This window comes from Mus musculus, chromosome 7 (assembly GCF_000001635.26).
Source record: "Mus musculus strain C57BL/6J chromosome 7, GRCm38.p6 C57BL/6J".
Taxonomy (NCBI): domain Eukaryota; kingdom Metazoa; phylum Chordata; class Mammalia; order Rodentia; family Muridae; genus Mus; species Mus musculus.
Window position 1 is genome coordinate 43,259,222 of NC_000073.6, and position 72,089 is coordinate 43,331,310.

The 72,089-nt window shown below is 42.4% G+C and overlaps 2 protein-coding genes across 10 annotated transcripts in view; one reads left to right on the forward strand and one right to left on the reverse strand.

Moving 5' to 3' along the window:
* The window catches only part of Gm35588 (predicted gene, 35588), an 11,905-nt gene extending 5,481 nt beyond the window's left edge, over positions 1-6,424 (forward strand). For both annotated transcript variants that reach the window (XM_011250935.2, NM_001378676.1), the window contains 3 exons: positions 1,465-1,591; positions 1,787-1,847; positions 4,066-6,424. In XM_011250935.2, coding sequence (XP_011249237.1) covers positions 1,465-1,591; positions 1,787-1,847; positions 4,066-5,035 — 1,158 coding nt within the window. In that variant the 3' untranslated portion in view covers positions 5,036-6,424. The remainder of the gene's footprint in view (positions 1-1,464; positions 1,592-1,786; positions 1,848-4,065) is intronic.
* A 30,876-nt stretch (positions 6,425-37,300) lies between these two features.
* Zfp715 (zinc finger protein 715) lies at positions 37,301-54,079 on the reverse strand. Of its 8 annotated transcripts, none has more exons than XM_030242976.1 (5): positions 53,357-53,888; positions 51,810-51,964; positions 42,390-42,516; positions 41,949-42,044; positions 37,301-40,955 (listed from the first exon to the last, which is right to left on the reverse strand). In XM_030242976.1, the coding sequence occupies exons 2-5, from the start codon at positions 51,942-51,944 to the stop codon at positions 38,653-38,655; spliced, it is 2,661 nt and encodes an 886-aa protein (XP_030098836.1). In that variant the 5' UTR covers positions 51,945-51,964; positions 53,357-53,888; the 3' UTR covers positions 37,301-38,652. The 8 variants fall into 8 exon arrangements, with proteins under 8 accessions (XP_030098836.1, XP_006541246.1, XP_006541245.1 ...); XM_006541183.1 differs by having other exon boundaries at positions 51,810-52,029; positions 53,824-53,878; XM_006541182.1 differs by having other exon boundaries at positions 51,810-52,029; positions 53,773-53,876.
* Between the last annotated feature and the right edge of the window lie 18,010 nt (positions 54,080-72,089).

The following is a 72,089-nucleotide window of genomic DNA, read 5'->3' on the forward strand; positions in this document are numbered from 1 at the left end:
CCCACTCAGTCCTACTCAATTTTGCTATCCTAATATTTTTTATAATTTTAATTTTGTTGGTTTTTTTTTTTTTTTTTTTTTGGCTTTTCGAGACAGGGTTTCTCTGTATAGTCCTGGCTGTCCTGGAACTCACTTTGTAGACCAGGCTGGCCTCAAACTCAAAATTCCGCCTGCCTCTGCCTCCTAAGTGCTGGGATTAAAGGTGTGCGCCACCACGCCTGGCTGTTGTTTTTGTTTCTAAAGACAGAGTTTCCTGTGTACCTCTAGATGTCCTAAAAGTTGATGTGTAGACTAGAAAGTCCTAGAATTTAGAGATCCAACTGTATGGCTCCCTTGGGCTAGGATTATATATGGTTAAACATACCTTGCTTTTCCGTTTTTATATTATTGGCCTATGGGCATGGAATGTATGTTTTTGCACACGCCAAGCATATGCTGTTATTCTGCAATTCACCCACAATTATTCTTCTGATTCATTTGATTTTAAGAGTGAGACATTCTTCCTACATGTTGTCTTTGATTTGAAATGTTTGAATAACTATGAATGCATATGCACCTCTGTGTGCTTGATCCTCCCTATAGTCAAAAGACGGCCTCAGAACTCCTGAACTTGGAATAGTGAATAGAATAGTACTGAGCTTCCGTGGTAAGTACTGGCAAGTGAGGCCTATGTCTGAGACCAGCAAGACATATTAAGCAATGAGCCATCTCTCCTGCACTGTGTTGTTTATTTATGAAAAACATTTACTTTGCTAATGTTTCCATTTGTTCATTATAACTTTAAACATCCATTGCCTTTAAGTAACATCTTATTAATGTCACAGTTTAAACTGGGGAATTTCAGGATCCTGGAATATGAATAGAGAATTAAACTAATCTGGAAGTTTAATTCTTTGTAGGAAGTTCAGGAAAAAGAAAAAACCTCAGAGTTTTTTTCTATCTCTCTTGTTTGTTTGATGTTTGATTCTTTTTGTTGTTGTTTGTTTGTTTGTTTGTTTTTTTTGCAAAAGAGACGGGGTCTTAATAGGTACCTCTATCTGTCCTGGAACTTGTTTAATAGACCAGGTTGATATTCAAGTTAATGAGATACATGTGCCTCTGCCTGATGAGAACTTAGATACCCAGTGTATTCATTATTTTTTTTCTGGTTAGTAATTGTTCAAACAATTTCTCTGATGTATACTCAATACTGTTCCGCTGTTGCCTCTCTCTCTCTCTCTCTCTCTCTCTGTCTGTCTCAGCATTTCTTTTGCTAGGCGATATGCTGTTCAAAGGGCATAACAAAGACAGGTGCACCTCATAATCCGGTTATCGTCTAAAATGATTTGGTGATTATCCTAGGATTTCTCTGTTATGGGCTATGTGTGGGGATTATCAAGATCAAATGAATATATTGTCAGTGAAGTATTCATTACAGTGTTATCACTATCACACTTTGTGTTGTACACATGTATGGGATTTTAGGATGCATTGACCTTTGATGATGTGCATGTACACTTCACTCAAGAGGAGTGGTCCTTGCTGGATCCATCTCAGAAGAGACTTTACAAAGATGTAATGCTGGAGACCTACAGGAACTTCATTGCTATAGGTAAATCTTCTTCAAGTTTTAAAATAAGGGGGCAACTGTTTCTTGGTTATTGATCCTCTTCTGTAATCTTGAATGAGAATTAGGAAGAATGAAGTGAGTGAAGCAGGCATGGTTCTATGGTTCACTGAAGATAATAGCTTAAATTTTGCCTAATTTCCAATAATATATCATACATTTTCTGGTACTACATTTTAGGATACAATTGGGAAGACCATAATATTGAAGAGCATTGTCAAAGTGATAAAAGATATAGAAGGTAAGGGTTTTTGTTTGTTTTTTGAGACACGGTTTCTCTGTGTAGTCCTGGCTGTCCTGGAACTCACTCTGTAGACCAGGCTGGCCTCAAACTCAAAGGTAAACTTTCTTTGAAACCTGATTCAAATATGCTTCTGAATAAAATTTAATGTGTTCAGGAAATTTTAAAGATCGGCAACAGTGTAAATAAGCATGGCTTTAATTGTATTTGTGGTTATTAAATTCTCATAAAGTCATGGACCTCTATGTCAGGTAGCTAATTTGTGCTTACAAGGCATTCCTCTATGACAGTATTTCTTATTTATTTATTTATTTATTTATTGTGTACACTGTCACTGTCTTCACCTACACCAGAAGAGGGCATCAGATACCGTGATAGGTGGTTGTGAACCACGATGTGGGTGCTAGGAATTGAACTCAGGACCTCTGGAAGAGCAGTCAGTGCTCTTAACCACTGAGCTATCTCTCCAGCCCGACAGTATTTGTAACTGATGTGACAATTTGGATCATATGACCATTAGAGCTACACTGTAGCACTGCCATTCCTTGTACTTTCACACCACTCAGATACTGCAAATTCTACACACACTGAATAGGTGACATGTGTATGTCCAAAACCTTCTACTGAGCAAATACTACATAGTAAAGCTGTTGTTACTCATATACTTGTCTGAAATTTTCTAAGTTCAGTGAGAAGGGAAGTTAGTTCATGAGAGTTAAGAATTGTTGTGGAGAAACCTTAATCCCTCCCCTACACTTCATGTCTATGAGGAACAAAAAGTCAAACTGTGAATCCGGTGTGGAAACCTCTTTTTTGGGGGGAGGGGTGGTTTCAAGACAGGGTTTCTCTGTATAGCCCTGGCTGTCCTGGAACTCACTTTGTAGACCAGGCTGACCTCGAACTCAGAAATCCGCCTGCCTCTGCCTCCCAAGTGCTGGGATTAAAGGCATGTGCCACTACGTCCAGCTTGGAAACCTCTTATTTGTTATTTTAGTGGGTATATCATATATCATACTGGATACAGGACATATGACCATAGGAATTTTGAAAGAAGCAAAGTATCTTTTTCTTAGAACTACTAGAAGATATGTGGTAGTCTCTCACTTTGCGGAGACTTTCTGAAGTTTTTAATCACTTAGTTTTTCAACTTCATTGAGACTAAAACCACAAACTCTTACTGCAGAAATGCCCATGAGTACTAGGAATGTGGAAACTTTGATTGTCCTTCTTGACTTTTCAAATATAGTATGACTCACTGAAAGAAAATTTATGCCAGGCATGGTGGTGCACACCTTTAATCCCAGCACTCGGGAGGCAGAGGCAGGCGGATTTCTGAGTTCAAGGCCAGCCTGGTCTACAAAGTGAGTTCCAGGACAGCCAGGGCTATACAGAGAAACCCTGTCTTGAAAAACCAAAAAAAAAAAAAAAAAAAAAAAAAAAAGAATTTAATGAAAATGAAGACACATCATTCCAAAGCTTGTTGGACACAATGAAAGCAGTGCTAAGAGGAAAACTCATAGCTCTGAGTGCTTCCAAAAAGAAACTGGAGAGAGCATACACTAGCAGCTTAACAGCACACCTGAAAGCTCTAGAACAAAAAAGAAGCAAATACACCCAAGAGGAATAGATGGCAGGAAGTAATCAAACTCAGGGCTGAAATCAACCAAATAGAAACAAAAAGAACTATACAAAGAATCAACAAAACCAGGACCTGGTTCTTTGAGAAAATCAACAAGATAGATAAACCCTTAACCAGACTAACCAGGGTGCACAGAGACAGTATCCAAATTAGTAAAATCAGAAATGAAAATGGAGAAATAACAACGAAACATATCTTAAGATACTTATTCTGTCTTTTGAATATTAACAGTTAAAAATACTAAAATCATGTTCTACAAAAAAGAAAAGAAAAGAAAGAAAATTATGAATGCAACCAGAGTGGTAAAGCTCTGAGTTCTTGCAGTTGTCTTCAAATATGTGAGAAACTTTATATAGAAAAAGTCTGGTATAAGTGAGCCATGTAATAAATGACCCATCCCATCATCAGTATCTGTAATGATGCAAAACACTCACAGTGAAGGCTAAACAATGTGATAAAACCTTAGGAACCGATTCTACTTTATAATTAGACCAAGTTGTAAAATTAATTGACACAGATAAAAAAGATTCATCAGTAATGAATGTGATAAAATTTTACATGTCCCAATTGTTATTGCAGGCACGAAAGAAATCCTGCTGGAGAGAACCAGTATGAATACATACTGTGTGATAAAGCCTTCACATACCATAGTCATCTTCAAAAGCATGAAGGAATTCAAACTCAAGAGAAACCCTCTGAAGGCTTTCAACATAGTGAAGTCCTTGCATGTCATAGTAGTCTCCAAATACATAAAAGAACAGATACTGGAGAGAAACCCTACAAATGTAATCAATGTGATAAATCCTTTTCACAGCTCAGGTATCTTCGAGTTCATGAAAGAACACATACTGGAGAGAAACCCTATGTATGTAATCAATGTGGTAAAACTTTTGCACATCACTGTACTTTACACTTGCATAGAAGAACACATACTGGAGAGAAACCTTATGAATGTAATCAATGTGGCAAAGCCTTTGCAAAAAACAGTTATCTTCAAACACATAAAGTAATACATACTGGAGAGAAACCCTTCAAATGTAATCAATGTGATAAAGCCTATTCACAACAGAGTCATCTCCTAATACATAAAAGAACACATACTGGAGAGAAACCCTATAAATGTAGTCAGTGTGGTAAATCATTTGTATCTCACAGTCATCTTCAAGCTCATGAAAGAATTCATACCGGAGAGAAACCTTACAAGTGTAATCAATGTGACAAAGCCTTTTCACAACACCCTAGTCTCCAAATGCATAAAAGAACACATACTGGAGAGAAACCCTACAAATGCAATCAATGTGATAAGGCCTTTGCACAAAACAGTAGTCTCCAAATGCATACAAGAACACATACTGGAGAGAAACCTTATGAATGTCATCAATGTGGTAAAGCCTTTTCACGTCACAGTAGTCTCCAAACCCATAAAAGGCACCATACAGGAGAGAAGCCCTATGAATGTAATCACTGTGGTGAAGTCTTTGCATATCTCAGTAGTCTCCAGTACCACAAAAGGAATCATCTGGGAGAGGAACCCTATCCAGTTCTTTAACATGGTAAGGCCTTTGTGGATTTCTGTAGCCTTCATCATGAAGTATTCATACTGCAGAGAAACCATATGAATGGAAGAAATGTGGTAAAGCTTTTGTACATCACAGTTATCTCTTAATGTAGAAAAAACCAGATATTAGAAATTGTTATTTGAAGTGTTATCAAAGTGGTTCCATAGCAGGATTTAATCTGGCAGTTTGGGAGAGTAAGCTAAGTTTGTATTTGCCAGAACTGGAAAAGTGCCAAACAAGTCAATTCTACAAAAAAACCACCCCTCATGGGCAGCCAATCAGGAGCTTTAGAAGCCACCCACCTAGCTTGAACCATATATAGTTAATTATCAAAAATTCCCCAAACCCCCCAGAGCCTTAGCCAATCACAGAGGCACCATACCCCTCAAGATAGAACCAACCAATCAAGAGAAAGAAAGGTAAAAGCCACCCACTCCTAACCTAACAGTTTTTAAATTGACCCTGAAAAGCCCACATCTCTGTCTTCCATCCTGGTATATGGATAACAATACAGTTATGTCTGAATGCATAAAAGTAGATAGACTGGAGAGAAACTCTATGAATGTAATCAGTGTGGTATAGCCTTTGCATAACATGATCATCTTTGAATACATAAAAAACATACTGTCGTGAAATTCTATGAACGTAATCAGTGTGATAAAGCTTTTGCATATCACATTCATCTTCAAAGCCATGAAAGGATTTATACTAAAAAGAAGCACTATGAAGGTATTAAATATTATGAAGTCTTTGCACATCCCAGTTATGACTGAATACAGAAAAGAACACATGCTGGAGCGGAAAATTAGGAATGTATTCAGTGTGGTAAAGACTTTGCATATCATAGTCATCTTTGGATATATAAAAGAACACATACTGGAGAGAAACCCTACAAATATAATCAATGAGATAGAGCCTTTAAACAGCACAGTCATCTTCAAAGGCATGAAAGAAAGTCATGCTGGAGAGAAACTCTATGAATGTCTCAAATATGTTGAAGCCTTTGCACATTTTTGTAATCATCATCGTGATAGTATTCATACTGGAGAGAAATCCTATGAATGCAAGAAATGTGGTAAACCTTTTGTACATAATAGGAGTCATTGAATGCAAAACATCAACTGTAGAGAAACCTTATACATGGACTCACTGTGGTAAAGACTGTGCACATCATAGTAGTCTCCTAATACATAAAAGAACACATTCTGGAGAGAGACCCTATGAATGTAATCAGTGTGGTATAGCCTTTGCATGTAGCATCAGTTTTTCATGAGAAAAAAAAAATCATACTGCAGAGAAGCCCTATAAATGTGTTAAAGTTTTACATTTCAGTGTAGTCTTTTTTTTTATTGAAGTAATAAAATTTATTTTAAAATAAACAACTCAGTATTGACATTTTTAAGTCATCAAAATAATTTATAATAGTTAAATGACAAATATACATGATATCTTCTGAAGCTAAAACTAATATGCACTCAACCAGTTTTTAAAATCTATTTGGAACATAAACATGATAGAAGTAGAAAAATGATCTCTTATGAAGTCCTTTTTGAAAGGAAATTGTGACAAGTTCCTGATTAAACAGAACTGTGGCTTCATAGAATGAATTGGGTAGTGTTCCTTCTGTTTCTATTTTGTGGAATAGATTGAAGAGTATTAGTATTAGGTCTTCGTTGAAGGTCTGATAGAATTCTGCACTAAACCCATCTGGTCCTGGGCTTTTTTTGGTTGGGAGACTTTTAATGACTGCTTCTACTTCTTTCGGGGTTATGGGACTGTTTAGATGGTTTATCTGATCCTGATTTAACTCTGGTATTTGGTATCTGTCTAGGAAATTGTCCATTTTATCCAGATTTTCCAGTTTTGTTTAATATAGGCATTTGTAGTAGGATCTGGTGATTTTTTTTTTTTAATTTCCTCAGTTTCTGTTATATCTCCCTTTTTATTTCTGATTTTGTTAATTTAGATACTGTCTCTGTGCACCCTGGTTAGTCTGGTTAAGGGTTTATCTATCTTATTGATTTTCTCAAAGAACCAGCTCCTGGTTTTGTTGATTCTTTGTATAGTTCTTTTTGTTTCTATTTGGTTGATTTCAGTCCTGAGTTTGATTACTTCCTGCCATCTATTCCTCTTGGGTGTATTTGCTTCTTTTTGCTCTAGAGCTTTCAGGTGTGCTAGTGTATGCTCTCTCCAGTTTTTTTTTTTGGAAGCACTCAGAGCTATGGGTTTTCCTCTTAGCACTGCTTTCATTGTGTACCTTAAGTTTGGGTATGATGTGCCTTCATTTTCATTAAATTCTAAAAAGTCTTTATTTTCTTTCTTTCTTTCTTCCTTGACCAAGTTATTGAGTTAGGGCATTGTTCAGCTTCCATGTGTGTGTGGGCTTTCTGTTGTTTTTGTTGCTATTGAAGATCCGCCTTGGTCCGTGGTGATCTGAGAGGGTGCATGGGATTATTTCAGTCTTCTTGTGTCTGTTGAGACCTGTTTTGTGACCGATTATATGGTCAATTTTGGAGAAGGTACATCCTACATGTTTTAGGATGAATCAGTGTAGTCTTTATACAAGAGTAAAACCTTTAGTGTTTAATCAATCTGCTAAAGCCTTTACATTTCACAATAATGTTTGAGGACCTGAAAGAACTCACAATGAAGGGGATTTGGTAAGACCATTAACCAACACACATTCTGTACGTAAGATTATTTATCCTGGAGAAAAAAAAATCTGACAAGTGTTAACCATCTATTTAAGCACCTGCAAACACATCTGAACAAAAGCTAACCCTTTTAGATTTTACACTTCAATTACACAAAAAACTCATCCAGGTGTAAAAACTTTATGGGTGTGTATTAGTGCCTTTTCTGTTGCTGTGATAAAACAGAATGTCTGAGGCAACTTATAAAGCAGTATAATTTGCCTTATGGTTCACACTGTCAAAGTAGCATTACAAGTTTCAGACATTGCAATTAAAAGGGGAAGCTCAGAGCTCACATCTTCAGCTTGCAGCATGTAGCACGGGAGTGGGAACTAGAAATGGCAGGTGGATGTAAACTCTCAAGCCTACCCCCATTGAAATAATTCCTTCACCAGAGCAGCCTTTCCTAAATCTACCCAAATTATATGATAATCTTAGAAGAACTGACTTCTCTAACTGCAAATATACAGTCTTTCCATTACATGACCAAACCTGCGGGAAACAGGTGCGGCCGCATGGGCCAAGATGTTTACTGCCTTGCCCGAGCATGCGCAGTGAGGCTGCAGGCGTGAGCAGGCTGTACTGTTCCTCGTGATCTGGACCTGTCAGCCTATCGGTGACTGACCTGAGCTCGTGCCTGGAGCGTGTGTGAATTCTGATTGGATGAGGTGGGTGGAGCTAGATGAGGTCAGTCGGCCAGAGTATAGGAGTTTTGTTGTTGTTGGCCTTGCCGAAGAAGGAGAGAGTTGTAAGAGAGAAAGCTGCAAGAAGGACGAGGAAGAAGAAGCTGCTGGGGAAGAGAGCTGTAGGGGAAAAAGCCCGAAGTAAAGAAGTTGCTGCGAGAACCCGCCTTGGTGTCCGTGTCATTCCTGTCTCCACCGGGAAGAAAGGACGGCGACACAAACCATGATAAGGAAAAACTGTTGGTAGCCCTTTGGATCCCTAAACAGCTTTATTGCAGGAATGAGTGCTTACACGAGAAAAACATGTGTGAGTGAAAAAGGTATTTGTTTAATGATTTGTTTTAATTTTAGTTATGTGATGTCAGTATATCTGTATGTAGCTTTGTGCTTTTTACATGCTGGTACCAGATGATGTTAGCCTTTGGATCTTCTGTGAATGGGTGGGGGCTCTTGTTCCTGATATTGTTTGTCATATTTTCACAAATTCCCTAGAGGTGTTGTTTATTATTCAACCTGGCTTGGATGTCAGTAATTAGTTAGGGCTACATAGAACTCTTGATTATCATGTGTCACCCTGCTGAGTACAACTCTAAGAATAGAAGATTTACCCGCACCCCCCCCCCATGTATCCTGTTTTGTCAACACACTCATACAATGTTAATGTTGAAATGCTTAACAAGTCCAATCACAACCACAATTGCTCTGAAACATAGTTATCTAAGACACAAAATAACAAAAACTGAAAGGTCTCAAAATGATAGTATTAATACAAACTAGCACAGCTAATATGACGTACAGTAAGATGTATCCTCAAGAAATTAAAAACTGGGACTGGAGAGGTGGCTCAGTGGTTAAGAGCACTGACTGCTCTTCCAAAGGTCCTGAGTTCAATTCCCAGCAACCACATGGTGCCTCACAATCATCTGTAATAAGATCTGATGCCCTTTTCTGGTGTGTCTGAAGACAGCTAGCTACAGTGTACTCATACTCATAAAATAAATAAATCTTTAAAAAAGAAAGAAAGAAAGAAAGAAAGAAAGAAAGCAAGCAAGCTTTTACAGAGGACCTGGGTTCAGTTCCCATCACATGCACAGGCCCTCATTTGGTTTCCATAGGGACCAGACATACCTACTGTGTGTGTGTGTGTGTGTGTGTGTGTGTGTGTGTGTGTGTGTACATATACAGGCAAACACTCAAATAAAATAAAAATAAATAAATCTTTAAATTCTCGTTGATTTAAAAAAAGAAAGAAATTAAACACTGAACTACTCTACGATGCTGCTGTTACACTGTTGGCTTAGTAGCAAAGGAAATTAAGTACTATGCAGTACTTAAGTACTTACAAACTGAAGACCATGGGCAATATCAGTTCCCAGTTTATGCTCATATGAAAGGCTGGGATAGGTGACAACCTTTATAGTGGTTTTATCTATTGTTTGCTTTTATAAAAATGTTCATGACAGGACTGTTATATAAGTGAGGGTATGTTCGCATCTCTTGATGACAGGGCAAAAGCTCTACATAGTTGTGGTAGTTTTAATATGCTTGGCCTGGGGAATGGCACTACTGGGAAGTGTGCTGGGATTAAATAAAGTTGTGTGCCACCTCTGCCCGGCTGTATATTGTTCTGTGATGCGTCTTCCTTTACATTCACATGTGTGTCTTTTAGATGCTGTTCTAAGTATGTAAAGTACTCAGACATTGCCGTTATTACGTCCATGCAACAAAGCCAACTTGGAGATGGCTGGCAACATAAGAGAGCAAATTTCAGGGCCACCATTTCATGACAAATAATAGAATTATGACAGTACCCTTGGGGGACTTCTGTGAAGGTCTTCTCTCTACCAGTTCAAGTGACTTTAAATTGCTTTTGACTTAAACAGCTTAAGGAATTGTTGAAATGCCCTGGGGGCCAGAAAGATGGCTCCTTGGGTAAAGTGCTTGCTGCTGAGCCTGAAGAACCTCAGAAACCGTATAATGAGAGGGGAGACCTGACTCACCTACATACCTGCTCCATGGTAGGGTAGGCACCTCGCTCACTCGCCATTCTCCCACATATCATAAATAAGTGGGGTTTTTTAAAATGTATTAGCAAGGATTAATATAGTAGGATGCTGATTTTATCTGTCATCTGACTTCATCATCCTGGAGCACCTCCATGGGGCTTGTGTGTATTTCCCTACCTCAAGATGCCTCAAGCTGTGCGGTTTACCATAGGTCCAAGAGAGATAAATAGCCATTTTTTTCAGGCCTCTGGCTGCGCTCCACTTGGGTCTGGCTCTTGGTCTGAATGGCAGCTACAGCTGTAGCCTCCCTTGCTTCTTTGAAAGTCCCAAGCTAGGCAGTTCCTACTTCCATCTTACTGTTTTACAAAATAAATGTATAGTGTACTCTTGAGGGGTTATTCCCCACCATTAGAGCAAGCTTGGCCCTTTTTGTACTGTTGTTGTTTTTTTTTAAGATTTATTTACTAATTATATGTAAGTACACTGTAGCTGTCTTCAGACACTCCAGAAGAAGGCATCAGATCTCATTACGGATGGTTGTGTGAGCCACCATGTGGTTGCTGGGATTTGAACTCAGGACCTTCGGAAGAGCAGTCGGTGCTCTTAACCTCTGAGCCATCTCTCCAGCCCCCTTATTTGTACTGTTTTAGCTCCATATCCATCAACTACTGGCCAGTGCTCTGGTGGATTTGGGGGTTTCCATGAATGACAATACATTTGACTTTAGTATTGACCAGAGCTTGAGTGTTTTGCACATTAAAAAGGAATCATTTAGTCCATAATTTAACATGAGACTTCTATGTATGGACCTCACTCTCAGGCAATTTTGGCTACCCTGTTAGGGGAGAGAGAAGCTTCTTGCTCCACAGCAGGAGGTTCATTGAGAACTCTCTGCCCCTCCTGGTCTTCCATTCCCTCTGCTGAGGAGCTGGTCAGACTTATAAGCCTTCCTAAAACTCAAAAGGCTAGCATTTGACTATCAATTGTCTTCTTCCTACAAACTCTATCTGGACCCAAATCTTGCCACATTTGTTTTTTAGTAACCTGAACAGAAGTGAGGAGGGACCACTGTTGATTTTCCTCTTTCTCCTTTCTTCCCTGACTCTTCAACACCTTCTGAACTGACTTGTATCCCAATCTAGATCTTTAAAGTTTGCTAAAGCAATTCCTATCTCCCAAAGATCACAGCTTTCCAACCCATGGGACTCACCAAATCCACTGGAGTACCAGGCTGGCCTCGAACACAGAAATCCGCCTGCCTCTGCACCCCAAGTGCTGGGATTAAAGGCGAGCGCCACCACCGCTCAGAGATTTCTCTTCTTTTACCTTTATATGGGTGACAGGGATCAAACCCAGATCACCAGGCTAGCAAGATCGAGCCTTTCTGTGGAGTCATCTCTGTGGTCCATCTCTTGTTTGTATTTTGCTTTACTTAAATTAACCTTCCCCTTTGCAATGTTGTAGGCTTAGATTTTTTTCAAAACCTACTTTAATTAGGGTTTTTTTTTTTTTTAATGCTTTAACCTCCCTTTTAGCCCACCAACCAGAGGTAGGGGAAAGGAAAGGTTAGTTAAAAATGGGAGTTGTGGACCTGTTTAGAAGTAGTTCTTTGGGGCAATTCTTCTGTTGTCCGGATAGCAGCATTCCAGTCCAATCAGCAAACACCAAACATGGATCAGTAGCAGCAGCTCAGTCCAGCAGAAACTGCGAGGCTCCACTGAATTGGCGTGGGTCAGCAGACACAGCAAGAAGCAGCCGGAATACCACAAAAAGTTCTTAGGGTGTTTCTCTCTGCAAAGTCCTGGCGAGCGAAGATCGGCAAAGCCAGTGAAACCCTGCAAGGTGAACCAGTGCAAGAACACTGCTCACACTCTCTGTGGGGTTATACTTACACTCTTTCCATAAGTCAAGTATCCTCTCAAGGGTCTGCCTTAGCATCCTCTCATAAGACAGCTTCCGGAAAAGCATCACGTGACATAACGGAGTCTCCAAAGGAACCAGAAATCTCCAGGTCACATGTCTCCTGCCACATTATTACATTTTTCTTTTATTTCTTTTATATTCTATAAATATCACATTCTATGGCTACTGATGGTATATCAGTTATTTTTATTTTGTGTTAAATATGTTTGGCTTTGATTTTTTTAAAAAGATTTATGTCGGGCAGTGGTGGTGTATGCCTTTAATCCCAGCACTCGGGAGGCCGAGGCAGGCAGATTTCTGAGTTCGAGGCCAGCCTGGTCTACAAGTGAGTTCCAGGACAGCCAGGGCTACACAGAGAAACCCTGTCTCGAAAGACACGCCCTTGCTGTCTAGACCAGACTGGTCCTGGATGACGTATCCTCCAGCTTCAGCTTCCCAGTTGCTAGCCAGGCTCGGCTAAATGTGTTATTAGCAATGCCCGTTGAACTTTTGAAATTCTTCTACTGGTAGAAATTGTTAAAAGTTTTTTTTTTTTTTAGGTTTACTTATATTTTATGTTATATGAATAGGAGTTTTGCTGCGTGTATGTATGTGCACCATGTGTGTGCAGTACCTGCAGAGGCTAACAAAAGGTAACGAATCTCCTGGAGTAATAGATGATTGTGTGTCACCCTGTGGGAGCAGGGAATCGAACCCAAATCCTCTGGAAGAGCACCTCTTAAATGCCGAGTCGTCTCTGCAGCTCAGGGGCGTGTGGGGGAGGGGTAGAATGTGCACACAGCTGGAGCATATCCATAGGATGAAGGTGTCCGGAAGGGCCAGAAGAGGCTGTACAGTTTCCTGAAACTGGAATTACAAGCAACTATAATCCGTCCTTGGCAGGAGCAGTGGAAGTCAAACTCAGGTCCTCTGCTGAAATTTTACAATTCTTTTGTAAACAAGATTCAGGTGATGCAGGGCAATGTGGTCCACGCCTTTGATGCCAGCAAACAGGAGGCAGAGACAGATGGAACTCTGTGGGTTTGGGGCCACACAGGAAGTTCCAGTCCAGCTACCACTGTAAATTAAACCCAGAGTTTCAGCCATGCTTATTTTTGTCTTGTGACTTCTGAAGTTTTAGTCCGTGCATGGCCTCATTGCTGTTTGTCTGTCAAGAGGCAGAGCATCATAATGCAGAGGATATGATGGAGATAGAGGAGGGAAGAAGGAGGGAGGGAGGACGGAGACTGCTCAGTGGGCTTCATCCTTGTTTTATCTGCCCCACCCCCATCCTTTTGGATGGCATTGCCCACATTAAGAAAAGCCTTCCTCCCCTCAGCTTCTATCCCATTCGACAATTCTCGATGGTAATGTTCATTCAGATACAAACAAAAATGTGCTTTACTGATTTGCTAGGTCCACTTAATATGACAGTCAACAATAAATATCACATTTGCAGACTACAGAGAAAGGAGCCAGGGTGCCTCCTGAGGCCATTGGGAAGAAGGGAGGAAAGCCAGCTTACTACACCAGAGAAGAGAGGAAAAAGGAGAAAGAGAAGGACATGGGGATGAAGGGAGGGAAGAGGAGGTAGACAGAGGGCGAGAGAGAAAGAGAGGGGGTGGGAGAAATGGAGGAGGAGAGAAAAAGAGAGAGGAAGAGAGGAGGGTGGAAGAGAAAGGGAGAATGGAGAAGGGGGAAAGGGAGGGGGAGGGGAAGGAGGATCAGGAGGTAAAAGGAGAGGGGGAGGCAGAAAAGAGGCTAGAGCTAATATTGTGGTCCACAGTGTTATGCCAGCAGGCTTCCCTCTAATACAGTGGTTCTCAACTTGTGGGTCATGACCCCTTTGGGGGTCCAATGACTCACAAGGGTTGCATATCAGATACTTACATTACAATTCATAACTAGCAAAATTACAGTTAGGAAGTAGCAATTTGATGGCTGGGGGGACACCACAACATGTAGAACTGTATCAGAGTGCCACAGAATTAGGGAGGCTGAGAAGCAGTGCTCTGGAGGTGCTAGGAAGTGTGCTGCAGAATGCTGTGACTGTAAAGTGCTTAGGAAACAGCATTAGAGAGGTTGTGGAAACCAGGAAGTCACTTCCAGTAAGCTACACCTCCCTGTTCATAGGGAAGTGGACACCAGGTTGTGCAAGGCAGATGTCGGTATTTAGGGAACTGAGCAATGTAAAAAACAAACAAACAAACAAAAGAACTGTGCCAAGGGCAGCTGAGCCTTGCTTTTGCTGGGAGAAAGCAAGGCTAAATGGGTGCTGAGGCAACAGAAAGTTTTAAGGATTCACATGTCAGAATCCATACCAGGACCTGAATGCTTAAGAGCCCTTGTGGCTCTCACCTCGAACTCAAGTTGGGTTTCTAGCACCAATATCAAGCAGCTCACAACTGCCTGTTAACCCGAACTCCAGATCTAGTGCCCTTTCTTCTGGCTTCTGAGAGTACTGAACAAACATGGCAGATACATATGTGATTTAAAAATAATAAAAATCTATTTTGGGGGGGCTGGTGAGATGGCTCAGCAGTTAAGAGCACCGACTGCCCTTCCAAAGGTCCTGAGCTCAAATCCCAGCAACCACATGGTGGCTCACAACCATCCGTATCAAAAATCTGATGCCCTCTTCTGGAGTGTCTGAAGACAGCTACAGCATACACACATATAATAAATAAATAAATAAACAAACAAACAAATCTTTTTTTAAAAATCTATTTTTCATTTTTTTCTTTTGTTGAAAATGGACTATTTGCTCATGCACTATATCTTTATAATAGCTTCCCCTCCCTCTACTCCTTCCAGTCCTTGCTCCCCTCCTTTCCTCTCTGCTCAAGATCTACTACCTTCCTTTCTCTCATTAAAAAAAGGACAGGCTTGGGCTGGATAGATGGCTCAGTGTTAAGAGTACTAACTGCTCTTCCAAAGGTCCTGAGTTCAAATCCCAGCAACTACATGGTGGTTCACAACCACCCATAATGAGATCTGATGCCCTCTTCTGGTGTGTCTGAAAACAGCTACACATAACATAAAACAGCTACACATAACATAAAACAGCTATGTAATAATAGCTGGGGTTTTTTTCTTTTCTTTTTTTTTTTTTTTTTTTTTTTTTTTTTTTTTTTTTTTTTTTTTTTGGTTTTTCAAGACAGGATTTCTCTCTATAGCCCTGGCTGTCCTGGAACTCATTTTGTAGACCAGGCTGGCCTTGAACTCAGAAATCTGCCTGCCTCTGCCTCCCAAGTGCATAAATAAATCTTAAAAAAGAGAGAGAGAGAGAGAGAGAACAGGCTTTTCAGAGAGAACAAGTAAACAATGCAAAACTAAATATTGTAAAATAAAGCAAAAGCCATCACATCAGGGCTGGACAAGGCAACCCAGCAGAAAGAAAAGAGCCCCAAGAACAGGCTCAAGAGCCAGAGACACACATTTTGGATTCCCATAAAAAAGAAAAAAGAAAAAACAAAAAAACCTAAGCCAAAAACTATAATCTATACCTAGAGGACCTGGTATAGACCTAGATAGGCCCTGAGCTTGCTGCTTCAGTCTCCGTGAATTTATATGAGCCTAGATTTGTTTATTAAGAGGGCCTTGTTTCTCCCAGTGTCCCTCTGGCTCTTAACCCTCTGTAGAGCACTAGGCATGTGTGCAGTACATAATACTTGCAGGCAAACGCCCATACACATTGAAAAACATCTGCTTTAAAGAGTTGAATGAGAGAGCAAAGGGATTGAGAGTTGGGGAAACCTAATGCCTAGAATTAGGTGGAATGCAAGAAAAGAATCAGAATCTTTCTAGAAAGGTCCTGATGGATCTTCTCAGGGAGATGGAGACAGAGGCATCTCTGATAAAGGAAAAGCATCCAGCTCAAAAGAGATCCAGATAGAAACTTCTGGTAACCTTCCCAGGGAAGGCAGCGACTGGGAAAGGCAGAGTGCCCTGCTAGCCCAACCTTAGCATGGAAACTAAGCCATCCAACCTCTTCTACAGCCATCACTCATCCTTCCATATTCCCAGGGGGATGAACTGCAATGTCAGAAATAGTCTCTCACCCAGGCTCATCCAGTTCTGCCTCCAATGCCTGCACTCTGGAGCACTTGCCAGCAGATACCTCACTCATGACAGACAGACAGACACCAGGAGTCAGGTGGGATGGGTAACAATAACATGGCTTCTAATACCATTCTACTATAACCTAAAGATCACTGCTTGCAGAGGCATATCAGAGAAACGTCTGGCTGTTTATGGGAACTAATACAGAGAGCCATATCTGGACAGTGTACAGCGAGTGTGAGATTTTGGAGCGCTCAGTCCTAAATGGAATGTCTTCGCCAAAACCCTTCCCCTCAAGGCTCCAGGATGCGGTCAGATTTAATGGCCAGAAGTGAAGGATGCCTTTAAGGAATTTGTCTTCCAGATACAAGACCATGTGAATGCACAAAGGAGCACACACAGGACTTGCATAGGTTCAAGCCAGACCAGATCCCAATACTAAGAGAGGGAAGTGGGATACTGGATCCTCGAATCCCTAACCAAGAAAGTATTTGTAATTGATACCTGCTGGCATTGATTTCAGTGCAGGTTACAAACAATGGTAATGCTAAGAATATATCTAACACTTATCTTTTTTTTTTCTTTTAAGTGTTGTAGTGTGTAATTATAAAACAACAATCTACACTATGACTGGCTTCCCCACCCCCATAGGGAGCCCCAAGCAGCGGGTCAGTCCAGGTTCCCTGCTGGCACTTCCCAAGTCATCCGCCCCCTGCAGCTAGCCTGCCGAAACTGGCACTTCCCAAGTCATCCGCCCCCTGCAGCTAGCCTGCTGAAACTGGCTGCTGCTGGCTCTAACTCCCTAGCCCCTTAAAAAAAACGACAACTCCAGAGGCTTGTAATTTTTTTTTTTTTTTTTTTTTTTTTTTTTTTGGTTTTTCGAGACAGGGTTTCTCTGTATAGCCCTGGCTGTCCTGGAACTCACTTTGTAGACCAGGCTGTCCTGGAACTCAGAAATCCGCCTGCCTCTGCCTCCCGAGTGCTGGGATTAAAGGCGTGCGTCACCACGCCCCGCCAGAGGCTTGTAATTTATCAGCCGAATTTATAACAGTAAATCTTCAACCCCCAAAATGCCCACGCAAAGAATTCAAAATTCAGTCGCTATAGATACAAGTTGTGCATCTAGATTGGACAAATGTGCTCTACATTACTCAATCATCTATGAAATCCCCAGCTACTTATGGCTCCTAGGACCACGTGGTTCCGGCTTATCATCCTCTCCCCCAGATTCCATCTTGTTTCTCCCATCTGTCTCTCTGTCTCTGTCTCTGTCTCTGTCTCTCTCTCTCTGTTCCCCCCACCCCCTCTATAACTTTCAGTTCCGTCTTCCCTTCCACTGCCCAATCACAGGCTCTAACCTTATCTGACTAATTAAGATTTCACCTGACCACACCCGAATACATACATTCTTGAGAGAGCAGAACACGCAAACAACTGTCTACAACAAAGCTTCAGGAACTCAGTTTGAATCCACCTCTCTCTTGTCGAACTGCCTCTAGATAAGTGCTGTCAATCAGTAGCCAGTTTCTCCACCTGCCTACCTCTTCTCCCTGACTGTGGGATCTCTCCCCTTGTCCCAGGTTTTGTAGCTCTCTTCCCCTACTACCAGGACTATGGGCCTAAAAGTAAGAAAAACTTCCCCCTGAACGCCTTAACTTTATCTTCTGCCCCTAATATTGGTTTCAGCATCCTGCCAGGTTCCGATGTTCCCTCAAAATCTGAATCCTGGGTAACTTCAAAGAGGTTAGCCCCAGGTGGTCCATCCTCACAGTCTGCTTCAACTAGGCCTGCACTTTAATAGACCCAGATGGTCCCACAGAGCCAGAACAATGAGGAAAACAGCCGTGTCTTCCAGGACTTGGCCAGCATCCCAGCTTTCTTGGGTCCCCAAAGATGTCGACACTGTCAGAAAGTAGGAAACGGTCTAAAAAGCAGCATCCCGTTTCCTGCCTCACCCAGTCAACTCTTCCTAGGTCCTTATATTTTATAATAAACACAAGGAAGGAATGTTAGAACTCAGGCACACCCACACACACTGCCTGTCCTCAGAGACTCAGTGCTAGCAGCTACATCATTGCTAGTCACCAACCCTTTAAAAGGGTCCCCTGCCATCACAGTCAGCTCTATCTCCTGGTCTGTCTGTTTCTGTTTCTCTGACTCGCTGTCACACCCCCATTCCTAGATAACCTTTTACTACCCCCACCCCCACAATGAATCTCTTGTGTGAGATCTGTTGCATGGTGTGATCTTAGCAGCATACCTTGGCCCAGACCCACCAAGGTACTCTCCCTCTAAATCCTAACGAGATCAGCACTTCAGACTCCGTGGCAGTGCCAAATCTGGAGGGCAGAGGGTAGTGTGCTGTGCATCAGGAAGTGCACATCCTGACAGACCTTGCAGGGAAAGAAGTGGGTAGCCCAGGATGTCTACACTCTGGGGGGAGGGGCACCAGGGATGCCTGCACTATAGAAGAGAAGGAAGTGAGTTACCCAGATGTCTACACTGCAAAGGAGAGAATGGGGGTTCACCAGGGATGTCTTCACTGTGGAGAGAAGTAGGTTACTCAGTATATCTACACTTTGTGAAAAGACGTGGGTCAGCAGGTATGACTGTACTATAGAGAAGAGGAAAGACCACCTAGGGCATCTACACTGCAGGGCTGATGGGAGAAAAGGGGAAAGCTGGTCACCCAGGATGTTTGTACGTAGGAGCAGAGAGGAGAGAGACAAGTGGATCATACAGATAGTCCATATTATAGGAGGGCTGTTTAGATGGTGTCTGCTCAGAGTGGTCCTTGCAGAGGGGAGCCCATGGGAAGAGCAGCTTCCTCCTACACCGAGAAAATAAGGCCCTGGTGATGTGGTTACAGGAGGACAAAGAGGAAAGCATGCAATGGAGATGCAGAATGGAACTGTCTGTTTTAGGAAGTGGAGGACCTTGAAGGACCTATCGCACAGCTTTGGGAAGGCCACTCTGGTTACATTTATCACAGGGGACCTATGTTACACTCATCACTGACTTAGTCTCTTGCACTGTTCAGAACTTGGAAGAACCTGTTACTCAGGGGCAGATGGCTGCAACTGTTTGGATTTTAGTTGGGGAGGTGAGATACTGGTTATGCTTTTTCTACCACCACCACCACCCCTTGTGTCCCGTGCAAGGCACAGTACCCATTTCCTCCAGGCAGATAGAGGCTGCCTGCACCACCTCTAGGTCACCAGCTGGGGTTACACCTGTTCTGGGGTGAGTGTTCAATCTCAAGAACAAGACTCAACCTTCATGTCAGGATCCTATAGCAACTTCTATGGCCTCCTAGGGCCATGGATCAACTCATCCTTGGGCCCCTCCTGCTCTCCAGTCCTGCCTCATCCCTTCTCTTCAAGCCAAGAGGCTAACCTTCCAGCCACACCCTGCTTGGTCCTGTATGAACTAGTTAAAAACTCACCAGGCTCCGTCCTTTCTCCAAGTCATTCCAGCTTGGACTATTCAGTAGCCTCTTGCTATTCTGAGCAGGTCCGGCTGTTCCTGAGTTTGGCCTCCACAGACTCACATTTCTGAAAGCTTGGCCCGTGATCAGAACTATGTGGCAGGTAGCTGTTTACTGTCACAGGAACTTCCATGAGGACAGGACAAGCATCATTCACCCCCTCTAGCCGGCATCTCAAGCCCCGCAAATGCTTGATCCCTTTCACCAAGTGGTGTTCTGCAGCAAGCTGAGGCTCCGCCCTCCCAGGACTCAGGCCTGGAGTCCTGGGACCCAGCACCACCCTTTTCACTCACCCTGTCAAGGGCTCAAAATACAAAGTCCAGTCCTGACCTTAGCTCCATATGCCTCACAGGGGGCATCCTTAAACCTCACCCCCAGGTCCTCAAACCAAACATAGCAAATATTGTTTCAAATAGATGCAGAATCTAGATACTTCACACCTGCTCCACAGCCAGCATGATATTATGCACAGTTTCTCTCTGGACTGTGCAGGGGGCTTCCTGCTGGTCTCCTTGCTTCAACCTACCCCTCACCTACTGTTGTGGTTTGAATAGGTTTGGCCTCCAGAAACTCATATTTCTAAAAGCTTGGCCCATGAGGAGTGGCACTACTAGGAGGTGTGGCCTTGTTGGAGTAGGTGTGGCCTTGTTGCAAAAAGTGTGTCTCTGTAGGGGTGGGCTTTGAGTTCTCCCATACTCAAGAACCACCCAGTGTAGAATTCTATTTTCCTAGCTGCCAAAAGAAGAGAGTTTACCCTGGCTGCCTTCAGGATACAGTCCCCATCTGCTGCCTGTGGATCAAGATAGAAGACTTCTGACTCCTCCAGCACCATGCCTGCTTGTATGCTGCCGTGCCTCCCACCATGATGATAATGCACTGAACCTCTGAAGCTGTAAGCCAGCCCCAATTAAATGTTGTCTTTTATAAGAGTTGCCTTGGTCATGGTGCCTCTTCACAGCAATGGAACCTAAAGCATGTACACATCCTCCTGTATCCATGCGAGCCAATGAGATGCTGTGTCTCCCTCACATTCGCCTATGGATCTTGTCACTTTAGTAAATGTTAATGGCCTGAGTCCACATGGCTCCAGTTTTTATTGTATGGAAATGTTACTCAGTGGCTCCCAAAGCAGCATTCCTTTCCACATGCTCTCTTGAGGACTCACCTTTCATGCCCTCTAAATCTGAAGTCTCCCCATTCTCAAGACTTCCTGACGTTCTCGCCGGATCCAATCCCAGGCAGGCTGGGAGCTGTGCTTTATCGGCACCTCAACCCGCACTGTGAGCCTGAAGACACCACAAGTCCTCTGTGGTCTGGCTGAACTGCAGTCAGCTTCTGAAGGTGTTCTCCACTTTTGGCCAAACTGATCCCAGTGCCTGAGACACCCAGCAGAACACTGGCACAACCTGGCTCCCCTCATCCAGTGTGTGTGTGTGTGTGTGTGTGTGTGTGTGTGTGTGTGTGTACACCACACAGGGCATGAAAGTAGAAGGGAGACTATATTGAGAAGAGGAGAAGAAATCTGAAGACAGAACATTGCGTTTGCTAAACAGTTGTACACATGTGTATGCTTCATGTAGGGTCTCATGTCGCTGGCCTCAAACTCACCACGTACTTGAGACTCACCATGAATTTCTGATCCTCTTCCACCTGCTGAGTGCTGAGATCACAGGTGTATATAGCCAAGTCGGCCTTAGATCTCATATGTATAGCTGAATGAGATGTGAAAGAGGAGGGCCTGCAGAAGAAGGGGAAGAGGGAGCTGGTGGGAAGGTGAATCTGCACTAACTACAGTGATATGTGTGTGTGTGTGTGTGTGTGTGTGTGTGTGTGTGTGTGTGTGTGTATGTATATCACTGTAATATATAACATATAATATTATATATATATTGCCACAGTGAAACTCATTATTTTCTACATCAGCTAAATTAATAAAAGAAAAATTAGTCTACCAGTGGTGGTGCACCTCTTTAATCCCAGCACATCAGAGGCAATGACAAGTGCATCTCTGCATTCAAGGCCAGCCTGGTCTACAGAGTGAGTTCCACTACAGCCAGGGCTACACAGAGAAACCCTGTCTGAAAACAAAATAATCAAACAAACAACCTGTACTGGCTGGTTTTGTGTGTCTACTTGACACAAGCTGGAGTTATCACAGAGAAAGGAGCCTCCCTTGAGGAAACACCTCCATGAGATCCAGCTGTAAGGCATTTTCTCAATTAGTGATCGAGGGTGGGAGGGCCCATTGTGGGTGGTGCCATCCCTGAGCTGGTAGTCTTGGGTTCTATAAGAAAGCAAGCTGAGCAAGCCAGTAAAGAACACCCCTCTATGGCCTCTGCATCAGTTCCTGCCTCCTGACCTGCTTGAGTTCCAGTCCTGACTTTTCTTTGGTGATGAACAGCAATGTGGAAATGTAAGCTGAATAAACCCTTTCCTCCCCAACTTGCTTCTTGGTCTTGATGTTTGTGCAGGAATAGAAAGCTTAAGACATAATCAAACAAAGTTTCGTTTACTCAAGCATCTACTGAGTGTCTCCAAGTTCCCAACCCGCGGTGGTTATGGGTGACCCACAAAGGGAAACCTGGAAACTAGCATTCTAGGGGAGGGGCCATGTCATGGACGGAAAAGTACACAGTCCAAATGCTCCTTAAATAAGGAAAAACAAAAACAATGGGAAGGGCAGGTAAGATGGCTGCACAGGCAAAGATGCTTGCTGCTGATCTTGCTGCATGGTCTTGGAACCCATGTGGTAGACAGCAGGACAGACCCCCAACCCCAAATGTTGTTTCACACCCTCCATATTGGATCCAGATTTTTTGGGGGGTAGGGGGAGAAGACCCTGTAAGTCACTATATAGCCAAGCGAAGCTTGAACTTCTGCTCCACTTCCCAAGTGTAGGGCTACTGACATGAACTGCACTTAGGGCTCCATGCTCGCTCGGCCAGGCTCCTGCCAAGTGTCCATCCCTGACCTATACTGTAACAGGATTCTTCGGTGTGAGTGTGAATAGAGCAGAGAGCAACAAGGACAGAAACAGTGGTGCAACGTGACTCAGAACCTGGCAGATGCTGTAAAGGAGACCAGGAGAGTCTGGGTCTCTAGAAATAAAGCAGAGGGGACTCACTCAAAATCTGGAAGAAGAAACTGGGTGAGGGAGATGGAGGAGCAGATTCAAATACATTTGCACTCACGACAGCTGGGCCAGTTGAGAGGAGGCAGGAGGTGTGTGAGGAGGGAAAGACTAAGGAGTTGGTTTCTGGAAAGGAAATGGGAGTTTCCTTTGGACATAATAAGGCATTCATGGCTCTGGAGAGTGTTTTTGTGAACCCTAGGATAGTTCTGGCCCATAAGCCAGGCTCTTACAGCTACTTGAATACCCCTAAGCCCAGCTTCACCCCCATGGGGTTGTAGCCAGGACAGAGAAGGGTGTAATTTCATGCACCCTCCCAGGTTGGAGAGACAGAAATCAACATGGGCTACACTGATCGAAACAAGTCAGCTGAGGAGCAAGCTGTTTAGGTCAGGTCCAGGGTAGGAGACAGAATGGGCTGTCATTGCTCATAGGGAGCTTACCAGAATGCTGGGAGAGAAGGCCGAGACCAGACCCAGGCACTGTAGTGTATGTCTTAAGGAGTTCAAGGCTAGCCTCTGTCATATAGCTCACGGATAGCCTGATCTTCATTAGATCCAGGGAAAGGGGAAGGGGAAGGGGAAGGGGAAGGGGATGGGGAAGGGGAAGGGGAAGGGGAAGGGGAAGGGGAAGGGAAGGAAGCCTTCAATTCTGACAGGGTAGACTACACTAGGAGGAACCAGGCAATCACTTGGGCAGAACTCGTTGCAAGTTGGCTGGGAAGCCCAGGAAATCATAGACTGACAAAAGGACTACGACTCCCAGAGGGCTGTGGAGCCACCAGCCTACAACTCCCAGGGGCCCACAAGTTAGGGGTGGGGGGGTTTCGCTATTGGACCCAGAGGGCTTGCTTCTTTCGAATGTGATGGGCTTGTATCTATCAGTAAGGCTCTGCAAAGAGGAGTGCTCTGCCACCCAAGCCCAGGGTACCCTTGGCCATCCCACCGGTTCCCTTCTGCGCCTGCTGCCGATTATCTGCAGCATTTGGCGGTTCAACATCACCGCGTTTCACGGCAGAGTATATTGCAAAACCAATGAATAGATTTTAGATGTTATGCGTTCGTGAGAAGTGTGATGAGAAGAGACCTGGAAAGGGAGTAAGAATTATGGGAGGTGGAGCCCGCGCTAGATGCATTTCCAGATCTGACCACGAGGTGGCGCTAAGTGGGCATATGCGCACTTTCTTCAGGAAAAGGAACCTGGGAGTACAGATATATCAGATCTATCATGCTTGCTATTGTCAAGTAATTGTGGGGAGGAGCATACCTGTCTGTTGCCAGGTAACTGTGGTGAAGCTTAGACAGAATTCTAACATTTACTTTTACTTTTTAAAATGTGGATCAGTGTTTTTGCTTGCATGTGTGTCTGTACATGTGGTATCTACAGGTCCACAGAGGTTGTCAGATGCCCTACAAGTTAGATGGTTGTGAACCACCATGGAGGTGATGGGAATCAAACTTGGGTCCTCTGGACAAGCAACAAGTACCACTGAGCCATATCTTTCAGCCCCCAATGTATGGTTTTTAAAGGGCACATTTGATAATGTAAAAGTCTAACACAAGTCCCAAGGTGATATTGGGAGAAGCTGTATCTACAGAAACCGATTGGAATAATCAGGACTGTGGAAAGATTACAATGTTGCAGGTTCAGAGGCCAATTGACTTACTTGGGCTAGTTCTAGCCCTCTGGAACAGCTCTCCCAGGCCCACTTCTGTGGCAGAACCAACATCTTGTGACTAACAGATAAAAACGTTTTAGAAACTATTAACTTGCCGGACATGGGGCGGGGGTGGGGGTTGGGGGGAGAGACACCCTGACCTTTAATTCCATTTCTTAGGAGGAAGATGCAAGTGAGTCTCTGTGAGTTAGAGGCTAGCCAGATCTACACAGTGAGTTCCAGTGTAGCATAGAGAGATCTTGTCTCAAAAATATTTTTAAAAGATTTATTTATTATATGTAAGTACACTGTAGTTGTCTTCAGATGCACCAGAAGAGGGCGTCAGATCTCATTACGGATGGTTGTGAGCCACCATGTGGTTGCTGGGATTTGAACTCAGGACCTTTAGAAGCTCAGTCCGTGCTCTTAACCTCTGAGCCATCTCTCCAGCCCCTCAAAAATATTTTTAAAAGGAAGCTATTAACTTAGCTGACCACTAGCTTCCATGAACCTAGAAGCCAAGAGTGTAGTCAGATTGCATCTTGGGCCTAAAAAAAAATCTCCTCCATCTCATTGCATCTGCCTCTCTGATGTACCCACCAATGTAGTTTAAACTTGCCTGGATTTATGACTTTTTTCCACGTTGGAACATGGGATTGGGGGTAACTTAAGCCTGGATTCCTCAGACCATAGTCACTCAAACTGGTGCCAATTTAATCCCTTAAATCAGCTTTTATTTATTTATTTATTTATTTATTTATTTATTTATTTATTTTTTGCTTCTACAGTTGTTTGCTTGCTTGTTTATTAAGACAGCTTCTTACTATCTAGCTCTGGCTAGCCTAGAACTTGCTTTATAGACCACACTGCCCTAGAACTCAGAGATCCGCCTGCCTATGCCTCCAAAGTGCTTGGATTGATGGAGTATCCTATATGTCTCACCTTTGCTGTGCAGACTTTCATCTGAGCTTTTCAAGCCATTTCTGAGGAAAAGACCATGGCCATATACGCCTTAAGCACTTAAGCCTGGGGTGTAACTATTTTGGCAAAAGCATCTATGTGTGAAAGGAACACTGCCTCTAGAGAGGTCACTACAGCAAATGCTGATGCCAGAGTTCCTGCTTCCCTCCCAGCTCTCTGAGGCTTTGACCAGACTCTTGGATAGGAAGCGCCTTACTCTCCTTTCCCTCTGTGTCCTCCAAACTCAGTTTGCTCCCTGGGAAACTGAAATGTTTCCACATTTAAGGATTTTGGACCTCTTACTGGGAAACAACAGTACTTAACAGAGTGAGAATGGTGTATGTGCACATATTAGTGTGGATGCATGTGCGGCTAGAGGACACCAAGTGTCCTGCTCTATCCCACTTTAACATATTCCCTTGAATCGGCATCTTTCTAGTTAATCCTGTAGCCTAGGCTGACAACCAACAATCTGGAGAAATTCGTCTGTCTCCACCTTGACAGTGCTGGGGGTATAAGCTTGCATGACAACTGTCTTGTCCGCTGTTCAGAGTCACCATGACCAAGGCAACTTAGAGAAGAAAGGACTTAATTGGGGGTTGGCTTATATTTTCAGAGGGTGAGTCTATGATTACTGTAGTGGAGAATACGGTTGCAGGAAGGCAGGCATCATGCTGGATCAGTGTCCGAGAGCCCACATCGTATCTGTAAGTTGCAGGCAAAAGGCTGGACTTGGCATGGACTCTTAAAACCTCAGAGCCCACCCCTAGTGACGCATCTCCTGAATGCCATACCTACTCCAAGAAACTCATGTCCCCTAATCCTTCACAAATAGTTCCACTGAGGGCCAAACACTCAAATATATGAACATATGAGGCCCATTCTCTTTCAAACCACCACAACACTATCCATCCATCATTTTATGTGAGTGCAAGGATCTTAAGTCTTCATTCTTCTACAGCAAGCATTCTTGCCCACTGAAGCCATCTTTCCAGCCAGTGATTGAATATTTAAACAGATATTGACGTCATACACTTTCACTTTTTTTTTAATTTCATGAGAGTGTGCGTTGCTTGTATATATGTCTATGGACCATGTGCATACCTGATGCCCACAGAGGGTAGAAGAGGGCATCAGCTCCTCTGGGACTGCAGTTACAGACGGTTGTAAACCGCCATGTTCTTAACCAGTGACCCATCTCTCCATCCTCTGCACCTGTTGTTTTGTGAGACAGGGTCTCACGTATCCCAAATAGCCTTGAATTTCTGATCCACCAGCATCCAGGTCCTTAGTGCTGAGATGCTGAATGTGTGCCACCATACCTAGCTTTATGCAGTGCTGGGAATCAAACTCAAGGCAGCAGGTATCCTAGACAAGCACTCTGCCAACTGAGCCTCATCCTCAGACCCCAGAATCTCTACCTACACAGTATCTTTCGAAGAGGTTTCATATTTTCCCTTTAGTTTGCTCTGTATTTTCTGTGGACCTTGAACTGTCTATAGTGTGTTACTGAGATTTCCCGTTCATTGAAAAGGGGGCCTTCATAAGCCTGGATTCGATCACACAGAGATCTGGACACTGCCTCCTACCTCTTGCTCCCTTGTTCTAATGAAGAGCTGGGGTTGGGTCATGCCTGCTGGGAAGGAACAGGAAGTCCAGTCTCACTGGGAACATGATCTCTCACATCATAGCATGCCCCCAAAGTCATGGACAAGCATATGATGACCTCTCTACAAACACCAGAAGGCCACCTTAGTATGGGTCACAGGTCACCAAGCCTGGCAACCTGGAGCTCACAATCTGCAGGCAGCTTGACAAGCCACAGTGAGTCTTTTTCCAGGCAGTTTGGCTGATCTGAGCATCCCTCAGCCATCCTTAAGGAAGGGGGAGGAAGAGACATGGTGCGTCTGGTGAGTTTCCAGGACTTCCTGGAGACTTGGTGATGTTTACTTACTGTGTGGGTACTTGCTCATGGGTGGCAGTGCTAGGGAAGCCAGGATCATTGGATCCCCTCGAGCTGGAGTTAAAGCCAGTTGGAAGACTGGACTTGGGTCCTCACCAGGTAACTTCTTTTAGCAGCCAAGGAGATTCTCTAGATCCTCACTTCCTGAGTCTTCATGAGCTTCCTTGCAGGGTGGAATGTTTCACCTCCCTTTAGTACATCCTGTTTCCTAACCCCTCCAAGACGGAAAGTTCTATTTCAGAGGAAACTGCTTCACAACAGACAAGCAGCAAGCTCTCTCAACTGCTGAGCCAGCTCTCCAGTCCTGAAAAAAAAAGCAACCCTAAGGACCTGAAACTCTGGAGATTTGTGCACGCGCCTGTAGGTGTGCACGAGTGTGTCAGAAAAGAGCATCTGATCCTCCTGAACTAGAATTGCAGGTGACTGTGAGCCACTTGGTGTAGGAGCTGGGGACCAAATCTAGATCCTCAGCAAGACTGGTATGTCCTCATAGCCTCTGAGCTGTCTCTCCAGCCCCTACAGCAGTGATTCACTGCGTGCACCCGATATTACGGGCTGGGGTGATAGAAGCCATCTTGTGAAAAGTGTATGTCTAGCTTCTCCCCACAATTATCAATAGCAGCCTCTGTCCCAAAGTCAACCAACACTGGCTTGGGCTAGTGATATGGCTCATTAGGTAAAGATGCTTGCTCTCCACCCTGACAGATAGAATTTGATCGCGAAACTCAGATGGTAAAAGAACCAACTCTATCCTCTGATCTCCATACATATGCCTCAAAACTTATATATATATATATATATATATGCTAGAGAAATGGCTTAGCTGTTAAGGGCACTTGTTGTTTTTACAGAGAACTTTAATGGTGGCTGACAACCATCTGTAACTCCAGTTTGAAGGTATCCAATTCCCTCTTCTGGCCTCCTCAGTAACTGTACACAGACACACACACACTTAAGAGATAATACAATTTATAATAAAAAGTAGCCAGGTGGTGGTGGTGCACACATTTAATCTCAGCACCCAGAAGGCAGAAGCAGATGAGTCTGAGTTTGAGGTCAGCCTGGCCTACAGATTGAGTTCCAAAACAGCAAGGGCTACACAGAGAAACCCTGTCTTGGAAAAATAAAAAAAACATAGTATAAACTGGGCCTGGCCATGTACACCTTTAATCACAGTATCTGGGCAGCAGAGGCAGGTGGATCTCTGTGAGTTTTGGATCAGTTTGGTTTATATAGTGAGTTCCAGGATAGTCAAGGCTACAGATAGAAACCCTGTCCCAAAAACTAATAATAATTTACTTTTTTTTTTTTTTTTTTTTTTTTTGGTTTTTTTGAGAAAGGGTTTCTCTGTATCTAGCCCTGGCTGTCCTGGAACTCACTTTGTACACCAGGCTGGCCTCGAACTCAGAAATCCGCCTGCCTCTGCCTCTGCCTCTGCCTCTGCCTCTGCCTCTGCCTCTGCCTCTGCCTCTGCCTCTGCCTCCCCAGTGCTGGGACTCAAGGTGTGCGCCACCACGCCCGGCTGTAAATTGTGAATCTTAAAAAATTGTAAATTAGCCGGTACCAACTTCTGTCTTAGTTAGGGTTTTACTGCTGTGAACAGACACCATGACCAAGGCAAGTCTTATAAAAAGCAACACTTAATTGGGGCTGGCTTACAGGTTCAGAGGTTCAGCCCATTATCATCAAGGTGGGAGCATGGCAGAGGCAGGCGGATTTCTGAGTTCGAGGCCAACCTGGTCTACAAAGTGAGTTCCAGGACAGCAGGGCTGCAGGGCTATACAGAGAAACCCTGTCTCGAAAAAAAAAAAAAAAAGATTCACAATTTACTGTGTGTGTGTGTGTGTGTGTGTGTGTGTGTGTGTACTGCATGTATGTAAGTGCACGTGGAAGACAGAAGAGGATGTCAGATGCCTTGGAAATAGGAGTTATGAGAGTTACAAGCCACCTGGCATGGGTTCCAGTAACTGAATTTGGGTTACAAGCAAAAGCAGTATTTTGGTGACACTTCCCCTGGATAGATAGGAATGAATATCTAATAACCCAAGAGAGGAAACTACCTACCAAAGTCCAACTTGCTGAGCCAACAAGTTCCCTGGGGCTGCTTACAGGAAAATAGGTGGGAGGATATTACTCCTAAGACTCCAAGGGAGCCGCATCACCAAAGCCCACATCAGCACAGTGCCAGAGAGCTCACAAAACCTAGACATTGTAGCTCTCTGCATAACTCACAGGCAGCTCTGAGGCCTCAGCCTCTGCCAGGCAGCTAGGCTTGTCTCAGTGTCTTTCTTGTACACTTGGGAAGGGAGAGGCCTGGTGCACTTGGTCAGTTTCTGCGACTTCTTGAAGCTACTGAGTTTATTTCCTGCAGTTATTTTTCTTTCTAAGATATATTTTACAACTATGGAAGGAGGAGATATGTTCACAAGGGTGCTGTGGAGGCCAGAATCTTTGGATTCCACGGAGCTTGGGTTACACCGGTCAGCTGGAGCCGGCTGACACATGGGTGCTGCGGCCTGAAATGGGGTCCTTGCCAAAAGCAGTACCTTCTTTTATGAGCTGAGCCATCTCTCTAGTGCCAACTTCCTGAATTCTAAAAAACTTCCCTAGGGGATAAACTATTCCCACTCTCTTTAGCGCATCCTGCTCTTAATGAGCTGGCCTCCAAGATGGGATGCTTCATCTCAGAAGGAATTGCTCTATAAAAAGCTCTCTACGTTTCTGAACCACTACCACACCACACTACCACACCACACTACCACGCCACACTACCACACCACACTACCACACCACACTACCACGCCACGCCACCAATGACTTTAAAAACAATGTTGTTAGACATTGCCCAATGCAAGCTGGGAGACAAAAATTTCTCCTGGCTCGAAACTGTTGCTGTACCACAGACCTTTAAACACTCTCTGAGCAAGATCCAGCTTCAATAGTTCACTTTGATCACTGTTCTAACCCCCTCCCCCTTCCCACAGCAGGGCCTTTGACATCTGATGTCCCCTCAGCCAGAATCATCTCCCCTGTCCTCTTCATCCTCCAGGCTCCTGGTCAAATGTTACCTCCCATTGTTCACTCTAGCAAAATAAATAAATAAATAAATAAATAAATAAATAAATAAATAAATAAATAAATAAATAAATGTCTATTAAGCCTCTACATTAAGCCTCTACTGTCTTTTCTATTAGGGTTCTCAAAGGAACAGAACTGGCAGAATGTGTACATATTATAAAGACATTTACTAAAATGAATTGAACAGGGGCTGGGTCGTCCAAAAAACAGCCATCTGCACACTAGAGAGGCTGAGGACTCATAGCTTCTTAGTCCACAAAATGGGACCCCTTAGCAGTCCCCAGGTCGTACTAGGGAGGCCTGGAAGATTCCTGGAGAGCTGCTGGTCTTCAGTCCATTCTGTAAGACTGACATACTAAGCAGCAAGACCTCTTTGTATCCGGCCACCAGACAGAAGATGCTGCCCATTCTAGGGGAGGGTTTTCTCCTCTATCCCAGACCATCCATCCCTGGAAGTGTACTCACCAGATCATCCAGAAACAAGTCCCTTATTGAATTCCAGAATTCCAGATCCCATCAAATTGTCTCAGTGTTAACCTCTAAGCTTGTTAGTTTTTGTCAGCTTGACATAGCTAGAGTGGCCCAGGAAGATGGCATCTCAATTGAGGAATTGCTTCCATCAGACTGGTCTTCTGTGGGGCGCTTTGCTTGCTAACTAATGTAGAAGGGCCCGCTGTCTCAGGCTGTAAGAGAAAGGTAGCTGAGCCAACTAGGAGAAGCAAACCAGTAAGCATCCTTTTACCAGTGGTCTCTGCCTCCAAGTTCCTATCTCAGCGTTTGGATGATGCCCACATAACCCAACCACTCCACAACCACCAAATTAGCCTTGATCATTGTGCCTATCAGTGCAACAGATAAGCAAACTGAGACATCATCCCTAGAAAGGCATAAACAAACATCTTACCACCTCCTATCCCCCAACCATGGCCTTAAAAGGCCCCAGTGACAAACCATTCTACCAAAGTCAATCTTTAGAAACCCAAGGAATTTATTGGATTTATTTACAGAGCATGGGGAAAGGTTACTTACAGGAGTGTAGGTGATCTAAACTATCTGCACCACAGTGAGTCTCACTCCAGCAGTGTTGACAAGTTTACCATAGCTGCAGAGATGGGGGGCGGGTCTTCCCTCCAGTTAACCTCCCTCACCAAGCTACATGTAATTAGGGCAGAATCACATACAATTAAACAGGAAGTATGGGAGAGACAGACTAGCTGGGATCTCAGATGAGGCCCCATGACTTCCCTCCATCTCTTCTTCATTTCTAGCTTGGTTTTGAGACAATCTCACCACATATCCTGTACTGAAACTGTGTAGACCCACCTGCCTCTTTCTCCCAAGTGCTAGGATTAAAAGCATGTGTCACCTTGGCTGCATAAGGGAACATCATTAGTTAACCAACCCAATCTTGGGGTTTTCTTGCAAGCCCCAGAAGCTCTGATGATGTTGATAGCTGTTGTGCTCAGAAGTTAATGCCATACAAATAAGCCCTGGCTGAGTGAGGCTGGAGACCTAGGTCAGTCATCACAGCCCTGTTCTCAAAGGGCTTTCAGGTGACAAGGGCCATATCAGGCTTGGCTGCTGGTCCGAACTGGGACAACAGAGATCCCAGGGATCGAATGAGGCCAAAAAAAGAGGATTTGGAGAATACTCCCCATAGAAGGAACAGACATGATGGTTCAGAGAAGGAGTAGCAGTTCACCCGGGAAGACCATTAGTCTACACTCATCTTTCCACATTTAGCACTGGCTGCTTTTTTAGAAGACCCAGGTTCAGTACCCAGCACCCACACGACATATTACAACCATCTGGCAGGGATCTGGCACCCTCTTCTGGCTTCCGCAGGCACTGCTTGCATGTGGCACACTTACATAAGACAGACAAACCACTTGTATTGTTTTTGTTTTTAAATATGGAACCTGAAAATGAATGGGTATTAAAACCCTGCCCTCCTCAGAAAACTGTTAACCTGGTTGGCAAGACAGTCACAATATAATCCAGACAACAACAGCAGGAGACAACAGTTGTGAAAGATACTAGGGGCTGTGAGGTAGTTGGAGAAGACCAACCAGAATGTGTCCAAGTGATCTGGGATCCTTCTGTGCCAGATGCTGAAAATTTGAGAACCTGCCCTAGTCTTAGAACAGTCTTGAGCTGGTGACACATCTTAACCTATACAGTGCTTGCTCTACACCAACAAAGTTTACCTAGAAATAATCACTACTTTACTGGCAAGGACACACGCTTAGCAAAGTGAAAGCTAGAGCTGAGGCTATAACTCAGTTGGTAGAATGCCAGCCTAACATGGAAGAAGCCCTTTGTTCCACCTATCCATCCCAGCACCATATAAACCAGGTATGGTCAGGCATGCCTGTCACCCCACCACAGGCTCATCCTCTCATTCTGACTGTCCCTGTTGTGTGTGCAAGGCCAATTAGAAGACCAGATATAGCAGGCTGGGCTGAACCCTATAGGATTATGTGAAATTTAATTCAACTGCCTTAGAATTGCATCTTCAAGTAGAGGTTTCTCATCCTACCATGTGAATGAGCTTTTCTAGGTAGGGGCCTGGTTCTTGAAAAAGGCTAGAGCAGCCACCTCGCAAATGAGGGAACAGAATATCACCTCTGGTTGAGAACCATACTGGGCATTGATGTCCACCCCAGGTAAAAATTGTTCAATGGGGACAAGCGACAGTGTGGGTTTCTGGGGTACCATGCAGGGTAGCCACATCCCCCATGACTGTGATATCTTCCCCCTTACATGTCTGTAGACATTACAGTCAGGTCCCAATTCCCCAAAATGACTTAGACAGGACTCCAACCTGGTCAACACTCAGCATTCCTCAAAAACCTTGTAAAGTGGATTTCTGTTTGCCAGAAAAAGCCATTACTTTCTTGCCGATTCCTATAGTCCCCTAGTCTCCGGCGAGGACATCTAGTTCTCTATTAACAGACTTCCAACAGATAAGAGCTCCACGCTAGTTCCTAGGCTATTCCAACTAACCTGCCCTCCTCTCACAGCATAACCCCTTATAACTGGCAACTCTTTCCACCAATCTTGCTATCTTCTTTGCTCCCATAGCCCTGGCAACTCCCCACCTTTCCTCTCTGCTCTTCTTTCTCCCTGATAATAACGAGTGAACACATTGGCAGTTTCTTTACTACAATCCCTTGCATACAGAGAGAAAATATTAGTAATGGAATCTTATCAAACCCTTGCCTTTCCAGGTACCTTGCCATACCTATTAATATGGGTTTTAGACCATGGTTCCTGGAGTGAATCAAGGAACAGACGTAGGGAAAGCCCTTACAGGTAGAGGGGAAAAACAAACCAAAAACTCCTTCTCTGTTTTAAGTGTAAATGAGTGAGGTAAATTTCAAAGGAAGGGTTGATGACCTGCTTGATAAAGAAGTAGGCAAAAGATCGTTACCGTGGTCTGAGGATAGACATGGGCGAGCGAGTCTGAGAGGTAAACATACTATCTTAAAGTTATGGCAATAGATCAAGAAGGTCAAAATAGAAGTCTCTCAAATGATAGAGGAGGGGAATCCAATGCTCAACAGGAAATGATTCCTAGAAATAATGTGTAATAATTGCTGGTATAATAATTCCTAGAAAGCAGCAGCGATCAGAGACTGATTAGAAGTGTAATGATGTGGAGAAGTTGCAATGCTGCAGGTCCATAGGCTAATCACATTATCTTTGACTAAGCTTTTGTTTTTATATTTGTTTTATTTTATGGCTGTTTTGCCTGTATGTATGTCCAGGCAGCAAGTGCATGTAGCAGCCAGAGGGTATCCAATCCCTTGGATCTGGGATTATAGATACCTGTGAGCTACCACATGAGTGCTGGAAGTTGAACTTGGGCCTCTGGAAAAGCAGCCAGTGTCCTTTAACTGCTGAACCATCCCTCCAGTCCCATCTGAGGCTAGCTTTAGCCCCTGGAATAGCCATTCTATGCTCCCTGTGTCAGAACATACATCCGTGGCTAATAAGAGAAAACCTTCTTTGGAACCTGTTATTTTAGCAGACCACTAGATTCCACCAATCCAAAAGCTAAGAATGTCATCAGATAGCATCTGAGACCTATAGGAGACCTTCCTCCACCATGCCGTGACCACCTTTCTGATATACAATATATTTTTAATTGCCTTGATGACTTTCTTTGTTCTATAAACTACAAAACTTTGTGAAGCTTGCTTCCACACTTGGACATGGAATTTGGGGTAACCCAAATCTGTGTTCCCAGGCCATCATCACTCAAATTTGGCTCTAGAATAAACTCTCTCTTATTCCCTTTTAAGGTGAAAGATGTGGGTTTTCTACATCAACACTGAGATCCTGGCCCGCTTGTCATCTGAATGCCGTGAGCTTCCAATTCTCTCTGCTGCTCTAGGGCTATTTCGAGGGGTGTTTGCCTGTACCCCATTTAACTACTGAGAACAGTTTCCCAATGCATCCAGGGGATGAGCCCATGACATTACCATGTTATGCTAAATTCTTAGAACTATCCAAGGGTGTGCAAGGTAAGCTTGGGGAATGTGGGGGCTAGCAGGTGGGTTGGTTTTTTTTTTTTTTAATCAAATCAGATGACATTCTCTATCATGAGAGAATTCTCTATCATGCACATAATAGAAAAGGTTGTGGGGAAATAGAAAGCACAATGCTTGAGCTGAGATTACCAACAGACAACAGGGTTCAAATCTAGGCTTTTCTTATCATTGTAATAGAAGCTGTTTCCCTGGTAATTCAGTTATATTCATGAACCCTCAGTTTGACTTCAAGGGCTTCACACTAAATAAGCGACTCACCTCTTAGCTGTAAAGCTAACCAACATTTTCACAAAGCTATGAACATGCCCCAAGAAACCCCGTTTCCCCTCAGACCATCAATTCCAAAGCCAATCTACCATTTACCCTCCAGATTCTTCAGTCTATGGCAAAAAAAAAAAAAAAACCACCAAAAAACCAAAACAACAACAACAACAAAAAAAAACCAAAAAACCCAAATGACTAGATTCCTGCTCGGAAAGGGGCAGGGGTGGGAGAGGGTGAGCAAGAGACCAAGAGGGATAGAGGCTTGGAGGGAAAGAACAAAGGAATTACCATACCATACCCCGAAGAAGGTATGTAGGCAGAGACATGGAACCACCAGGAAGATGCAGCTTTCTAGAAGAGAAAGCTTGCAATCTGCTGGGTTTTCGGGGGGGAGGGGCAGAGGTGGGGATATGGAGATGTGCATATAAGAAATAAGCATCCATGCCTGAACACCCCAGATGATAAGGGGAGACAGAAGAAACCAAGGACTCGCAATCTTGGAAGCCCATGGCCTGTGGATCCCCACTGTGAACTCAGGATTAGATGAGGCCTGTCCCCAGACCTCTCTCAATGTTCCCTGAAACTGCACCACAAAATAAAGCATATAAATTGTTAAATACATATACAAATGAAATTATATCCTAACAAAATCGTTTTTTATTTTTATGGGTTTTTTTCCCTTTGTGGTTCATGTGTACACATGTAATGTGGAGGCCACAGGCCAACTATGGTGTCTTCCTTATTCTACAACTTATTTTTTAAACATCTCTTTTTATTATTACTTATGTGTGTTTCTGTGCAGAATGTATGCTACATGTGTGCAGAACACAACATCATATACCCTGCTTTAGACAGTTGTGAGCCACCTGCATTGGTGCTGGGAACTGAACTCAGATCCTTTGGAAGAAGAGCGAGCACACCTAACTGCTGAGCCATCTCTCCATCCTAGTTTCTGAAATAAAGTTTCTCACTGAACCTGGAATAAGCCAATCTCACTAGGCTGGGTGATAGCAAGTTCTGTGGATCCTACTGTCTTGACTCCCCCACCATCAAGTTTTCAGGCACACACCACTTTGCTCAGCTTTTTATCTGTGTCTTGAGGATACAACAGGTCCTCAGGCTTGACAAACTCAGTCATCTTTCTAGCCTACAAACTTTACATTAAAAAAAATTCATAGGCCACATTTATGTAATATCCATGATTTGTTGACTCTTGGTATATATCCTGCATGAACATATATAAAGGATTGGTAAGATGGCCCAGTGGGAGAAAGGGTGAAATACACACCTTAAAACCTAAATTCAGGCTGGGCGGTGGTGGCATATGCCTTTAATCCCAGCTCTTGGCAGGCAGAGGCAGGCAGATTTCTGAGTTCGAGACCAGCCTGGTCTATAGAGTGAGCTCCAGGACAGCCAGGACTACACAGAGAAACCCGGTCTCGAAAAACAAAAACAAAACAAAACTAAATTCAGTCCCCAAAACCCAGATGCTGTGGTGCACATCTTTATTTAAAGCACTCCTACGTCAAGATGGATAGATGGTGGAGAAGAGAGAGTATCTTCTGGAAGCGCTCACACAACTATCTTGGACCATGAAATGCAGTGTCTGAAAAGACAGATTCTGTATGCAAGGACTCCTGGAAGTTGTCTTCTTAACTCCATGGCTCACAATACCAGCATTCACACACAAATAGCTTTTAAAAATATGACCGAATTGTTGGTTCCAATATTATCACACATGCTACAGATAGAAAGGAAAAAAAGCTGCTTAGACCCAAGCTAATTTCAAAAGAAAAAAGCAATATGAACAGTGAATGCCTTAAGACCTCATTTATTCAAAGAAATCCATATAATAAAAAAATTGATGGTGCAAGCTCAATATGGAAACTGTTAAATAAAAATAACTACAGAGCACGATGGCTCGGTGGGTAAAGATGACTTTACCAAGTCTAATAAATCCAAATTCAATCCCCAGGATCCACATGGTGCGAGATCAATGACTCTCATTGATGTACTTATCTGACAGCCACATATACCTAGCAGCACATGTACATACATATATATACAAGATAAATGAATGTACCTTTTAATAATAAACTACTGCTTTCTATTTTGCAGTTAATTCTATAGAAAAATCCACAAAATTTTGAGATTACATACAAGTCCATACAGGCACTGACTAAATACAGGCACATGTGTACATATACTTACAAACATATATATATATATTTCATACATACATACATACATACATATGCCCATTTATAAAAACACCCTTTACATGGCTGGCACTTAAGGGTTTTACTGGACTCCCACAACAAATGGGGATATCTTAATGACTTAATTAATGACAATATCTTAATGACTTAAATTTCCTTAAACTTTCCAATACTTTAGTAAAATGTATCTTATCTTACATTCTACAAAAACACTTCTAAAACTAGTCAAGGTCAATGTGAAATGAAATTCATGTTTAACAAGACAAATATAAATGTGTGCTTATCATTATTAATTTGTGACATTCCTCATGCATGTTTGCTATATAAACAATCAATAGATTAAACAAATTTGTTTTCTGTAATATTAGGCAATGTGCAATTAGATCTCAGCATAAAATGAACTTCAAGTAAATAAAGAAATTTCATTTTGGAATATGCTAATAAGCTAGGAATTCATTTCTCAGTAAAACCTGTTATGTAGAACAGCACCTGTAAAAAACTAATTGTGGTATGAGTTGTATAATATATATGTTGAATTGTGACCTGTTAAGGACCTTCCTTCATTTAGAACACTTAGGGCATCCCCATCTATGAACTGATGATGGGACTAATCTCTGATACAGAAATAATTTCCAAGTCATGACATTCCAAAGCCTACTCAATGAGTTTCTCTACCCAATACCAAATGTGACCCACATTGTGAGAGACAATGGTCTCATGCTAGTATGAGACATTTGATTTTATAAAGTTAATGTGCTACTGAAGACTTTTTCACATTCAGAGCACAAAGGTCTCTCCTAGATGAACTCATTTGTTCATACTGTCAGAGTTGGGCATTAGAAGCCAAGACTTTCCCAGTTGCTGCATTTGGAAGGCGTCTTGTATGAATTTGATGATACACACTCTATTGTGTATCTGACTAAACCATTTTCCAGTCTTGACATTCCTTAAGGTTTGTCTTCAATATGAGTTTGTAGATGAGATGTCAACTCTGACTTCTGTAAGAACACTTTCCCACATCTCTCACAGATAAAAGGTGTTTCCTTCCTGTGAATCAACTTATGTTTAGAGAAAACTGACCTGCTTCTAAAGGCTTTCCCACAATGAGTGCACACATAAGGTCTCTCTCCTGTGTGAATTCGCTCATGTTCTTGGAGTTGGACCTTAGTACAAAAGGCTTTCCAACAGCTGCTGCATTTATAAGGTCTCTCCCCTGTGTGAATTAGAAGATGCACCTTCAGTTCAGATGGAGAGCAAAAGGACTTCCCACAGAAACTACATTTGTAAGGCTTTTCCACCATGTGAATTTTTTCATGTCTACTCAATGTTGACAACTGTTTGAAGGCCTTCCCACACACAGAACACACATAAGGCCTTTCCCCTGTGTGTATTCGAGAATGTGCCTTCAGTTGAGATGTTTTACTAAATGATTTCCCACAGTCAGGACATTTACAAGGCTTCTCTCCTGTGTGGATTTGATAATGTGACTTCAATTGGGATGGATAATTAAACAACTTCCCACAATCAGGGCATTTGTAAGGCTTCTCACCAATATGAAGTTGCTGATGGGGTATCAAAGTAGCCTCCTGGAGGCCTGTCTCACATTTCTGAGAGACAAAAGGTTTCTCTTTAGTGTGAATTAACTGATGCTTACGAAAAGATGACCTGCTACTGAAGGCTTTTCCACATTCAGTGCACACAAAGGGTTTCTCTCCTGTGTGGATTCGCTCATGCTCTTGGACTTGTTCCTTAGTAGAGAAGGCTTTCCCACAGTGGCTGCACTTATAAGGTCTTTCTCCTGTGTGAACTCGATAATGTGCCTTCAGTTGGGACATTTTACTGAACAGTTTCCAACATTCACGGCATTTGTACGGCTTCTCTCCCGTGTGATTCTGATAATGCACCTTTAGTTCACATGGAAAGTTAAATGATTTCCCACACTCATGGCACTTGTAAGGCTTCTCCCCTGTGTGACTATGGCAATGCACCTTCAGTTGGGATGGGTAATTAAATGACTTCCCACAGTCATTGCATTTGTAAGGCTTCTCCCCAGGGTGAAGCTTCTCATGCCGGTCTAGTATTGATTTCTGATTGAAGGCCTTTCCACATTGAGAACACACATAAGGTTTCTCCCCTGTGTGAATCCGTTGATGCACCTTGAGTTTGGCTGTTTTACTGAATGACTTCCCACATTCACGGCATTCATAAGGCTTCTCACCCGTATGAATCTGATGATGCACCTTCAGTTGGGATGGAAATTTAAATGACTTCTCACAGTCATTGCATTTGTAAGGCTTCTCTCCATTGTGACATTGTTTATGGGATGTCAACTCTGATTTACGTAAGAAGGCCTTCCCACAAATGTCACAGATAAAAGGTGTGTGATTCTTGTGAATCAATTCATGTTCATAGAAAGCTGACCCATCACTGAAGGCTTTTCCACACAGAGTACACACATACAGTTTCTCTTCTGTGTGAATTTGCTCGTGCTGTTGGAGTGCAGCTGCATTACAAAAGGATTTCTCACAGCTGCTACACTTGTAAGGGTCTCCTCCAGTATGAACTACACGGTCCACCTTCAGCTGGAATGGATGGCTCAGTGAATCTGACACATAAAGGAAAGCCTTTCCACCATTGTAGGAAACAATAGGTCTGTCCACAGTGAGAGTGATCTCAGGTTTATGCAAAGATATGGCATAGAGTACCTCCTGGCACTGAGAACTTTGATCTGCTTTCACCTGAAAACGGTTTCCATAGATCAGTGGTTGTTTATGGCTGAGAACATCTCCATTCCCAGTACTTCTGTATGATTCTTCTCCTCCATGAGTAACCACACAGTTAGCATTACAGGAGCCTGGTATAAGGAGTTGACTGGATGCAACAATGTCAATGAGCTGATCTCTTTCATTATGACCATTTGCTCCTAGGCTTACATCCAAACTTTTTGGAAGTGAGTGATATTGTGGAAGACCCTCTTGTGTTGAAATGAGGTAGGGTCCCAAAGGAATGGTTTCCCTGGGCTTTTGATATTCATGATCACTATTTTTGCTCAGAGTTTTCTTGAGGAAAGAACCAGGAGGGAAGAGTAGAATCTGGTTTTGTTGACCTCTCTTTGTAATGTCAGCACCCTGCCATAGTTCTTGTAAAAGGGAACACCATGAACCATCTCTTGTCACTTCACTTGCCACATTGCTATAAACTGATGTTTTCCCAGATGCTTTCTGTGGTAAGGTATCATTTCCTGATTTTTCTACAAACAGAAAGAGATGGAGGAATAAGCAGAGTGAATAGGATGGAGGATGAATAAATCATACAGATGGACTGAGATTGAACATTAATGCCTAAATCAGGTTCTAATGATGTTGATGGTGCTAACTAACAATTAGTAGAAAAAAAATTGTGTATTCAAAAAGAAAAACAAGTAGGAATTGCAAGATAACAAAATAAAGTATCAAGAGAAAATAGTTCAGAGGCCCATAAGAGAAAAAAATGATTAGTCAAACAAAAGGCCTTTCTGATTTGAATGAAGAAGATCCCAATTTCTGATCTCCAAAAATGAAGGAAAGGGACCATCTTAGAGGAACTGTGCTCACATATCTAAACAAGGCATGAGAGACTGTAAGCTCAAGGACTAAGAAGTCTATCATAATACAACAATGAGAACTGCTTGTTCAGAATAAACAGAGCCTTCAAGGCAAACCTATTAACACCAAGCCTAAGGTGCCACAACTAACTGGAAAAAATGAACCAGTCTAGGAAAGAAAATCAATGAAATCAGAGACAAACACAGAAAGCAAATCATAGACACAACACAAATGACAGTAAGAACCCAAAAGACAATATACTAATTCAAAAGTCAGATAGTAGAAGACACAAATTACAACCAGTTCTTTCCCCATTACTTGAGCAATATATTAACCAACTTGCCAGGTGTTCACAAACAAGATGTGCAAATAATTCTTGTGCACATACGCATGGGAATATAACCGGTCACTGTAAGAAGAAAATGCCTGAGGTAGTCCACTTAGGTTTACTCCTCTCCATGGACAGACAAGCTCATCCCACAAACTCATCTTTCAGAAAGTCTCACATCGCCTCACATCAATGATAAATGGACTGAATTTATTATAAAAATAAAAACTCCAAGGAGAAAACAACCTAATAGTGACCACCACTGAGGACTTGGTGAGACAACTGACAAAGGCATCATGAAATCTACCCGACTTGGGAAGCAATGGCTCACCTTGACATCTCTGGCCTGGGAATTCAGCCTTTGCTGTCTGTGCCTCCTTTCCTTTTTCCATCCTAAAGATGACTCCAGGACTGGGAATGGAATACCCTGTTAATCAAAAGGATATTGGGTTTTGGGGTAGTTTCTTATCTTTTAGAGATGATGCAATGAAGCTTTGCACTACCTCATTGGGAAAACCAAGTCAACACTCTTATTTTGTATAAATCCTAGTAGGTGAACAAAAGAAATGAAGCACCAGGACAAATGAAGTAAATACACACGCATGCACGCACACACATACACATGCACAGAGGGGACGGGGAAGGGAGGAAGGAAGAGAGACAGAGACTGACAGAGATTACACTTCTGATACCTCACTATGCTTTGGAAAGAGAAGGAAGAACATCTTTCCTCAATAAGGTCCACCCTGGGTCCCCAGCCAGCCGTGCTCACCCACTGCCAAGAGGTGGCTGTAGATCTCCAGCATCACCTCCTGGTACAGGCATCTCTGGGCGGAGTCCAGATGCTGCCACTCCTCCTGGCTGAAGTTCACAGTTACATCCTCAAAGGACATCCATCTCTGTAACAATGTACCACAGTTCACTGTGAATGACTCGTCATTGGCAAATGGAAAAGTTATATATATAAGGTTAAGTTTTTAATGATATTTCACATATTTTTCACAAAATATCTACTTTTCATTAATTTGGGGAGATAGAGAATGCTTATAAAGGAACCAATCCTTCCATCCATCATACACAACCACATTTCTTTCTTTCTTTTTTGGGGGGGTTGGGGGGTTTCGAGACAGGTTTTCTCTGTGTAGCCCTGGCTGTCCTGGAACTCACTTTGTAGACCAGGCTGGCCTCGAACTCAGAAATCTGCCTGCCTCTGCCTCCCAAGTGCTGGGATTAAAGGCATGCGCCACCATGCCCGGGCACAATCACATTTCTTAAGTACATTAGAAAAGGATTTCTTTTTAATAGTCTAAGAAAGAACACACAGCACAACATTAAGCAACAATATCCCAGGTTAGTTATGCTGGATCCACTGGATGCAACATTATGAAATTGGCATTTAGAAGCTGCTTTAAGTATTGACTTCTTGCTTGGAAACTAAATGCCAGATGAAACCTGACATCTCTGACTTCATTCTGGATCTGTCTTCTTGACTCTGGGTCACCTACCTTCCTCTACAGATTAGCACATAGTACTCAAAGAGGACCAGTCTAAACTACCCTAATCCCCTTCAAAGATGAAGATACAGAGATTGGTCATTGTCCTTAACTTTAATTTTTTCTCTTGAGGTTGTATACTAAAGCAGAAGTAACCAAGAACCCTCTCTTGTAATAAGGTCTTCTTAGTTATACATGTAGCTGCTTACCGATCAACTATGAAAACAAGCTTCCTACCTCCTGATCCCTAGTACAAAAATCAACAATTCTCTCTCTCCTTCCCTCCTCTTCTCTTCAAACAGAGTTTCATTCTGTGGCCCGACTGGCCTGGAACTCACTGGCCCAGAACTTGTTATATAAATCAGGATGGTCTAAAACTGCAGTTATCCTTCTAGCTCTGTGTAATAATTTCTCAAGATGTTTCCATTAAGTATTTTGCCCAGGTGAGAAAAGTAAGAAATGTACCTGCAATTTATCTTAACACTCCTTGCTCTCTGTACACTTGTACAATGTACCTCATAAGACTTCTCATACCACCTCGAAAAGAATACTCAAAAATAAATACACCAACCTTAGACACAGATTACATCACTTGAACATGGTAATTTCAAAGACCACAAAATCTTACATATAGCTAGTGCTAATAAATGTAAGCTTGACTCCATCTTCCAAAGCTCTCACAGGTTTTGGGTGTCTTTATGGCCCTTGGCTTCAGAAACTCCAAATTAAGTTCATATGGACACCTCTTGAAACTATTTTCTACAGGTCAACTCAGGATCCTTGGTCTACCTGACTATAGCTTGTGATGGTCACTGTTAATTGTTAACTTAATGTGGGAAGACCTGTCCTAATTACAGAAGAGACCATTCTTAGGGTATGAGATCTTGGACTATAAAAGGCAGAAGAGGGAAAACAAAAACAAAAAACAGGGCTGGAAAGATGACCTAGCAGTTTAGAACACTTGTTCTTACAGAGTACCTGGTTCAATTTCTAGCACCTACATGGTGCCTCACAACCATCTGTAACTCCAGTTTAAGGGGATCTGATGGTCTCATCTGGTTCCTAAAAGCATTAGGCACACACACTGTGCACATTAACATAAAAGCAAAAACACTCATCATACATACAAAATGAAATACCCCTCTGATATGGACTCAAGTTACACAGTGCACAGTGTTGCTCTGAGTCTCCCTCAGCCAACAGCAGCTATTGCCATGTGTCACCATCACACTAGACAGTACATGTTTATATTAGACACCAGCTTACCAGAACTATAAGGACCAGAGTGCATGTAAGTGACACCAACAAAAAGTAACTGAGCCAAATCTAAAACCTGTCACAATCTAAAGGATAACCCAAGTTATTCTTTAGAATAACAAGTTCTTAAGAAGTAATTAACACAGGAGAAAAAATAAGAGATTAAAAGACTAAAATACTTTTTAGTGACTCTATATGTGTGGGCACTTGGCTGGACCTTTTGAGGGAGACTATGCATATGATAGTATAAGCAGGAACAGTGATGTTAAAAATAACTTATGGTTATATAAAAAGGTGATCATCTCTGGGATAAATTCCAACACACAAAGAAAAGGATAGCCTTTAGTATTTGGTTACCCAATAACCTAGCAATGGAAAGGGATGAGCAGGATGGGAATATGCTGAAGTTACTCAAAGAAGGGGTTAGAAACACAATTCATTCTACTTTTACTTATGTATGAACATCTTAATAATACAACACTGACACCCTTCAGGTCCCCACAGGCATAACTGAGCACGTGCTATTTCTTTCTGAGCTGCAAGTACTTTTGACAGATCTTCTAGTCTGACACAAGTGACACCCGCCAACAGGCAAAGCACTGTCACTTACATGCTGCTTCTCTGTGTAAAATATATTCTGTATTAAAATTCCTTACATTAACATGTCAGGCATATCACTGTGACTACAATGGATAATTCCAGAAATATTCCATTGGAATGCCTAATAGGGAAAATATCAATTAATTATATTACCATGAGAAGTTTCCTTTGGAGGAGTCAACAATTTTCAATATATTTCATCCTGTGGATGGAATGCCTGCACAGCTGGGCTTAGTGGTACACAGTTTGGATTTCAGCACTTCTAAGGCAGTTGGCAGATGGACCTCTGAGTTTGAGGCCAGCTGGATCTACATAGTAAGTTTCAGCACAGCCAGAACAAGAGAGAGAAAACCTGTACCAAAACCAAAACAAGCTCCCGAGAATGCATGCACCTCCAAAATTCACAGCTACCTTTAACAGATGATCAGCTCATGACAGTGGAGCCTTCAGATAACCAATATGCTAAGACTTCAAAGCCTTAATAACTGGGAGAAGCATGGGGAGCCTTTGACTCAAAAACACAAGAGTTCAGAGCTGGCCTCAGCTCTACAGCTAGTTTGAGAATTTTTTTTAAGTGAATAAAGAAAAAAGTTAACATATCAAAAAACTCAGAAGGAACAAACACTGATAACTATAAAGAGTAAAAATGAACAGTAAAATAATGTAAACAATAAAAACAAGTAAAAAAGATATCATAAAGGAAAATCAACAAAGTCCCTTACAAATACTAAAATGTAAGCAAACAGCAATAAAAAATAAAGAAAAAAAGCCATATGTGGTGGTCTATGCCTATAATCCCAAGCCCTGGAAGGTGGAGGCAGAAGGATGAGGGATTCAAGACAACTGTGAACTGCACAGGGGGTTTGAGGCTAGTTTGGACTATATAAGACCCTACCAAGAAACAAAGACGACTAAGAGTGAGGAGCAGAAAGACCAGGTAAGTAGATGCTCAAAAAGTAAATGGACACTAGAGTGTAACCTCAAGCATATATTATGAACATATAAATTAAATCTGCAAGCAAATGCCCTGCTCTCAATGAGCTGACCAGCAGTGATCAGTAAGACTGCTGAGCCTGCACAGCTCTATCTACCTCGCTGCATTTACCCCAGCAGTGGAAATGCTGGGTGTCACACAACACACCTCACAAACTTGACTGCAGTTTTCCAAACTGGCCTAAGTGATACTCTCAGCAGTGGCTCCAAGAGCATTCCTCTGCTTCCTTGGGACACAGGCACATCTACACTTGATATTTTTAGTGTGGCTAATTTTAGACATTCCGGTGGAGGGAGCCATGGAGGAAGCTTAGCTTTTCCTGTTTCCTGAACCACACAAACAAGTCCCTTGCTCATTCAATTTTATATGGACTAAGCTTTTACAAGTAATACAGCCACTCTGAAGGAAGAGGCAGGCAGATTTCTGTGAATTCGGGGACAACCTGGTCTACAGAACTAAGTCTGGCCCAGCAAGGGCTACCCAGTGAGACCTTGTCTCAAAAAGAAAAAGAAAACTTTCTCACTCTGTGCCTTGCCTCTCTCACAAGGAAGGAATTTACACTGAGGAGAGTGGAGAACTTTGAGCTACGAGAGGGAGTGACTGGGGAAGGGGAACAAAGCGGTTAAGGACCATGACATGCTGATGACACCCAGACAATACAGGAATGGAAGACACCAGCAGACATTGCACAGGATAAAGTGAAATGACACAGAAAGCCTAATTTTCATACTCTCCATTCAGAAAAGTCACATTTCAAAATACTACAAAAGTGCAAGAACAGGTCTATGTGCCACTAATCAAACATCAAAACATTTTTGAAGCCGGGCATGGTGGTGGCGCACGCCTTTAATCCCAGCACTCGGGAGGCAGAGGCAGGCGCATTTCTGAGTTCGAGGCCAGCCTGGTCTACAAAGTGAGTTCCAGGACAGCCAGGGCTACACAGAGAAACCCTGTCTCGAAAAACAAACAAACAAAAAAATTGAAATCCTGCTTTTTAAAAGATTTATTTAAAAAATTTATTTATTTATTTTATGTATATGAGTATACTGTAGCTGTCTTCAGACACACCAGAAGAGGGCATAAGATCCCAATACAGATGGTTGTGAGCCACCATGTGGTTGCTGGGAATTGAACTCAGGACCTCTGGAAGAGTAGTCAGTGCTTTTAATGGCTGAGCCATCTCTCCAGCCCTAAAAGACTTTTTTAAATGTTATGAGTGTTTTGCATCTGCATGCATATGCACCATGTGTGTGCCGTATGCACAGGAGGCCAGAAGAGGCCATGGGATCCCCTGGAACTGGATGATAGACAGTTGTGAGCTACCACACTGGGAACTGAACCTGCTTCGTCTGCTCAACAGCAGTGTTCTTAACTGCTGAGTCATCTCGCTAGCAACCTAGAATCCTTTAAAAAAGAACAGTAACTGAGCTAAAAGACAGCTCAGTAGATAAAGGTATCTCCACCAAGACTGACAATTTTATGCCCAGGACCCACAGAGTAGGAAGAAATGATTTCCAACTGAAGTTGTCCTCTGACATCCACACTTTGTGACACGTGACAAAGAAATAATGATATTAAAAATTATCAAAAGAATGAGGGAAGCAGCACATTAAAAATAAAAAGTATTGGAGAGATAGCTCAGCAATTAAGAGGTCATAGTTTTAGTTCCCAGCATATGGTAGCTCACTCCAGTTTCAGTGGATTCTACATCCTATCTGGCCTCCTCAGGCACCTGCTTGCACACAGTGTACATGTGCAAACTCATGCAAGCACAAACACATAAATATATTTTTTTAATTTTTTAACCTTTATTTTTTTCAAAGACTTACTTATTTTATATGTGAGTACACTGTTGCAGTCTTCAGACACGCCAGAAAAGGGCATCATATTCCATTACAGATGGTTGTGAGCCACCATGTGGTTGCTGGAAATTGAGCTCAGGACCTCTGGAAGAGCAATCAGTGCTCTTAAACGCTAAGCCATCTCTCCAGCCAACACATAAATATTTTTAAAAGCTTTAAAAATAAATAGCCAGGTATGGTAGAACACACCTTTAATGTCAGCATGTGGGAGGTATAGGCAAATTACTGTAAGTTTGAGTCCAGTTTGGTTTACATAACAAGTTCCAGGACAGCCAGGGCTATCTAGCAAGAATCTTGCTAAATAAATAAATAGTCTCAAACCACAAATGGTCGAGGAGTGAGAGATGGCTCAGCAGTTAAGAGCCATCTAACTGACTGCTCTTCTAGAGGTCTTGAGTTCAATTCCCAGCAAGCACATGGTGGCTCACAACCATCTGTACTGGGATCTGATGTGTCTGAAGACAGCTACAGTGTACTCGTATACATAAAATGAATCTATTAAAAAACAACAAGACAGATGCTGGCCAACTCTCCCAGCACTCCTCAGTACCTGTGGCTCCTCCCAGCACTTCTTGTTCTGCCTCCTGCCTCCTATCCTAAACCTCTGTCCCAGCAGCAGGGCTTCCACTTCCCTTATCCTAGCTGAATCTGTACAGAACTCTACACTTTCTTGGCCTCTTTTCCCTGGCTGGCAGCTTCCAACTTGCTCTCCCTCCTACCTCTCTCCTCTCATGGTTTAGTCTGTGGGCCATGTTTATCCTGGTCTCTTCCCTCTGCCTGCTTTCTCCCTTGTATCTACAATAAAAATCTTGCCCATACTTTAGGAGAAGTCATGTCCTCCACTTTTTATTTCATTTTTCATTCAATAAATAGCAGTAATTGGGCCTAGTGAGATGACTCAGTGGGTAAAGGTGCTTGCCTATCAAGCCTGACCCCAAGTTTGGTCACTGGAACCCACATACAGGGAAAAAGAAGAACTAACTCTATAAAGTGTCCTCTGAGCTCCATGCCCACAAAAAAGGCAATCACATAATCATACGACACACACAAGTAATAAGATGCTTTAAATGGAAAACTAGTTAGACATGATGGTACACATCTTTAATTGGGAGGAAGAGGCAGGTGAATCTCTGAGTTGAAGGCTAACCATGGACTATACAGTGAGTTCCAGCCCAGCCAGGGATATACAGTGAGACCTTGTCTCAATGTATATGTAAAACATCTGAATGGTAGCATCCTTGGGGTAGAGTAAACGACAGAAGGTTTTAGAGCAAGGAGATTTCCAGCCCACAATATAAGCCTACCCAGAGATATATGCAAGAAAAAGTGAAATAGCATTTCCACGATACATTCAAATACAGGCACATTAACTCTGATATTTACTTAAACACCTAAATCTAGCCAGGCAGTGGTGGCACACACCTTTAGTCCCAGCACTTGGGAAGGAGACAAGCAGATTTCTGAGTTCAAGGCCAGCTGGTCTACATTGAGAGTTCAGGACAGCCAAAGCTATACCAAGAAACACTGTCTTAAAAAACAGACAAAAAAAAAAAAAAAAGAAAAGAAATAAAAGTTAAAAAAGTGAACACCTAAATCTATGGTGTTTGTCTCTAGGATTTACCTGAATAGCTCCAGTTTAGAGCACAGCAGTGCCCTACCAACGGCAGTCCCAGAGATAAACAAAGAATTTGGCTGGGTAAACATTAGTTTAAAAGTGGGTCTCTGTTTACTGGAAACGATCTTTAATCTTCCCCCTCAAAGGAAAACTACCTTGGCCTCCTGGTCACTTGGGAACAGTCTGCATTAGTTGAAAGACCCCACCCTGCTAACATAAATCCTGCTCTTTTTTTTTTCCTCTTCTCCTCCTGCCCCCAACTACAGTTTGCCCCCCAATAGCCTTTTCTTTCTATGCATGGAGGAGTCTAGTCTGGTGATTTACTGCGCTTTTGCTTATACACCCATCCCCAGGAGCTCCTTCCTGCAAGAGACACAACAAAAATTCAAAGCAGCTGTGATTTGGGGACTAAGGGCCTTGGACACATGAAAGGAAAATAATTCTCAGATGACAGTATAGAGGGCTAGCAGGACAATGCAGAGTGTAGAGCACCAAGGCCAGGAAGTCTACTTAGGGGACAGGGAATGGGATTGGCAGCCAGACCCTGGAGCACACTGCCAGGCTGGCAGCTGGGTCACATGAGTTCAACTGGCTGTGTCACCTGGGCCCCAACTTCTCTTTTTTAGACTGGGGCAAGAGCATCAGCTCAGGAGCCTCCTGTGAGGATTAGGACTGGGCCTGCACACAGGAAGCCAGCCCTGCTGCTTCCGCTGCTGCTAACTCCATCAACAGGACATACAAACACTTGGAGAAAATATTAGCACAATGAAAATCTAACCCGTAACACTACTCTTCAAAAAAAAAACAAAACAGTTGTGCATCAAGCAAAAATGTATGGACCAACAGGCAGCTGGAGTCTCTTTGGACACAGCTGTCAGGAAGAGGGATCTGATAAGAATTGCACACACAGTTAGGTATTGAGATTAGCAATCTGAGAGGCTGAAATCTGACCCTTTCCTTTGAAAGTCTAACTTTAAAGTCTTTCCCTGGAAAACCAGACCGCAGACCAACACAACTGTTCCTCTTTCGGATTTAAAATACCGTTTAAAAAGGTGTCAGTCTCGGAGCTCGTTGAGGCTCATTAAGGCTCATTAAGGGAAAACTACTTCCTGCTGTCTAAAAGAATGAAATCTCAGCTGTTATCTAGTTCAGGGTGGAAATGGGACATTCTGATCTGCTCCAAAGATCTGAACTTTATAAACTATTGTCCCATCGGAGAAGAGTTAATTCAACTCCTGGCTACCATTACTTGGGCAGGGGACAGCCACCAGAAAAGTAGATTCATCTGAAGACATGGTAAATAGTTGGGAGGAATAATTATCACCCTAACAGGCTCCCTCAGAACAGTGCTTGCAGATCTTCACTGTTAAGCTTCAGGCTTTTCTGAGTGCTAATACGGAAACTAACTTTTCCTTCTCTTTCTCGGATGCTGGTTCAAAAGCATACTAAGCATGATTTCTCTGAAATACTGGGCTTCCTCAGTTTCTCTGAAAATGCTACACCCACAGCTGTCCCTTTCTACTGTGGCTCACTGGCCTCATGCCTGTATATAAGGCTTAAGTCTCCTCCATCGCCCTCCTCCCTGCAACTACAGGATTTTCAGGATACCTGCTTTGTTACCCTGTTCTGTTTTCCCTAAAACAGAACATGCAACTTAAAACAGATCCATGAGACTAAGAACTGACAAACGAAAACTCTACCTCCTCAGATGCATCATTTCTTACAGGAATGGGCACAGCAGGAAAGCTTTAAGAACTGGGGATTGGATCTAGAGAGATGGCTCAGTGGTTAAGAGCACTGACTGCTCTTTCAGAGGTCCTGAGTTCAATTCCCAGCAACCACAGGGCGGCTCACAACCATCTGTAATGGGATCATGCCTTCTTCTGGTGTGTCTGGAAACAGCTACAGAGTACACACACACACACATAATAAAATCTTTAAAAGAAAAAAGAACTGAGGATGGCAAGATGTAAAAGAGGAACAAACCTAAAAAAAGAGGGCTCAAGAGGAAGAAGAACTTGACATTAAGTAGATGAGACATTATCTATAGTGGTATAGACATGTAACAATCCCACTACTGGAGAGGTTGAGGCAAAAAAAAAAAAAAAAAAAAAAAAAAAAAAAAAAGAAAGGAAAGAAAAAGAAAAAGTTGAGTTTGATAGCAGCCTGGGCTATATGAAAGAATTCCAGGCCAGCCTCACATTAAGACCCTGTATCAAAGAAAGAGAGGGCAAGGGGGTGAGGGGTAATTACTTAGTGTGTGCTATATATAGTCCCTTCCTAACGAGATTAAGATGGTCTCAGAAGTCTGCAGCTTCCTGCGTCTGCCCTGAAGACCCGAAGAACCAATCATGAAGTCACTCCTGCTTACCTCACAGGACTCAGGCTGCTCCTCTGCACCCAATGGCTGGCTCTTCTGTTGGAAATTTGGATCTGCAGCCATGGCCCCTCTGTCTTCTGTTCTTGACGTTTTCTTCGTAGCAAATCCAAATCCCTCAAGAGTCATGGACGTTGAAGAAGGGCTAGCTGTGGCACAGAAGGAAATCCTTAGGCCTGAATGATTGCAGTGGTCTCAGAGACACCGGAAATCACTAAAAGACAACAACCAAACATCTGACCATGAATTGGTGAGGGCCTATATGGAAGAACAGGTGTAGGCAGTGTAGAGGATACATAAAAGCCCTGCTCTTGTTATTAGTCTGGGTTCTAAAACAAACAACAAAAGAAAACAAACAAAAAATTAAAAAACCATCCATTAGGAAGGAAGGACACACTGCAGCACTCACATGTTAACTAGTAGAAAACCAATGTGCTAACTAACTTAGTCATTACAAAATGAGTACATAGGTGCTTATTGTAGGGATCCAGAATGCCATGCTAGGGAAGGCTCACTAAGCCCTCAGCACCTGCCTGAAAGGAAGTAAAATACTTACAAAAAATCAGTACGTTGCCAACTTAATTTTGATTGCATTTCAAACAAACTTTTTAGCTACACATATGCATTACTACTCTGCTTGATTTGCTCGTAGGTCACTAAATAGAAGAACAGGGGTACATATTCGAGCTGTTTTCATTCTAAGGAACACCCTGGCCACCATATCTATGCAGTCCCTTCTGTAGTCAGCATCTAAAAACAGCATTCCTGTTTCCTGTTGCACAAAGCGCTCAGGATGACAGCCAATTTTGATTGTAGCGTGAGTTTCTAGACATTTCCCCGTCTACACAGACACATTAAGAAAAACAGGCTTATCCAATCCTCACTCCCCCACTCCATGTCTGTCTGTGTGCCCCCTCCCCCGCTCCCATGTGTAAGTGTGTGTGTGTGTGTGTGTGTGTCTGTATTTGAGACAAGGTCTATTATTTAGCTCTGGCTATCCTGAACTTGCTATGTAGACCAGGCTAGCCTTTAACTTTCACTGCCTGGGCCCCATTAGTGCTGGGATTTAAAGATATGAGCTACTTACTCCTCTCAGACCAATACACAGTTTTTTAAGCACTCCAAATCAACACAAACATTAGGGTACAAATAAAACGGCCCAATATTATTTTGGTCAACTGCCAACCAGTGATCTTTAACGTCTGTATAGGATCCCAAAGACAGGCAAGCACTGATGCACATAATGTCCAAAGGATTCCCAAGTATGACTCTAATGTGCCCCAAAGAGTGAAAGTGTTTTTAATATTTGGGATCATTCCTTCAATAATGCTGGTCATCCAGAGGTAGGAACGAATTAGTTGGAAAAGGAGACCCAAAAGCAGCCCATAAAACAAGATTCCCTACTTTTACGGACCTTAGAAGAAATCTCTTGAGCTCAGCAGCCTAGATAACTAGGCAGCATGCAAAGCGTGGGACCCCCTCCCTCCCTCCCTCTCTCCCTCCCTCATCCGTGAGAGCCTGAGCACTCGCAGTTCCGACACCTGTGGTCTTGACACTTGCTACTTTGGTCAAGCCGACGGGATTTTCTTCACATAGTGCTAACCGGAATCAAGCCACAGTCACTGGCCACGCCAACACTAACGACCAGAGTCGCCCTCACAAGCATCCCACTCCCGCCCTAGGCTCCATCGCTGCCTCTGCTGACCCCTACGCCAATCACGGCTTGAGTGGGGCACAGGCCACCTCAAAGTCTTCGCCCTTAAGCTCCCGACTCCCACCCGGGGACCCGCTGCGTGCAGCGCCCACTCACTGAGTCCCGCCCCCTAATGGCCTCAGCTGACAACTTTCATGGACGACTGCGTGAAAACCCACAGGAGAGCACATTGGGAAGTGACAAAACACCCAAGATACGGGAAACCCTCGGGAACAGGGTGAAAGCGCACCACGCGACCCCCACCCCATCTGACGAGCCCCGGCAGCCGCCTCAGCCCAGTCCTTCAGCACAAACCAGCGCTCGGCACAGCACTGCGTCCTCCCACCCCCTGCGCCGCCGCCGCCGCCACTCACCTCACACTGCCCGGCCGAGAGCTCTGCACACGGCACGCCTGACGGCGACTTCCGCCCACGGAAGCCGAAGAGTCCCGGATGGAAAAGTTCCAAACCACCTCGCGGACCCGCCAGCGAAGTAACACTCGAATGACTACAACATTTAAGGTTTCACGGCCACTCTATTTCCGGTGTCTTTTAGATTTCCGGCAGGACATGTCCACGCCCAGTAGAATAATGCGCATGCCCACTAACACTTTTGACCCGAGTGTGCCTGCCAGCAGTCAGCATGGCAGACCGGGTGGTTCCAGTTTCCTTGGAAACTGTGGTGGCGGCGTGAGTGAGCTCCGGACGTTGGAGGCCACCATCCAGGAACTTTGATTCCATGTGGGCGGGCAGCTAAATGCAACGCCTTTGAGTGGAAGTCTGAAAGCTGTCTCCCATATGGTGTGACAGGCCTGGCAGGAATATGATAGTCTAAAGAGACATTCTGTGCCCCTTCCTCTACAGACTATTGAGACAATGGAACACAGAAATAGAAATTCCATGATGGGAGAAAGGATGTGCTGAAGCCAGGAGGCAGTCAGAGCAGGGACTTGTCACAGGAAAACAGATTTCACACCGTTCTGACAACTTCCTAGACCACTTTGCAGGACAGACTTCAGTCGGAGACAATGATAGCGAGGGGCCACAAACTAAGATTGCTTGGTAAGACTGCTTAGTTACATACCTCTTGCTTTCTATTTAAACCTAATTCTGCAGGGGAGAAGGGATGATATGATAGAGAGGTAGCTTAACAGGTAAGTGCCCAAACTGCTCTTAAGGGCTCAATTCCAGCACTCACACGTCAGCTCACAACTATCTGTAACTCCTGTTCCAAGCGGACGCTCTCTTCTGACCTCCAAAGACACCGAGCACACTAGTGGTACACAGACACTCGTGCAGATAAAACACCCATACACATAAAATAAAAATTTATATCTTGCCCAGTGGAGATGGTACACGTCTTTAGTCCCAACACTCTGTAGAGAGAGTCAGGCAGACCTCTGAGTTCAAGGCCAGCCTAGTCTATAGAGAAAGTTCCAGGACAGCCAGGAGAAATCCTGCCAAAAAAAAAAAAAAAAGAATTAAATCTTGATCAAGAAGTTGGCTCATACCTTTAATTCCAGTACTCTGGAGGCAGAGGAAGGCAGATCTCTGAGTCTGAGGCCAACCTGGGCTACATAACTGAATATAATCTCATAGCTCCCATTTTGCTATTGTGGAAAGATAAACTAGGCAAGATAGATCTCCATTGTTTTAAAATTGTATTTTCCTAAATTATGCAAGCTTTTGAGAAAGAAAAAAAAAAAAACCTTTAATGGGTTAACAGAAACTTTCGATTTCCAAGACAGAAAGCATCTGGGAATATCTAAAGACTTTTTTTTTAAGGTTTCTTTCTTTATTTTATGTATATGAGTATACTGTAGCTGTATTGATGGTTGTGAGCCACCATGTGGTTGCTGGGAGTTTGATTTTAGGACCTCTGCTCACTCTGGTTGACCTCCAGCTCCGCCCCTGCTCACTCCCACTTAAAGATTTATTTATTATTGTATGTAAGTACACTGTAGCTGTCTTCAGACACACCAAAAGAGGACGTCAGGTCTCATTACGGATGATTGTGAGCCACCATGTGGTTGCTGGAATTTGAACTCAGGACCTTCGGAAAAAGCAGTCAGTGCTCTTAACCGCTGAGCCATCTCTCCAGCCCAAGACTTTATTTATTTTATTTTTTTTAATTTTCTTAGGCTTGGTATAGTAATACTGGGCCTCTTGTTCCTAACCTCAAGGTGGATAAATTAAATACTTCTCCTTTATCTGTTTGTTTCCCTATTTGTCTCTTTAATTGGTCAGATTCCAACTTGGTTGGGCTTTCAGGACCCAGGCTATAACAATTGTCAGTGACTTATCTTTGGCACTCAGGCCTTCTGGTTTGTAGGCAAGCACTTTTACCCACTAGACAAACTCATTACCCACTTACCCACTTTCTCTTTCTTTCTTTGTCCCTCCCTCCTTCCTTTCCTTTCTTTCTTTCTTTCTTTCTTTCTTTCTGTTCCCATTTTCCAGTTTTTTCTTTTCTTTACTTTTTTTTTTTTTAAATGACAGGGCTTCTTTGTATTCTGGGCTGGACTTAAATTCTCCATTTATCTGTGTTGACCTCACAAGTGTTTCCATTACAGTCTTGTGTCACAGTAAGACCCCCTTTCGGGGACCCCTACTCTAGTCTCAGGAGTGAGAGAGCGCACCCAAAGAAACATGAGAATCCCTTCTGCTGTAAACACATGAGGCAGTTTAATGACGGAGCTCCGGACCGACATGCATCTCACACAGGAGATAACGGATGCCGGCCACAAGGCTCGAAAGCTAGGGGTTTTTATGGGATGAGGGGCTTAGGGGTGTGGAATTCAGCATAGCGACACACTATTGGCTTATTCAAACATCAGCAGAAAAATTACATGTACATGCAGATCAGGGAGTCAGAGTTCTGTGAGTTGGATGTTTATCAATGCTAGCAGACTCAGTTCAGATAGCCCTGTTATGTCCTCACATTCCTCTTTATCTTTATGGTCAAGCTGTTCCCAGGAATGTTTTAACATGCCCGGGTTTATTTTTCTTTATTCTCAGCCCCAGGCAGCCTCTAGGCTCACAAACAACCAGCAATTTCTGAGTACTTTATATGACTTACAGGTCTTAAAATTTCATCTTTCTTTCATCACCAATTCTGGCTGAAAGGAAATTTCTTTTTTCTTTCTTTTTTGGTTTTTTTTTCGAAACAGGGTTTCTCTGTGTAGCCCTGGCTGTCCTGGAACTCACTCTGTAGACCAGGCTGGCCTCGAACTCAGAAATGTGCCTGCCTCTGGCTCCCGAGTGCTGGGATTAAAGGTGTGCGCCACCACACCCAGCTGAAAGGAAATTTCTTGTACCTGACAATTTAGAATCACTTCATGGTCACCACTGAACAAAAGCTTATTCTCAAATGCATAAAGTTTTGTGGGTGGGTGTTGGTTACTGATGTTTTCATGTAGAAGACCACAGTGTGAGTCAGAGGAAAACAAGGAGGAGACTGGGAGAGCAGGTCAGAGACTAGCAATAGGCAGCTCTGTAGAATGGGTTGACAAACCATGACACAGGGCACTGTAACCAGTGCAGTTCTTCACCAGCGTGGAGAACATCAGCAAGATATTGTCAGCTTGTGGGTGCAGGCACAGGAGGCACACTCCTGCTGCCACCGTCAGGATCCCAAGGAGTTCCCCTAGAGACTTTTAGCGACATAAATTCAAGCCAAACAGGATCTATGGCTTCTGCATCAGAAAGCATTCCAGGACTAAAAGCAGAATTCAAATTTTTATTAAAGATATTTTCACAGATTTGTTTATGTGTATGAGTGTTTACTTGAACGTACAGATGTGCACAGTTGTGCTTGGTGCCCCTGGAGATCGGGAGAGGTGCTAGATCCCTGGAACTGGAGTTACATACGAATGGTTGAGAACTATGATGTGGGAACTAGAAATGAAGCCTAAGTCCTCTATAAAAACAAGTCCTCTTAAACATTAAGTCATAAATGGAAAGAAACTCAAAGCAATTTCACTAAAATCAGGAGCAAGACAACCTTATCCACTGTCTCCATACCTATTCAATACAATAACTGAAGTTTTAGCTTCAGCAGTAAGACAACTGAAAAAGATCAAAATAATACAAATTGGAAAGGAAGGAGTCAGAGTATTTTTATTGGCAGATGGTATAATACTATACATAAGTAGCCCTAAAAGTTTTACCAGGGAACTCCTTTAAGTGATAAACATTTCAGTGAAGTGGCTGGACACAAGATTAACTTCAAAAAACAAAACAAAAAACAAAACAAAAAAACAAGCCCACCAGTAGCCTTTTTTAAAATTTTTATTTATTTATTATTATACATAAGTACACTGTAGCTGACTTCAGACGCACCAGAAGAGGTCGTCAGATCTCATTACCTGTGGTTGTGAGCCACCATCTGGTTGCTGGAATTTGAACTCAGGACCTTCAGAAGAGCAGTCAGTGCTCTTACCCACTGAGCCATCTCACCAGCCTATCAGTAGCCTTTCTGACATACAAATGACAAATGGACTGAGGAAGAAATGATGGAAACAACACCTTTCACAATAGCCTCAAATAATGTAAAATATATTGAGGTACCTCTAACCAAGCAAGTGAAAGATCTGTATGACAAAAACTGTATGACAAAAACATTGAAGAAAGAAATTGAAGAAGATATCAGAAGATGAAAAGATTTCCCATGCTCATGGATTGGTGCGATTAACATGATTAAATGGCCATCCTACCAAACAGCAATCTACAGATTCACTAATCTCTCCAGGACATTCATCATGGAAGGGGTGTTGGATTGTGTCAAATGCCTTTTATGCATCTAATGACAAAATCACGTGGGTTTTGTCTTTCACTTTGTTTATCCGCTGGATCACATTTACTGATTTTTGAGTGCTGAACCATCCCTGCATCTCTGGGATGAAGCCCATTTGACCATGGTGGATGATATTTTGATGTGTTTCTTGGATTCATTTTTACAAGTATTTTATTATTTTTGCATCTATGTCCATAAGAAACTGTTCTGTGATTCTCTCCCTTTGTTGAGTTTTTATATGGTTTGGTTATCAGGGTAACTGTGGTTTCATAAAATGAACTGGGCAGTGCTCCTTCTGTTTCTGTTTTCTGCACTAATTTGGGGAGAGTTGGCATTAGCTCTCCTTGCTGGGATTTGAACTCAGGATTTGCCACTTAAAACTGCCTTCATCGGATCTGCAACCCTATAGGTAGAGCAACATTATGAACTAACCAGTACCCCGGAGCTCTTGACTCTAGCTGCATATGTATCAAACGATGGCCTAGTCGGCCATCACTGGAAAGAGAGGCCCATTGGACTTGCAAACTTTATATGCCCCAGTACAGGGGAACGCCAGGGCCAAAATGTGGGAGTAGGTGGGTAGGGGAGTGGGGGGGAGGGTATGGGGGAATTTTGGGATAGCATTGGAAATGTAAATGAGGAAAATACCTAATAAAAAGTATAAAAAAAAACTGCCTTCATCATGTCCCATAAGTTTGGGTACGTTGTGTATTCATTTTTAGTCAATTTTAGAAAGTCTTTAATTTCTCTATCTCTCCATTATTCACTCAGTAGAGAGTTGTTTAGTTTAGATTTTCTTAGATCTGTTGAGATTTGCTTTATGTTTGAGTATGTGGTCAATTTGGAGAAAGTTCCAGAGGTACAGAGAAGAAGGTATATTCTTTTTTGTTTGGGAAAAATATTCTGTAAATACTTGCAAGGTCCATTTGATTTATAACATCTGTTAGTTCCAGCATTTCTCTATTCAGTTTCTGTCTGGATGTCCTGTCCTTTGATCAGAATAGGGTATTAAAGTCTCCCACTATTGGTGTGTAAGAGTCAATATGTAATATAAGTTGTAGCAGTGTTCCATTTACCAAAGTGGGTGCCTTTGTATTTGCGGCATAGATGTTAAGAATTGAACTGTCATCTTGGTGGATTTTTTTTCTTTTATAAATATGAAGTATCCTCCATCTTTTAAAAATGAGTATTGGGTTGAAGTCTATTTTGTTAGATATTAAAATGACCACATCAGCTTGCCTCTTAGGTCCATTTGCTTGAAGTATATTTTTCCAACACTTTACGTAGGGGTAATATCTACCCTTTATGTTTAAGTGTGTTTCTTGGACACAGAAAAAAGATAGACCCTGTTTCCAAACCCATTAGGGAATTGAGACCATTGATATTGAGATGTCAACAACCAATGATTGTTGAGTCCTATTATTTTGGTGGTGGTGGTGGTGGTGGTAGTGGTCATGATGGTGTGTGTATGTGTGTATGTGTGTGTGTGTGTGTGTGTGTGTGTGTGTGTGTGAGAGAGAGAGAGAGAGAGAGAGAGAGAGAGAGAGAGAGAGCACTTCCCTTCTTTCATTTTTGCTGGCATGGGATTGTTTATTTCCTGTATTCTTGGTTTGGATTTTCCTTCTAGTATCTTCTATAGGGCTGGATTTGTGGATAGATATTTTTTAAATTTGACTTGATCATGGAATATCTTATTTTCTCCATATATGGTGATTGAGAGTCTTGCCAGGTATTGTAGTCTTGGGCTGTTATCCGTGGTCTCTTAGTGTCTGAAGCACACCTGTCCAGGCCTTTCTGGCTCTTAGGGTCTTCATTTAGAAACCAGGTGTAATTTTAATAGGTCTGCCTTTATATGCAACTTGGTCTTTCCCCCCTTTTAGCTCTTAATATTCTTTTTTTGTTCTGAATATTTAGTGTTTTGATTATTATTTGACAAGGAGATTATCTTTTTCTGGCTCAATCTACTTGGTATTCTGTAAGTTTCTTCTGCCTTTATAGTCATCTCCTTCTTTACATTAGGAAAAATTTCTTCTATGATTTTATTGAAAATACTTTCTGGGCCTTTGAGCTGTGTTTCTTCTCTATCTTCTATTCCTATTGTCCTTAAGTTTGGTCTTCTTATAGTGTTTTCCTAAATGGTTTGTGTGAGGAATTTTTTAGATTTAGCATTTTATTTAATGTATCCATTTCTTCTTTGGTATCTTCAGTGCCTGCAAGTCTCTCTTCTATCACTTGTACTCTGTTGGTGGGGCTTGTCTTTGCAGTTCCTGTTTGCATTCCTAAATTTTTCTTTTCCAGAATGTCCTTAATTTGTGTTTTCTTTATTATCGATTTCCATTTTTAGTCCTGAACACTTGTATATTCATTTCTGTCAACTGTTTGTTTGTTGTTTTTCTTTTCTTGGCTTTCTTTAAGAAATGTATCCATTTCATCCAATTGTTTGTGTTTTCCTGTATTTCTTTAAAGGATTTAGCCTTTTCCTCTTTAAGGACCTCTCTATCACCTTTTATAGTTGCTTTTTTTTTTTTTTTTTTTTTTTTTTTTTTTTTTTTTTTTTTTTTTTTTTTTTGGTTTTTCGAGACAGGGTTTCTCTGTATAGCTCTGGCTGTCCTGAACTCACTTTTAGACCAGGTTGGCCTCGAACTCAGAAATCCTCCTGCCTCTGCTTCCCGAGTGCTGGGATTAAAGGCGTGTGCCACCACCGCCCAGCTTATAGTTACTTTTAAGGTCTTATTCTTGTGTTTCAGCTATGTTGAAGAGTCAAGGGCTGCTGTGATAGGAAAGCTGGGCTCTAGTGGAGAACATTGTACTGGATGTTATTGTGTTCTTATCCTGGTATCAGCATTTGGGGTGATTATAGGTCTAGGTGCTGGTCTCTGGGTTTGTCTTTGTTGTGTGGGTGTTTTATTCCTTGATTTCTGTTTCCTCTCTGGATTTTCAGAGTGTCATGGCTGTGTGCCTGTTTTACTGACCTGCTCTGTGATATGTTTACAGAGGATGCCTGCTAGTGTTAGAAGCCAACATGCAGTAAAGAGTCTGGGAAGGAAGGTCAGGAGTGGGTGCTCTATGGGATTCATAATGAGTGTGGACTTGGGGGAAGGGAGGCTGCAGCTGATCTTCTGTTATAGAGCTAGGAAGACATCTAAGGAATTGGGTCTGCTGGGGGAAAAGAGAACAGAGAAGGTCCGTGGGCAAGTTACCTGTTCTTCTGGAAGATGTGGCCTCTGGTTGAGCAAGAGGCTTGCTCATGCAAACTGGGGGTAGGACACAGGTCAAGTAGAGGAAGAAGGGCAGCTAGGAGGGGATGGTTTGTGGGATTCTCAGGAGAGACGGAGATGGGAATGGACTGTCTGTGGTTGGTGTTTTGTTGCAGTTAGTGGTCAAGCCTGAGGAACTGAATCTGCTGGGTGAACAGAGAACCCATGAGTTTCAACTAAAGTCAAGGAAGGACTCATTTCAGGGCTTCTACCTACTAAATGGAAGACTTAGTTGCTTTCAAAATGAGAACACAAGTATTTGTTATTGGCATCTAAAGTGTCATGGCTGGTAAAGCTCGCCAAGCCCCCAGCAGCTGCTTGGCGGGTGGTAACTACCAATAAACATCAGTAAACTGCCAATTTAATTTTGATTTACTTTCAAACAACCCCTGCAGCTATATGTAATAAGCATTAGTATTCTTTCAATTTGCTCACAGGTCACTAAATAGAAGAACAGGGGTTTACATTCAATTTAGATTCATTTTTTAAGATTTATTTATTTTATGTATATGAGTACACCATACCTGTGATGGTTGTGAGCCACCATGTCGTTGCTAGGATTTGAACTCAGGACCTTAGTAACCACTGAGCCATTTTTCCAGCCCTTAAGATCCATTCTGAAGGAAATATTGGACATAATACTTCATGTAGTACCTCCTGTCATCAGCATCCAGAAACAATATTTGTTTCCTGTTGCCCAGAGAGCTTAGGGTCATAGCCAATTTTGACTCTATTTTATGTTTCTAGACATTTCCCTGTCTATCCACAGATACACAGTCTATTTTCTTTAGACATATTGCTTAAATTAACTGACCAATCCTTGGCCTAGAAAATCTGCAAGCATGCACCAGGATCTCCTCACACTGAACACTTCTGTAGCGGTGAGTTTTTGTTACACCACTTTGTCCTCCCAGCAGATCACATGTGTACACATGCCCAGGCACCAGCTTCAGAAAGACATACATACATTAGCTTATTTTTAAAACGCCTTGGATGCCTCAAAGGCTGGGCACCCCTAAACCTTCTCCTGCTACCCCGGGGCCAATCAGGGCCACCCATCCGAATTCTCACATGGCTCGTTGACTCTCTCTCCTGCAGCTCTCCTCTCCTATCTCCTACTGAATCCTCTAGATTATGCTCAGTTCCTCTCTGCATCCTAGCCTGCACAACTCTAAGTACTGTGCCCTGTGCCCAGCCATTGGCATCTTTATTGATTGATCAAAAACCAGTTGGGGACAAGGACCTTCAAGCATTTGGACACAGATTCCCTATTGAATTAAATCATTAGAACCAATCCCCAACACCTCACTTTTTCTGTTCAAATTTTAAAAAATGAAACCTATTCTCTCAGACATAATTGAGTACAACCACGATTATGTAAATCATAGAGTACGATTGTCTTAGTTAGGGTTTTACTGCTGTGAACAGACACCATGACCAAGGCAAGTCTTATAAAGAACAACATTTAATTGGGGCTGGCATAAAGATTCAGAGGTTCAGTTCATAGTCATCAAGGCAACATCCAGGAAGGCATGGAGCTGGAGGAGCTGAGAATTCTACATCTTGTTCTAAAGGCAGCTAGCAGAAGACTCGCTTTCAGGCAGCTAGGATTAGGGTATTAAAGCCACAGTGGCACACCTATTCCAACAAGGCCACACCTCCTAATAGTGATACTCCCTGGCCCGAGCTTATACAAACCATCACAATGATATACAATTAACACTGAGTCCATCATATTTGTCAATTAGATAAAGTATTCTACCATCACTCCTAATATAAAGAATTTACGATTCTATACCTGAATTATGTTTTGATTTTAGCCTGTAGCACTATCTGAAAACCACGTGTTTTTTTGTTTGTTTGTTTGTTTGTTTTTTGTTTTTCATGATACCATTTTTTTTAGTTAGGTATTTTCCTCGTTTACATTTCCAATGCTATCCCTAAAGTCCCCCATACCCAACCCCCCAATCTCCTACCCACCCACTCCCCCTTTTTGGACCTGGCGTTCCCCTGTACTGGGGCATATAAAGTTTGCAAGTCCAAAGGGCCTCTCTTTGCAGTGATGGCTGACTAGGCCATCTTTTTTTTTTTTTTTAAAGATTTATTTATTTATTTATTTATTTATTATATGTAAGTACACTGTAGCTGTCTTCAGACACCCCAGAAGAGGGTATCAGATTTCGTTACGGATGGTTGTGAGCCACCATGTGGTTGCTGGGATTTGAACTCGGGACCTTCGGAAGAGCAGTCGGCGCTCTTAACCACTGAGCCATCTCGCCAGCCCATAGGCCATCTTTTGATACATATGCAGCTAGAGACAAGAGCTCCAGGGTACTGGTTAGTTCATATTGTTGTTCCACATATAGGGTTGCAGTTCCCTTTAGCTCCTTGGGTACTTTCTCTAGCTCCTCCATTGGGGGCCGTGTGATCCATCTAATAGCTGACTGTGATCATCCACTTCTGTGTTTGCTAGGCCCCGGCATAGTCTCATAAGAGACAGCTCTATCTGGGTCCTTACAGCAAAATCTTGCTAGTGTATGCAATGGTGTCAGCGTTTGGAAGCTGATTATGGGATGGATCCCTGGATATGGCAATCACTAGATGGTCTATCCTTTCGTCACAGCTCCAAATTTTGTCTCTGTAACTCCTTCCATGGGTGTTTTGTTCCCATTTCTGGGAAGGGGCAAAGTGTCCACACTTTGGTCTTCGTTCTTCTTGAGTTTCATGCGTTTAGCAAATTGTATCTTATATCTTGTGTATCCTAAGTTTCTGGGCTAATATCCACTTATCAGTGAGTACATATTATGTGAGTTCCTTTGTGAATGTGTTACCTCACTCAGGATGATGCCCTCCAGGTCCATCCATTTGCCTAGGAATTGCATAAATTCATTCTTTTTAATAGCTGAGTAGTACTCCATTGTGTAAATGTACCACATTTTCTGTATCCATTCCTCTGTTGAGGGGCATCTGAAAACCACGTTTTTAACACTGTATTCTATCTTTTAATGTCAAACAACTTAAGTTTGCTTATTGGACTATAATTAGTCTTCAACCCCATCAGAAATCCAAAAACTGATTAAATATTTCCTGAATAAATGAGAAGCATAAAAACTTTACAAAACTTAAACAAATTGTAGAAACAGGGGACTACCTAAACACTTCCCAAATTTCTTAGAACGTGGAGCACCTGTCTTGAGCATTTTGGTCCACCCTGCCTCCCGAGGCAGGGACAGGCGGATTTCTGAGTTCGAGGCCAGTCTGGTCTACAAAGTGAGTTCCAGGACAGCCAGGGCTATACAGAGAAACCCTGTCTCAAAAAAAACAGAACAAAAACAAAAACAAAGCAAAACAAAACAAACAAACAAACAAACAAACAAAAAAAGGACTGGGTCAAACCCTTGTGTTCTTAAATGAGTTGCATAAGCACAATGCCTACCTGAGAATAACAATATTAATTTCAAATGTTGTATCAATATACAGATTTATACCAATGAAAACAATTCTATATATATATAAATTCTGTACCAATGTAAGAAATTATATTCAATTTTACATCAATTACAAAGATTTCTACCAATGTAAGATTATGGCCACATAATGCTTTGTTCAAGAATAAATTTTGCAATCCATCCTATTTTCTCCCTGTTCAAAAATTATGATCATTCCCAAATGATCCCTTAAAATGGTCAGCTATCTATAATTTGTAAAATAACCATAGCCAGACATCCAAACCCAAGGAATCGGTCCAGCACCTCTCCATGGCTTCTTTTTGCTGTATAGGGGCAACAAGAAGTTATTTAAAAGGGTGGGGAGGGGTAGGAAAATTAACTGGTTAGACTTAAGAAGCTAGCTTTAGCATCTGTTATCCGCTCTCTGTATGCTTAGAAGGCTCAGGATTTGACTGAAGTTCTGACTGGATACGTCTGCAAGATTGAATGAGGTAAGAGAATCTGGAATCAGTAGCAATTTCTGATGCTGTTCTAGAAGCAAGTCTCTTCGAATCAAGAAGCAGGGAGCTGGACAGCAGGTCAGTTCAGCATCTCTGAGGGTGAATCTTGTCAAAGCTGTATATTCTGTAACATATGAATCTCACAGCCAAAAGTTTAGTACTATTAAGATATTCGTAGGGATTGTGCAGGGTGAACAGATCTGTTAAGGATAAAATTTTGTTCCTTGTTTGAGCAGGTGAAAGACACCAGCCTTTTTTATGAGTTAATTTTATAAATATCCAATTATAATAACGCTTCATCCATGCCATATGAGGGCACGAAGAATCTTAAGGATTCCATAAACAGGAAGATTTATTGTCTGATTTTAACTGAAGTTTTGGCTAGAGACGTTTCTATGTCTAAGCCAGTTATTGGGCTGTTGCCATGTCAAGGAATCAACAAATCAAGTTACCTGTCCTGTTTGATTTTCTCGAATTTTTCTTTCCTGTAGCCAAGATCTTCAGGGGTTCTTCCCTTGTCATCTCTGATCCATATCACCCTGGAAGAGGTCCAAAGCCTTTTCTCCTTTCCTGTCAACACAAATACAGAGCCTCTTTCCTCAAATAGCATGTTCTTGGTCCAATAACGGGAAATCACTAAAGGTATAGATAGCTTGACCTCTCTCCCAGAGGAATTTTGATGTACCCACCAAACTCATATCCATACACATTTTGATAATTGAAACAATTCAAAGCAATTAAAGCAATCTAAACAAATCTTTTCTGCAGAGAATAATGCTTCTGTCTCCTGCTTTTCAATCTATAATTTAAGATCAAAAGCCTCAATATTTTATACATCTATGTATTCTTAAATCCTCCCTACTGTAGAGATTAAGATCTCCACATGTGGATCACATATTATACGTAGGTTCATATTATAGTATGCCTTTTTCTCTTTATATAATTCGCAAGGCCTAAGCTTCTACTGCCTGAGATCAGTTAGGCTTCCTATCCCCTGTTTTCAATCTAATTTTTTTTTTTAAAGATCGAATGCCTCAATATTTATACATCTCTGTATTTAACTTTAATTACATTCCCTTCTACATACTTTACAAGCCTGGTTACAGGCTCAACTTTTGTTGTACCACCGTAGGCAATCCCACAAATCCCATGCAGACCCATTTGAGAATTTGCCCTGGCAAGACTTTTAAATGTCACTAAAGCATGTTTTTCATTCCCTCACCCTACCTTCTCCCTTCTGTGGAGCTTAATGTCTCTTGATATTTAAGAACACTTAAACAACTACCATTATACACTCTTCTATTCTTAAAAACAAATAAAAAATATTTTCATCTCTATCCTTTGATTATTTGCTTGTAGGAAGCAGGCTGTGTCTACTCTCTGCCTCTCTGCCTCTTACTGTCTTCCTCCTAGCAGTTGGCCTGGCTCTTTGCATACCAGGGGCTCCCAAATTATCAGCTTAAACTCTTTGTAACAGTTTCGAAACCACAGAAAGAAATCCCCACGTGGCTCAGGCAAAATCAGTATATTCCCTCCTATCCTTAAAAACAATTAAATCAGATTTATAAATCTCTATCCTTTATCTAGTGGCTGGAGGCTGGCAACTGTCTGCTTCTTACTGTCTTCCTTCTATCAGGCAGCCCTCGGGTAAATCCCTGCAGGTGGTGGTTCTGTTTCTTTGTTCTAGTTTTGCAGTTTACTTGGGAACCACGTGGCTTGGCTAGATTAGCTGAGAAACCAAATCTCCGCTCCTCCTAAACTTATGGTGTGTGTGTGTGTGTGTGTGTGTGTGTTGTCTTCTTCATTCGGAAATCTCTAAATTATTTTAATAGTGAGTTCTTGCCTACCACATTGCATGCCATCTGTAGCAGAGAGTTTTTGCTACAGCACTTTGTGCTCCCTGCGAATCGCATGTGCGCACTCACCCAGGAGCTATCTTTGGATCCACAAATGAAAGACATGCCCACATTAGCTTATTTTTTAAATGCCTTGGCTACGGACACTCCTAAACCTTCCCCTGCTACCCGAGGCCCAAACAGGGAAGTGGCCAGAGCCCACCCACTGGAATTCTCATATAGCTCCGTGGCTCTCTCTTGTAGCTCTCCCAGCTACTACTGCATCGGTGAGATTCTGCTCTGTTCCTCTCTGCGTCCAAGTCTGAGCAACTCTAAGTGCCCTGCCCCATGCCCAGCCATCGGCTGTTGACGTCTTTATTGATCGATCAAAAACTAATTGGGGAGAAGGGCCTTCAGCGTTTGGACTTGCGGATTCCTGATTGAACCAAAACGTTAGAACCAATCCCCAACACACTTCCACCCTGTCCATCTGATGTGTCCCCTCTGCATCAGAATGCTGGAATTAACACCATTAACATCAGTAACCTCTAACCAGAGGAACATAGGACTGTCAGGTTTACAAACTGCCTCCTAGCCAGTAATCTGCACCAGGCTTCTGAAATCATTACCACCTTGACAACAAGTAAGTGCTTCACAGAAAATATAATTTACCCCAAGTCAACCCCAACAGAAAAGATTAAAGTAACATGCCCCAATATGGAAATAGCCTTATTCAAGTCAACTGTCAATCAATGATCTTACTCTTGTAAGGGGGCAGAAAGCACAGCACTGAATCACCGTATATAATTCTAAACAACTATCCGCGAGGAGCATACCTAAGAGTCATAATTTATCTTTGTTATTTATTTTATCTTTTTATTTTCTAGACTGGAGGCGTAACACACACCTATAATTCCAGTACTCAAAGTCAGAAGTAAGTAGATTATCACAAATTCAAGGCCAGCTTGGTGTCCACAGGGTGACCATATCTAAAGAAAACAATAAAAAGTGTTTTGAGGCTGAAGAGATGGCTCAGTAGTTAAGAGCACACTCTCTGATCTTGCCAAAGACCCAAGTTCAGCTCCCAGCATCCACACACTAGAAGAGTCACTTCTGACTTCTGTGGACACTAGGCATACATACATGCAGTCAAACCAACCACTCATACACATAAAATGAAAATTAAAAAAAAAAGTTTAATGTGTGGTAACATGTGCCTTTAATTCTAGCACTTGGGAGTCAGAGACAGACAGATCTCTGTGAATTTGAGATCAGCTTAGTCTACATAATATGCTCCAAGATATGCTGGGCTACGTAACAGATACATCCTGTTTCTAAAAATAAAATAAATTCTTGCAAAACACATAAATAAACTCAAAATCAGAATATCAAGCACTAATCAAGAAAATGTTCCACCGAGTTACATACAGGAGGGAGGCATTTTTTCCCGTTGGCATTCCCCTTCCTAGATGACCGTAGCTTGTGTCAAGCTGACAAAAATAACCAACACACAGAGATTGCAATGTACAGATTTCCAGAGAACCCTAAATAACCCCCAATTTGGGGTTTAAATAACTTGCTCCAATATGGATGTGGTACTGATGCAGGGGAAACTTGAAGGAACATAACTGATGTTATAAAGGATTTGCTAATAAACTCGTTTAGGAAATGTTGCAGGATTTTCCCTATCCAATTACGTTAGGGCAGTGGGAGGCCTGTGATTGGACAGGGAAAAGGGAGGAGGAGCTAAGAGTTGCAGAGACAGGCAGCATCTGGGGTAGCCGTGAATCAGCGTGGCTATGACCAGCCACAGGTTGTTATGATATCATAAAGGTTAGAATATTGGGATAATTTTTCTAATCTAAGTGGGCAGCTTTTATCATTGTCAATTGGTTCTGAAATTATTGTATTGGCATCTAGTGTATTGAGAGTTTATTGATATATAAATCTGATTGGTTAACTATAAGCATTGAGTTTACTGGGTTACTGGGTATTGTGTTATCAAACTTCGAGCATGGCAGATCTATTTGGTTATTGGAATGTGGGACAGAACTGGTGGGACCCCGTGGAGACATAATGTTGTGGCCCGCTGGCACCAGTCCTAGAGTGGTAACGTGGCCCGGCGGGGCCAGAGAGTTGGCGGGTTCAGAGAAGCAGGAGTGCAGAGAGTTGGTGGGTTCATTTTTTAATATTTCCTGCAACAAGAAAATTAATTACACAAAATAGAAATTAGCTAAAGAAGTGCTGCCTTCCATTATGCCTGGAAGGTAAATAGTTCACTAACCAGGTGTGTTAGAAACCATAAGAAAAAAATTATACCATAATTGAAGTTTAGGGTTGCTGAGAAAAATGTTTCTGCTGATGTTTATTCACCAAGACTGACTGCCCACCCCAAGTCCAAGAACATACCTCCTAAGGGCCACTCAAGGGGCAGCACAGGGTGACAACCATCATTAAGTCCCAGTCTACCATTGAGTCCCTGTGCTCTTATTCCCCTGCCCCCTCCCCTCAAAACCATAGTTCTACCAGGTGGGCAGGCTGACCCTTGGTAACAACTATTTGAAAACAACAACTACACTGGTTTAGTTAAAAAATAATCCTGTTGATATCTTTGCTATGGAAATCTCCCATCTGTCAAGTGGTCAGACTTGCAGTTTCTTGTCCCTATAAAATTATTCCAACTGTAACCTAGGGCCTGGACCCATATGTAGATGGCATGTATGGAATGTAGAAGCCTGTATAAGCATGTGTAATGTATATGGCTGTATAAGCATATGTGGAATGCAGAAGACTAAAGGCTAGATAAGCTGGCAAATATTTCTGTTCAAGGTTGGTTCTCTTTGTGCTTTAGTTAAAACCAGTCAAACACTATTAGTAAATAGCTTTTCCCTTTATTAATCTCTAATCGTGTGAAGTCATTTCTCACTGGGAAGGCATTTTAATTCTGGCTGACTGCCAGTTATTGATCATTATACCATGTCCACTGGCTTACTCATGTAAGATTTTTGCAAAGTGATCTTAGGAATTAAAATTTTCTCTTAAGAGATGGGTGTGTGTGGTGCCACTGGTCTTTAATCTCAACACTTTGGATGCAGAAGCAAGCAGATCTCTGTGAGTTCAAGTCCAGCCTAGTCTACATAGTGAATTCCAAGATAGATAGGGCTACATAATGAGACCCTGTGTTAAAAAAAATCAAAAGGAAGCAATCAAACAAAACCCCCAAAATTCTTCTTTAAAACTACCTTTTGCAGCTCTAGGTCCCTACAGGAAATACCATTCCTGGCATGGAAATTATCCATCCCAAAAGTACTGGATCCAGCACTCAACTCCAAGACTCTGCTGACTACAGAACTCGCATCTAAATTAACATACACATATCTCCTGAGTTCCTCCCATTTATTAAGTAAAATTTTAACCCTTGTTACGGCAAATGGGCAGACAGATCGAGAACGGTCCTCTCTCTCCTCCATTTGAAATCAAAATGTAAAGAACTGATTTTTCCATTTTTCATATATTTTGTCAATTTTCCTCTTCTTGCCAGCCACAATTTGGAGTCAAATCCTGCACATGGCCTCGTAGCAGGTCCTCCACTCACACTGCCTGTCCAGAAAGCAAAGCAGTCACTCTCACAAACACCCCCTGGTCTCTGTGGGTCTCCAACAGACTGACTATCGCTGTCCTTGGCAGCCCTGCTTTCCTGGCAAAATAGGTCCCATGGTAAGGATAAGGCAGGCTTAGTCTTAGTAAAAGAAACAAAGCTTTTTTTTCTTACAAACATGGGTTTAATTCATTTAGCATTAAAAGGGTAAGAAGCCTTTTCTTTCTCTATGTAATAAAGATTGGAGCTCAGTTTTCATCCAGAATGAGTGAGGTCTTTCTGCACTGGTGCTTGGTGTTTTGCTCCATATGCATAGGTGAGTATGGATTTGCGTGAAAGTATGTAATTGTGAGAATGTAGTATGCATATGTGTATAAGTATGTAATTTTGTGTGAATGCATGCAAGCTGGGCCCAACTGAGTTTGAATGGAAATATGTAAATGAATAAATGAGCATACATGAATCTGTATATGAACTTATGTGAGATTATGCTTATTCGCTTATGTAAAAGTTTTTTCTTCTGCGAATGTTATTCTCTTCTTCTGGTTCAATAGAAGTTTATTGCTTCAAACTTCCCCCTAGCCTGACAAGCAAGAGGAATCTGGACAACAGGGAAAAGGCTCTAGCAATGAATCCTTTACTTAATCTCCTGCTGTTTTAGGATGAGGTGCTATGTGCCCGAGACTGCAGTCTCTGGCCTCAGAGGAACACAGAAAGCAGGTCAGCTACAATAGCATAGTAACTTAGACTTAGAAAAGTAAAGTTTTTATTATATAGCAACTCTAATTTTCTCATCAGACAAAGTCTTACCTGCCCATGCTCTTTTCCCTCCGCTGCCTCAAGAAGAACCAACAAGAAAGAAGAAACCCCCCGCTGGGGCTAGCAAGTCCCAACACAGATTAGGAATAATTTATGTTGTATCATCTTCCTTAATTTTTGCTCAAATCATTTCATCCTGAAATAAAATCACAATCACCTAACATGCTACTACAAACTGGGACATGTGTGCTTATTATTACAAATTTGTTTTTTGCAAGTAATTTTTCTCATGCCAATTTGCATACTGGAACAAGAAGTACATAGACAGATGTTGCCCAATGGGAGTTGTGTCATATGCAATTAGATCACTTATAAAAGGATCTCTCCAA

Bases quoted from the DNA above. Each gene is read 5' to 3' on its own strand.
- Zfp715 (XM_030242976.1), bottom strand. From the start codon at position 51,944: ATGACTCTTGAGGGATTTGGATTTGCTACGAAGAAAACGTCAAGAACA. The intron at 42,045-42,389 runs GTGAGCACGGCT...TTTGATTAACAG, and splicing joins CAGCCACCTCTTGGCAGTGG to GGTATTCCATTCCCAGTCCT. The intron at 40,956-41,948 runs GTGAGCCATTGC...TTCTGTTTGTAG, and splicing joins CCCAGGCCAGAGATGTCAAG to AAAAATCAGGAAATGATACC.